General features: G+C 35.9%; 1 pseudogene; it reads left to right on the forward strand.

The window, feature by feature from the left end:
- Window positions 1–71,218: 71,218 nt before the first annotated feature.
- On the forward strand, window positions 71,219–71,370 carry LOC118253527 (uncharacterized; annotated as a pseudogene).
- Window positions 71,371–72,089: the final 719 nt, after the last annotated feature.

Consider the following 72,089-nt stretch of genomic DNA (forward strand, 5'->3'; position numbering starts at 1 on the left):
TCATTCTTCAGTTTTTTTGTAGTAAGCTTAGGGCCTCATCCCATAAGGTACTGAGCCAGCCTGAACTTCATTAGTATAATCATCATTAAAGATATTCAGGACCTCACTGGAGGTCTTTGGCAGGCGGGAGATAAAAACAAAAACAAAATCAAAAACAAAAAAAACACTGGTTATTAGAACTTCAGTTGGATATCTGTTTCATTTCTTCAGATATAGATATATAGGTATATAGATATATATTTTTGGCTTGCAATGTTTATTATAAAATCTCCTTTTTCCTGTGTACATTTTTTTTCCAAGTTTTCAGCCTCTACTCTGAAACACATGGGACTGTATGGTTCATCAAAGCCCACTTTGCAGAATGAAATCTTCATTTACAGGATAAAAGTAATCACTAGTTTCTTGTTTAGAAAGATAAAAAAATAAACATCTGCTCATTCAAAAGTATCATAAAAAATGACACATCATTTTCCTTGCTTATTCAGTTTGTCGGCTATTTAACCTTCTGTCAGAGAAGTTTGTCTTCAACATATGCTTTCTATACAGCCTACTGGTGTAAAAAATAATTATAATGTTTATTAAATTAAAATAATGAGGTTTATATGAACTTTCAATAATGCAGACAGGCAGACTATAACTGTAAACCACATGCTATATACTTTGGACTTTTACGGCTTTTAATTTATCAAAGGAAATAATTAGCACACTTTGTGGCAGCCAGTGATGGAATTTATTCATTTGGAAGCCATGGGTTTCCTGTCATTAAAACTACATCATGTCCTTCCTTTTCTATTAAACTTCAACTGAGGGCAGTAAGAAGTCACTAAAAGGAAATGAAGAGTTTTTTTGGCAACATTCGCATGCAATGATTTAATACTGCTAAAAGATAGCAACCCATAATGTATGCCAATAAGGGATGAGGGTTCCAATTACCACATTATTTCCTTTATTTGCTGCTTTGTTTGTGGTTCAATTAACTGTGATTTGCAAAATCACTTCAATAAATTTATTTTCTCTTCGTTGGCTTACTGCATTTTTGGTTCCTAATTACAAGTGCTTCTTTTGTGGCAAATAAAATGATTTAGATCTTTAATCAATATATTTAGATTTATATGTCATAGGATATTACTTTTTTTCCCTTCAAAGTGATCGATCACTTCTCGTTAACTAAAGATTCTATTTGGCTAACATTAATGCTTTTGGTTTTTCTGAGGCATTTTTTCAAATATAGCTAGCAAAATATTTGGGTTTTCTTCAAGCAGAAAAGAAGCAAAAGTGCCAATAAAAGTTTCCTTCTCATCCACATCTACACACACAAAACACCCTCTGCCTTATGCACACAGCTATAAATGGCTTCTGCAGACCAAAACCTGCATCACAGAAGTAGCTCAGCCCAGACTGAAGCTGACTGAAAGATGCACGTCCTTTTTCTTCAAAGGAGGTCTAAAATCAAATTACCATAGAGACAGACAGCCTCTCTTTTACAGGAGTGGGTGGTCCTTCCAGGTCATGACCAAGGTACATCAACAGCAGCAGCAGAATGCTGGAGCGTCAAGTATTTTATTAAGTGATACCAGGAAATGTGAAGGAATAGATGATATAGCGTACTGTAAGATCTTTTCATTCATAATGACATTAGTTAAAAATTATTCAAACTGCATATACAGTGTGAGCCAGTCTTCAGCAGCTTAGCAGAAAATGAAATCTTAAAATGCTTAGAAGAATTATATATTACTAGAGTCTATGTTTGCTGTGTTTGATTCAAAAAAAAAAAATCTATCACAATTAATTTATTGTTTGAATATTCCAGCTGCATACTTGACTTCTATATCTAGGATCTAACAGACAACTTAACTAAGGCAAACATTAGATATCCACAATATTTATTATCAAAACCTATTAAATTTGGGGGTATGAAGTCTTTAAAGCAATGTGCAGACAATTGTAAACAGGACCTTTACTGTGGTTCAATGGAAAAATGTTTAAATTCAGGAATATTTCCTCATAACCAGTAAAGTTGGACAGTGATATTGCTGCTGAGTTTGCAAATTAAGATGTAAGATCAGAGCTAGCTAAGATTGTCATATTGTCTCCTCTAATTTGGAAAAGTAGAACTAGGCTAGAGAGAAGCCCATAAAAGAGACTTTATGACTCTCTTCAAGGCTGACATAGAAGCCAATGCTCCAATCCCTTCTCCCAGCCTCTTGCAATTACATTTCCGCAGGAAGAAAGAAAAAGAATTAGAAACAGGATAATGTAGCTTTAAATCATTTCTCATAGCCTTTGCCTTCTAGTGAGAGCCCAGAGCTTTTTTAACATGCTTCTTATATTGTTTAGTGTTAAGCAACAAAAAGCACAACTTGTTTGACCCTTCCTCAATAAAAAATCATTTTGTTCTGACATCCTATAAAATCTGTGCATGAGCCTCCTGAGCCATAGTGTCTTCTCCAATTGACAAGGAGCAAGTACTGTAAACATATACAGTAAAGATCCCTTGTAGACACATTTAAGGTAATTCCGATAAAGCAATGCATGTCATTAATATGCCACAGTAGCAGATAAGCATGTGCTACTATTACAAAACAATGACATTTCCAAAGCTGACAGCTATGTCATCACTAAACTTTAAAGTTCCTGAGTCATCAGGATGCGATATCTTGAGTGGATTACATTGCTTATGTATGAGCAGGTATGACACGGCCCATGAACTTGTAGGAACACAATGTGTTTTCCTGTGTGATCCAAATCTGACACTGCCTCAGTGTGGACAGATTAACATCCTAAAGAAGAGCAACATGTGAATATTTCTGACCCAACATCACTAAAAGAGGCTGAAAATTATAGCTGATAAGAATGTTTCTCCTTCCTCCCCACCACTACCAAACAGTGAACGTCAGTTTGCTAAAGGTCACAGTTGCTGTTAGTAAATACTGTAGTACTGTGTATGCGAATAACAATTGTGTTTCAGTACAAGAACATGTAGAAAACTTCATTTATGCTTACTAAAAAGAGAACTCCTGAATAAAGATGTTGTGTAATACTTTCAGAAGTCATACTTGTATTTACGTCAATATTTGCAATGCTTTTACAGTAGCTTCACCAAATCCTGATATGAGTCTGCACTATGAACACAAAGCTTTAATAAATTAAATGCCTACATAAATGCCAAGCAAAATCCTGTGTTATTCCAGAATTATGATTCTCCAACAATCTTATTTGAACACGCTCCTATTTTTACAACAGTTCTTCAAAGAGTTTCTATTTCAGTATTCACATGCTTTAACATTAATTTAATTTTGCAATTTGTCCTAATGGTGAAGTTCTATTATTATGTCTATTGTTAGGACTAGGAACTGTACCTTGGGGAGACTAAGGAAAAACATCTTCATTAATTTTAGATGTCCAGTGTGAGATATCTAGGGCCATTTTCAGACTGCATAGCCTTAAAACTATTTAAAGAAATTAAACAGTGGAAAATTTTAACTTTGAAAGTAAACAAAATCTGAAATATTTTGGCTCACAATTAAAATACTTCAGTAATGAAATACTACCATTCTACCTCAGGCAGCTGTAGTTCATAATCTTAATATTCCCACCCTCCTCTGTAGCCCAGGCTTTCTGAGCAAAACAAGAGTAGTAGGAAGAGACTGTTTTGTTATACAGTGCCTGATTACAGTGTTGAAGAACACATAGCCCGGCTGCCGATTTCAGCCCATGAAGACACATTAAGAAAAAAAAAAACACTAAATACAGATCCATTAAGATATTGTGTCTGACTATCTAAACTAAAATATTTTGGTTCTCACATATTTGATTTTAAGAAAAATGTATGGACAGCTGCTGCATATAAGAATAATCCAGCTGAAGTTTTCCATGTTTCCTAAGGAAAGAAACATTGATTGCAGCTTGCACCTCCAAAGAGGAGCTCCCTTCATCTTCAGGAGCAGTTGTGAGCACTTACCACTTCAGCAAAGTGAGCCTTAGAGACTCAAGTCAGGTGTCTAGAAAATAAGAGCATATGGTAAAAGCTGGATCAGGGAGGCAAAGAAGAACTTTCTCACCACAGTACACAGCCCTACAGATCTCTCTCAAATGCTTTCAACTACTTTCCACTCTGCCTGCCTTCTATTATCACCTCCATCCCCAATATTCTGTTTCTTAAGGGCAGAATGGCAGGTTTTCTCTTCTCTTTTTTCAACCTGAGGTTAAATCTGGGGCTTGTTAATACTCATATGAATGGGGGAATTCAGGAATTGAGTGCTTTCTTTGCTTTCTTCTGCTGCTGTTGAAGTGCATTCCGAGCCTTTTTTTTTTTCCCTTTAGGTGAAGATATAGAATTTAAATGTGGCACCAGTAATTAAAACAGATGAAGGGAAGGGTCTGTGCCTCCTTGAAGGAGAGTTTCCCAAATTTTCCAGGGCTCTCCTTACTTCCTGGACTAGAACTAGTCTGAGATAAACTCTCCAAAAATGCATAAACTTTGTATGTGTTAACTGCCTGGATCCACAGCTCCATATCTGTTTGGTCTTACCACTTGCTAACATGAACATAGCCTTAAAGGGCCAAGGCTCCCCATGAAAGTTGAGAGAGGAGTGACTATGCCTTGAGTAATTTGTAAGAGATGAGTGAACTGAGAAAAGCCAGCTGTCTGGAAACATGATTAAGATGTTAGTCAGGTCAGTCTGTACAACTGGTGGAAAACGTTTAAGGGTCAAAAAAAAAGCAGAAGATTACCAACAGCTAATGAGTATGCATCATCAGTGCTCTTGGTCTCCCAAGTCCAATAGGGTTTTCCTCTGACATTGCTTACAGGGTCCTAGGATGGGAGAAGAGGAAATGAAAGAAAGGAGCACCATGACTGGATAAAAATGGGGAAGAAGGGGGCAAGAAAAGCAAGGTAAAGAAATACAGGAGTTAGACACAAAGTGTAGTTGAGAAGGTAACAGGACAAAAGTAGCACAAAAGAGCAGGGACGGAGGAAGATGAATACCAGCAGGTTTTGATGAGAAGGGCCAGGGATGGGTGAAGTGAAAAAGAGCTGCCCAGCTTACCAGCTGGGGTAGGAGGCAACATAACTGTCATGTCCATGAGGGCACCAGCAGCCCTGACTACTCCCTGGGGCTCCCCCCACCCTGCCCAGAGCCCAGGGCCCCATTTAAGCCCCCGAGGGCCATCAGTCCCTACCCCTGTGACACCATGGCAAGGCCGGTCTCCAGCTCTACATAGCCCCACAGGCCCATGTCCCGGCCTGGCCTCGGCCTGGCCCCGTTCCGGCCCTGTTCCCAGAGGGAGGCCCGATGCCTGGGCCTAGAGTTTCCCCAGTGCCCTCAGCTGCCTGGCTCCTGGCTGGGGCAGTGGGTTGGGCCCTGGCTGTGGCGCCCTGCAGCCCATGCAATACCCTGACAACAAACCTTACACCTACAGCTCAGCTGCCAATTCTGGCATGAAATATGGGGCTCTGGGGTTTACTCAGCTCCTTTACTTTGCACATATTTCTGAACTCCCCTCCCACAGCAGACCTCTGTACCTGCTCCAGTGAGACAACACAAGCATACAGAAAAAGGGTCACCAGTCACTCCCCAATTACATGGTTCAAGTAATTATGCTGTAGTTCTTGATGCCCTAGTGCTGCTGAGGTACAGTTGGATAGATCAGCTGTTTTTTTCAGTTTGCATCCTACCTCCTGAAAGCTTCTGTAACAGAGATATTAACACTGTGAAGTCAACCTAATGGATATTTAGGAAATATAGTAGTTAAGACTGTTATGCACTGATTTTCACCTTTCTGCCTTTATGCAGTTGCATTCTGATATGCTTATTAATTAGGTACTCATACATGTTGCTGTTTGGGAACCCTTCTTCAACCAGTGCAGAGAATGTACTGGATGGAAATAGAGAGGCCTCCTTCATTCACAAGTTGCCTCTAAGACTTCCGCTGTTCGTTGCCAAAAGTGGGAGTTTATGCCAGGAGTGGGAGATTCTGAAGGGAAAAGAGTTTTGTAGACAAGGTGAAAAAAAAAAATCTAACCTTTAACAGTTCCTTTTTTGTTCTTTCTGCTGAAGAATGCAGCTGGTACTTGGTGTTGTGTTGTCCTTGCCACCTACTCCATACTCCTAGCAAGAACATACCTATTAAGGGAGGATGGGGCCTCTTCTATTCAGTAGCTAACTTGGTGGCTGTGGATACAGATGGAGGTGTTCCTCAAACTGTGTTGTCTTTTGCAGATAGATTAAAATAGTAAAGCTTATGAAGGGAGAAAACCTCCCTGAAGTGTCTGAATGTGAAATAAGTGAGAGGCATGCCTTTGTACATCTGTCCAGACATCAACTGAGGGGGCTATGTACAAAGTTTCTAGAATTGGAAGAGAGGCTAGTTTATTTGTGAAGCATCGGTCCTTGCTCAACTAAGAAAATAATTCACAAGTTGTAGCTTATAACAGATTAAAAACTGATTAAAAAACAGAACAGATTACTGGGAATAAATAATTACTGTTCATTAAAAATGAACAGATGACTGGGAATAAAATTGGACCAATCCTAACTAGAAATAACATCTAAACCCAACCTAACTTCCCACAAAAGGACTTTAAAAACTCATGAAATAACTTTTTTTTTTTCTTTCCAATTGGTTAAGCCTTTGTACCTTCAGACACTATGAAAATAAATGTCAAAACATCATATGAAAACTTAATTTTGAAATAGCTCTTAACTGTTCAAAACCCCCTTCATAATCTAACAAATCTTTGTCTAACAAAAGTTTTGCTCATCTATAAGTAATGGGATTTAGAAAACCTCATATGTATGGATTATTAAAGTAAACAGTGTTTTAATCTACAGATAAATTACTTTGAGTTGCTGGCTTTTTTCTTTTTGTGTTTATAGCAAAAGTAAATATAGGAGATTACATCAAAAGTGCATTAAAAACATTTTTTTATAACAATGTGGAAAATATTGCATTAAATACTGGATAATTTTTGTGTGAAAACTTGGATATATCCTCTATTAAAAATGTTAACTGTTTTGAACAGAGCTGCTTGGTAAGCCACAAATGACTGAGAAAGTAATTGAGGGAAATATCACCTAGACTTGCCCATTTTCATATTCCTTTGGGGGTTCTGGTTTTGGCCACTGTTGGAGACAGGATACTGTGTTACATGGATCCTGTTTTGATCTACTATGGCTGCTTTTTCCAGTCTTAGAAATTTTACTGCTTGCTAATTCTGGTTCTGTGTGATGATCCTTCCCAGTTTTAATATGGGTGGATATTTCCTTAAGTGGAAAAAAAATATAAACCACTGTATACAACTTTTTTTTCATTAAAAGAAAAAAAAAAAAGATCAGGTGTTCATTCCTATTAATGATGTCCCCTCAACCTAGTCATGTTAATAAATTTTATGCTGTCAAAATGATGACAGAGAAAGTACGATCAGATATATGGGAGGAATGAGCAGTAGCAAGATGTAGGTCTGAAGTGTCAGAGGAATACTAGTAAGAAAATAAAAAGTTGACCAAACCAGAAAGTAGAAAGAAAATGAATAAAATAAAAGGAAAGTTGCATTCCTTGACTTAAATATATATATATATATATATATCTTTGTGACAAGTGAGCAAATAGTTGGAAGCATCTCTGATGAAGGGCCTGGAACACAAGTCCTATGAGGAGCGGCTGAGGGAACTGGGGTTGTTTAGTCTGAAGAAGAGGATGCTCAGGGGACACCTTATTGCTCTCTACAACTACCTGAAAGGAAGTTTTGGGGAGCTGGTGGTTGGCATCTTCTCTTGTGATAGGACTAGAGGGAATGGCCTCAAGTTGCACCAGGGGAGGTTTAGATTGGAAATTAGGAGACATTTCTTCTCAGAAAGGGTAGTCAGGCATTGGAATGGGTTGCCAGCAGAAGTAGTGAAGTCACCATCTCTGGGGGTGTTTAAGGAAAGGTTGGACCTGGTGCCACATGGTTTAGTGGGTGACGTTGGTGGTAGGGTGACGGTTGGACCAGATGATTTTGGAGGTCTTTTCCAACACTAATGATTCTATGATTCTATGAATGACAGAAGAAACACTGGAAGTAGCTAAGAAAAATAAGAAAAAAGGAGTTTGTGGTACTGTTGCCAGAACAAACACAAAGGAGGAAGAAAACCTTCAAGAGAACAACTTTGTGCTTAGATTAGCTATCAAGAAATCAGAAAATCCCAAACCAAATAAATTCAATAACTAGAAGCAATCTACCCACAGTTCAGGGGGTAGAGAGGGGAGACATGGTCTTGTTTGTTTTTTTTTTATCTGTATTATATTTTTAAGCACACAAAACTTAATGCTATATCAATGGGAAATGATATTACATAGGGACTGTATATTGAGGATATATTTAAAACTCTTCTGATAAAGAGCATCAGAACCCTGCAACTGCATATTAAACAGGTTGTTCTCAGATGCAAAAGCATGATATCATACCACTGGAGCTCCACCATGAATGCTGATATAGCTTTGTTTTTGAAGTAAAATCACATTAGATGCAAAATCACAGGGAGGTCGTGCAAGATGACCAAATAAGATTATGTGTTAGCTTTGAGTCTTTATTCAAATCATAATGTCATGCTGATTATATTCACGTAAACAGTATTTGAATTTTTATATGAATAATATAATATATATATATATAATCCTTATATGAAGATATATATGTGTATATCTTCAGCTAATCTTAGGGTAGGGTGTGAGCAGAATTTGACCACAAGACATAAATAGAGGTTAAGCTATTTCAGAGATACATAAGTCCTTTTGACATTTAAAATTGCTCTCAGAGTCTGAATAATCACAGTCCATGCATGAAAACCCTTGGGAAATTCTTTTTTTTTTTTTTTTTTTCCTGTTTTAGGTTGATACCATTTAGTACATGGGGCAAGTATGAATGCAATCACAAATCTATGGGCTCTAGACTCCATGCTCACCTACAATGTATTCAGCACTATGGAATATAAATGGACAGATAAGCCCTACTTTATTTATTTATTTATTTTCCAAAAAAAAAAATCACTGCCAGCTTCACATACAGATTTAAATAAACACTCCACATGGAAGCTGAAGTTCAGGTCTTTTACTGAACTTAAGAACTTTAAGTGTATAGTGTTCATGTAGATTCAAATTCAGAGTCTGACATATACTCAATCTTAGTTAAGACCTAGGTATTTTTGTTGGCAGAAGAATTAGTGCTAAAATCATAACACATTCCAGTTTTCTCATTCTATTCCAGTTTAGTTTATGGATTATCTAAGAGGATATCCATATACAGTTCAAAGAAAGTTAACGGGTCAAGATCCAATGTTCCTGGAACTTCACTAGTCAGATCTCAAAACTGTTTCAAACTAACTTTAGTGAATGCCTGAGGTACAGAGACACTAGTTTATTTGTTTAGGCAATAATTGTCTTTTGCCTCCAGAGAAGCCATAAAATTGCTTCTATGTTTAGAATCAAGATTGGTCTGTTAAGGCTGCTTGTCACAAAGTTTCACCTCTTTTTAGAACTGTTTATTCCCAGTACCCTATTTCCCAATTTAGTCCATTATGGAGTTTGATTGATGCATCTGCCTGTCACAATATAGCAAGAACACTTGAATCCTTTATCAGATGCCTTAGGCAGTACAATTACTATTTAAGGGTTATAGTGATATTGTTTGTTAAAGGTTTATTGCCTGCCTTTCTGAGCAAACATTATTATTTGCATCTATCAGGTTTTTTACTCTCAGTTTGGGGGGAAAAGACTGTGAAAATACATTCATGTCAAAAATACTTAGAGACCCACTCTTGTCCCTCAGCTGGAATTTACTGCAGTCAGTGAGATTTGCGTATATAGATTAAATTAAAAATAAATTGTTAACAACAACAACAACATGTTTCTGGTCTTGTTCCATAGGCTAAAATATTGTAAAATCATATCCTCTTCAGCAATTGAAAATTGGGTAACATTGCTTTATAGCCACTAATACGACAGATATTATCTGTACAAGGGACAAATCCAAGCCGTTATAGCCACAGAAAAATAAACTAGGAAGGAGACTTAAGTCATCCTGCCTGTCCCTTGCCCCAAGATATGATCAGGTCTAGCTGTGTTATTCCTCAAAATATTTGCTTGGCTTGTGACTGAAGATTCTCCAGAGACGGGATACCCAAAATTTCCCTAGGCAATCTTTCCTGGTTATTAACTTCCCCAAACTCATTACCTAATGAATGAGAACGAATCTTCCTTGTTGAATTTTGGGTCTATTCTTTCTTGCCATGGCCAGCATGGACACAGAGATTAGATAATTACTTTCCTCTTTGCAACCCTTCATTTGGAAGCGGTGACAGTGCAACTCATTTGAGAAGTATGGTTCGGTCTTTCTCCTTAACACCTACAACTATCTGCAAGGGACTTCTCCATGGTTTAGGAAATATAATTTAGGGATTTCCATGGTGGAATGGAAGGGAAGCAGGAAGGAAACAAAATCTTCTTTATGACCTAACTCTGTCCTTTAGTTCTCTTCATCCTGCTCATTCTATCCTTTTCAAGTTACAATGTCTTGAAGATAACTTCATACGTAAATATCTGGCTACAAGAGCTGCAAGAACACTTAACTCTGATTTAGACTAAACTCTAGTCTTTGCAAATATGAAACTCGACAGCCAACATAATAAATAAATTCACAGGTGCGTGCATATGAAACATGAAGCTAGTTTTACCAGACTTTTGTTTTTTCTATTTTTTATTTGTGTTTGTTTTTGTTTCTAGACACTTTTTAAATATTTGTACGTCTCTAGTAAATCTCACAGTAGTTTCTAGGAGTACCAAGATTTTAATTATTCACTAAACAATGTGTTAACAATCATATTCCATTGTTGCATTTATAATTTAATAGTAATAAATGGACAAACTTCATAGAAGGCTGGATTTACCAGCAGCCACTTGATTATTTTGATCAGTTGTTTTGAGTATAGTGGCAACCAGTAACCATATGCATAAGTCTGCCTCTCACTGTAAATGAATTAGACCTGTATTTGCTAAAATGTGTTCTACTCTCAGGTGCTAAAATTAGCATAGTAGCAAAATCTGTTCTATGGGAAAAAGAAAAAGAAAAAAAAAAAAAAGGAACAATAAGATGAGCAAGAACATCTGCTTTTTCTCCAGGCAGCCAAAATCTATGTCAATTTCTATGCCACTGTCCAGTGATCTCCTGTTAGATTGATCTGGTTCCCGGTGTTTGTGAGAAAATATAGCTATTTCCTTACTGTGGCTGTCTATTTTAAATTAACATAACTTTTCTGGCTCCTGGTATCATTTCTTTTCTTTTTTTCTTTTTTTTTTTCATGTCTTATGTGAATTTTCTGTAGTAACATTTTTTCTATCTTGACTTCAAATTTCTCTGACTCTAACACCCTTTATCCTCACTCATTTCAGAAATTGCTGCTCAACCCCTGATTCCTCTCTCTGTCTCTTTCACTTGACAACACCCCACCTCACATTGTGTCCCCGCTCTCTCATAATTATTATTATTATTATCCCTGGTCTCTTTCCGTAATAATATTGTTCCTTCAGCCTTAAACTGAGTTCCCATATTTGGTATTTTCATCATTTTTCATATCCATCAGAAGTGTTCCAGTTCTTCAAGGGGACATGTAGTTCCTGAAATTTCTGTCCTGCAATTTCATAACTAGTCTTCTTTGACAGATTAACTGGAAAGATTTTAAAACATCAACTTGTTTAGACCCACATATTAAACTTTCTATACAGATTTCTTGAGACTTTAAAGTTGGTGGGACTGGCTGCAAAATTTCACATGGGTCTTCTTCATTTGCTTGTTTGTGGTTTTTGTTTGTTTTTTTGTTTGTGCTTGTTTGTTTGTTATATATATATATATATATATATATATATACATACTTGGTGCCTATTGTAGCCAGCAATCCAACAGAGGTCTGCTTCATTCATTATGTCATCTGTTCTGGCCAGCCCACACAGACATCAGACTCTGCTCAGAAAAAGAAATTTAATTTGGCCTTTGCCAAAGCCTCTCAAAATTCCCCCCCTCCCCCACTAGAATTAAATAATCAGTGAACATAAAGAAAAGCATGAACTTAATATATATGCACAATTTGCAGAAAGGAACATGATGAACTATCCTGTCAGCTAATGTAAATCAGCATGGTTTGTTCAAGGACAATAGAGCCACTTTAAAGTGGTATCAGCAACAGTTAAGGACTTGGTCTTCTCTGTATCTGCAAGATACTTTTCAAGTCAAATTCACTTGGATCTAAAATTCTGCAGTGTCTTTTCTGTTCCTGCCTTAATCTTGTTCCTGCCATCTGATTATTCCACAATGTGAGTAACCTCCCTGCTGCAAACACTGAGATCAAAGGATATGCTGTTGCCAAAAGCTGTTTCTTAATAAACCATTAAGATGTTTTGCTCTACAATTGCAGCTCTAGGTGGCTGAAACTTTTAATGGCTTCCAAGAATCCTAAATTCCTATTTTAAAATAATTAAAACAACTGAGATGTAGACAGTCTGGTGTCTCCATTCATAGCTAAAACAAATGGTATATTTTGAATAAGAGTTTGTTGATTGCTGTTTACTAACACCGGGACTTGTAGAAAATGTCATTGTTGTTGAGTAATGTGAGTCAGGATTCACTTTTCTCTCTAGGCTCAGTCCCTATAAGGAAAGCTACTAGAAACAACAGTAGCAGGGAAACTATGCAAAAGATGAGCAGTATGTTTGTTATCTATACTAAATTTTATGCAAATTATATTATCTTTGTGGGTTTATTCCTGGAACACTATGCCAAATATTTGGCGTCAGGTTTTTACTGGGAAACTCCTTCACATTAAGTGTGCCCACTTTATAAGGATTATTAGCTTACCTCATGTTGATTTCTACCTAAAAGAAAAGCTAGCTGTATTTTTGGAAACATGTAAAAGTACACATAAACTGATTTATTCATCAAAATTAAAGTGGAAATTCTGACTAATTTAGAAAATATTTCAGTGCATATTACCAAATTACAACAGATTCTACTGCATTACAATCCCCCTGTATGTAAAACTGTCCTTTTATGCATAGTGTCATATTCTAAAATAGTTTTTATTTTTCATGTTGCAAGAGTTTCTACATATAGATCACATCTAAATCCTGTGTATCAAAATGTTTTCATTTAAAACACATAAACTGGTGCAGAAGCATGTAAATCATGATCTAGAGAAATATTCTCTAGAAATTGAAATGAGTTTGGCTCCGACTGACAAGATAAGTCTAACAACACCAAATTTAAGGCTGCTACTGGAGATATGATATAGGCAGTTTTTTAGATCACAAGTTTGATTTTTCTGTGTATTGTCAGTAAAAACTGGTAGATCCTTGACTGTGATTGTAGGAACTTCTGAAAGACTTCATATTAGATAAATGCAGGATTTAGGTTCCTGACTTACCACTTAGATCCTTTATGGATTCAGTTTATGATCCCTAAGATCATCTTCAACTGTTCATCCCATCATAAACATTGGTCTTCAAAGGACTATGCTTTGAAATAAAGATTATTTGACTTTTAGTTCTGCTTCTGTTCAAGGAGATGGGTTGTCCTACAGCCTTGCCTACATTTTAGTGCTCTGAAGTCTGAAACTCACATTCTGATCTTTCTAAAAAGATAATAATCAGATCTTTCAGCTTTTTTTTGGCTTGAAGTAAAGAATGTGTTAATACGGTTTTAGTTGGTACAGTCTGCTCTTTCTTTCATTTCAACTGCCATTTATCAGTGTCCTCAAAGTACTACAATTCAGCTTATTTGTGGTATTAGGACTCTTTCCACGTAGATTAGGATAATAAATTTTAGATGATCTGTTTTCAGAAGCAGAGATATTACTGCCTAAATCTAACAGGGAGGAAAATCCTTGTAAAAAGGAGGAACCCTTGTTTTAAAAGGTCCTTTGTTTTAGATGCCGGCATAGTTATTAAAAAGGTTGAATTTATGTTCTTTGAATTTCTTTAGATATATTAGAATTTTGTAAATCAGGTTCAGCATGTTTCTAGGCATTTATACAGTTGTTAAGGCTCTTACATACAATTCAGCAAAGAAAGTTCCATTTCATGTGTATCTGTAAACGCGCTTCTGCGCTTCTGCTTTCTGAAACTGGGAGAACAGTAAAGTATGTCTGTAAATTCACAGAATATTTTAAAGTAGTTCACTTAGGATTTTTTATTATTTTAGGTAAGATGAGTCTGCTACTTTTTTTTTTTTTTTGTGCTTAGGTGGTAACTATTATGTTAATTCTATGATTGCTGAAACTGTTATCCCTAGTACAGTGGGATACAAAAGTATAGTTAATATGCATATAGTCAGTATGAGAAATGTTTTTGACTTTTAAACTATTACTAATCTTTTAATTTAATGATACATCAACCCTGAAAAAATATCTTTGCAACAGTGGAAACTTATAGGCAAAAAGTCTTGTCATGGCAACAAATATACAGGGATGATTGTCTGTTTTCTTAACTAATCATTGCTTTTCTAGAGAGGAAAACAGTATCTTTAGCAGAATTGAGAGGAGTGGAAAACAGTTTCTGACCTCTCACTGACTCTGTTTATTAAGGTCCAAGGGAAATCTGCTCCACTGCCATGGTGGATAAAATGAAGGCAAAGGAACACAAGAGTGAAGCGTCGAGTAGTTCTTGGCAAGAAAAATGGAGGTTACAGTGTTCTTGCTGGTGGGACTAGTAAATGAGGTCCATAAACAGAAAGCCCTCAACTTCCACTGCTTTCCAGGATAATTTATGTCTCATGGTTCCTTTTACCTTCCAAGGGAAAGGGGTGCTCCTGTGGACTTTATGTTAAAGTTACGTAGATATTGTTTGTCCAAAATGTCTTCTTGGTCTTCTGGAAATCAGGAAACAATCTGGTATTTGAACAGTTTTCAGAAAATAGCTCTCATACCCAAATGTTTGTTTAGTTTTACATCAGTGCTACCTTCATTATGGTTGAAGTTAGCTGGGAATCTTTTATCAAGCTTCACGTTAGCCAAAAGTATATACTTGTTGGATTTTCTCTTAAGGATCCATGGAAACATGTCCTTATGCATATTCTTTTCTTGCCTTCTTTTGTAGTCGATTACAAAGCAATGGATTAACTTGACAACAGCCACCTGAACTGGTAAACTTCTCCTGGTAATTTGTTCTTTTTTGGTTCAGAATTACAGGTTAGGGTCAAGCCATTCTGGGGCCAGAGTAGACTGTAAAGAAGACCCCCAATGGATTAGTCCTAATTTATTTGACCCAGGTGTTCCTGTAATTGTGACACACTGAAAAAGTTCACGGTGCTTAATGGTCCTTAAACTTACATTTCCACCTGCTCCTTCTGGCATTGTGGCATTGCTCATGTTCCTTATGTTCTTTTGTTTATTTAGGTGTGTCTTTGTTTCTGTATCTAATTTAGCACATTTTAAAAAAGAGGGCATAGTAAAATTTAAAAGGCTGGTAGTGAGAGTTTCTCACATTACCACCACGTGCACTACTAACACACAGGTGTACACCAGAGGAACAGGTAAAGTATGGTGTGAATGATACTCATAATGAATGTTTCCCCAGATGCAATTAAACATCTGTTATATGCGCTATGTAGCTCATTTCTTTCCTGCATCATATCAGAATAGGTTAAAACAGAACCCACCAGTGAGTTCCCTAAAATTTGCATATATACCCACCTGCTTCTCCTTGTTGGGGTGAAAGACAACCCAATTTTGCTGTGCAATCTGATAAGGTATCTGTGAACTTCAGCAGTCAGATCTTTAGATGTCTGATGTCAGAACCCACTTGCAGTTATTTTGCACTCTGTGCTGCAAAGGATATAGTTTCCATCACATTTGGAACATTGTCCAAAGAGTTCCTAATGTTGTTGATGTGAACAAAGACACCTTCCAAAAAAAAGCAAGGAAAGAAATGAGGCATGAAGAAAACTCAGGAACAGAAGAGGGAAGGTTAGCAAGCAGAAGCCTGAAATGCCCACATTAGGCTAGTATGTTTTTCCACATCATCTATGAACCAAAGGACTGAAAAGAAGTCTGTTCTTCAGCATCTAACTCAACAATGTTGCATAAAATAAGTCTGTTTGTAATCTAACTGCTTCCAGATTATTGATGCTAGAATTTATTTGCTTATTTGTAATGCCCTACATCTGTTACTTCCAAAAAAGATGGTAAATAGTAGCAAGAATCAATATTATCTTCTTTATTCCACAGTTATGCAACAACTTACTTACTAAATTAATATGTTTTCAACTTAGGGCATTCTTTAGAAAAAATTTATTTTAGAAAAAAAGATCTTTGGAGTACAGTGCTGCTGGCCATTCTCATCCAGGACAACTTCTTTCATTAGGTCCAAGTTGTACAAAGCAATTTATAGGAAACTCCTGTAGAACTGTTGGACCTCACTCTAACTAGAGGACCCCAAATCATTCAATTTTACATTTTTCATCTTTCAGTAAACTCCCTCCTCTTCTTCCTTCATTTTTCTCTAATGCAGCTGCTCACAGTTCACAAGGAGTCATTGGTACTTGATGTTGCTAAATCTGTGTAAGAACTTGATCACAGACACACCATGGCTGCATTTCAACACTGTAACTGTTTATTAATTTACTGAGATTCAGATGCTTTGTCATCTTGGCGTTTATGAGTCTGAATTGACCAATGTCCAATGTAATGAAGAATATCATCATTTATTCAAGTATGTCTGACAGTTGCACAGTGTTATCAAGTGTGGGTTAAGGAGTTTAACTCTAGACCATCCAATGTCACGTCTTCCAATTCATCTAACCTATTTAATATCTGTTTTAAGAATGTGTTGAAAAGTGGCCATGATCTCATGCTTTCTTGTTTCATAGCAATCACTGACTTAAAGCATTTATTCAATTTCCGACAGTTTTTGTAACGCACTACACATAACTTTTATAAACATTATTGCTCCCTAGGTGGTATTGCTGTATGTTATCCATCATAGTCTCCTCCAAAAGGAATCATTGCAAAATTAATGAGAACACCTTTTAGTCCTATTTTCTTTCTTCTCTCTCCTCCCCTCATTTTTTTGCCTAAGTACAAAATCCTAGATCGTGGCCAGAAATTCACGTGCATTTTTCCAAGTTCATATCAGTTTGTCTCTCAATTTTTTAACTTTCTAAAAGATGTAGTGGAAAAAATATTGAATGAGACAAAACACATGTAAAGAACAGCAAGGAAAAATATACCAGTTTTATTTTGGAATTCCTTGCTTTTGCCTCTCCCATCACCTGCACTTAAAGAAAGGACAAAAAGTCTTTTAGCACTGGTATTAGGTTAAGAATTTTTCTCTGTTTTTGCAGTTAGCCAAAATGGACTCACATGATAAACAAGTACTGAGAAACTCATCACGTAGCAGGAAGCATGTGATATTTACAGATTGCTCACTTGCAGGCCATTCCACAGTCTTTTACTAAAAGAAGTTGGTAGGAGGGAATTCTGTGTAACTACAAGACTGCATTAAGCAACAGTCCTGTTCTCTGCTTCGTTGAACAAATCCAGATTCTACTACTGTGTGTAGAGAAACAGATACGGTAATTGATAATGTCTAGAAGGTCTTCCCTTACAGAGATTATGAATGGGCAAGTTAGCAAGTAGGATGGCATATTTGAGCAGATTTGTAGAGGGAAATAGTCTTTTTCTGTTTAGGTGACTGAACACTGCAGTAGATTGCCCAGGGAGGCTGTAGAGACTTTGGAGGTATTCAAAAACCATCTGCACATGGTTCTGGGTAGTCCTACCTGAACTGGGGGGTTAGTCAAGATAACCTTCAGAGGTCCTTTCTAACCATTCTGTGATTCTGTGAGAGTTGTTACTGAGGATATGAGACAATATATATATTTCAGTATTTTCTGTTACTGTATATGGTCTCATGGCTGCTGTCCTTCTCTGACTGCCTGTTTGGAGCTGGTGCATCTTCCAGGATTAGCTTTACCTGAAAGGAAGCCCACTCACAATGTGGTCAGAGACCGCCTCGCAGCACCACCCAGAGCCCAGATGTAGGGGAGGATCCAAAGAGCTGCTGCTGAAGTATCCCCCAATTACTTAGAGCATTAGTATGAAAAAGTGAAGATGTAAAGACCCATACTAGAAATAGGAAGAGAATTGGAATATATGAAGACATTGCCTGTAGGCAAAGGAAGGAGAAGAATGATGATGGGGCTATGAAATAGCGTACATAAATTATGCAACAAACATGGAAGGGGAAAAGTATTTTTAGCTGTGGTGTTTTCCCATTCTTGAGAATGAACCTTTCATTCTTTCATTCTTTCGTTCTTTCATTTTTGTTCTTTCATTCTTTCTTCTTTTCAGCCCATTTTCCATGACAGAATGGAAAACTGGGAACCAGAGTGAAGAAAAAAAGCAGGTACAAAAGAAAAATTCAAAGCTTATTTACAGAAAAAAAGTATAAACAAAAATTGCAAATTTCTGTAGAATGAAACAAAAATTATTCTTTCCAAAAACTGTAGATACTGTTGAAACACTTGTTTTCATGTTTTAACCAATTCTGATTCCTTAAATTTCTAGAGTGTGTTTGTTTGCAGGTGGGTAATGAAGAAGGTGGAAAAGATTATATTTCATTGACATTCTTTTGCATGTCAGTACATTTTTTTTTAACCTCCTTAAGAAAGTACTTGGAGAACTTTCTGTTGAATAGGAGAAGGTGCTTTGTATTGGTAAATGACTTGGTAGAAGTGTGAATGAACTTCAATTACAGATTCAGCAAGCCTTCAATAGTACCAGTTGGGTTCTCCTTTGTATTGTTATTTCAAAATCAGGCTGACAGATGTCAGTGTGCCTAATGCCACAGAATTTTGTCCTTCAAACAGTACCATCATCCTTGACATGCCATATCTTATAATTTGAAGGTGTAAGAACCATTTGTTAACTCAACCATCAACATCAAACAGAGTTAAGGTTAAATATTTAGTGTTGGATTCTCCAAATTCTGTGTGTCTTGACAATCACTTTGCTTTTGCTTTTCAATGGCTACATATTCTCACACAAATAAATCAGTATCAGCTTTTATGATATGTGCTAAATGGTGAACTCACACACTGTTGTCCTTGTATCTCTGACTGCAGTACTTGCCAGTTGTCTGCTAAATATCCCTTAGGGCAGATGGCATTGAATAACTTCAGAAAAACTTTCTTACCCCCATGAAAAAATGGAATTTTATCTTCTCAACTATTATCTTTTTGTCTCAAAATTATGCTGGCTTAAGGCTCAGATAGTCAGCATTCAGTCCTGGACTAGTAAGCTTTTAAGTTTAGATATCTCACAATACTGCTGAACCAGAAATCAAGACTTCATGGCACATGAGGAAAATAAAACTCATTTTCACAATTTCCAAGAAACATTAGCACTCCTAGAGTTTTAAATAATGACATTCTTAAGCATATGCAAGTTATCTAAGGTCACTTTTTCAATGTGTTAAATATAATGTATGTTCTCCCTGCATGCCTTGTCAAATTGAATGCATGCAACCAAAGAAATCTGGCTGTAAGACTGCACCAGTAATGAAAACCGTGCCAATACAAAAATAAATTTATCTTCTCATGCAGTATCTACAGCTTTAGTATTGCTGCATAATATATTATATATTCTATGTACTTTTATGATAAAGTTTTAGCAGCACTAATTTTAGATTTAGACCAAAGAGCTGCATCCTCTGACAAATTATTATTTATATGTATAACTTGCTTTTACTTGTATGCAGAAGAGCTGTTATGATATGTGCTTTTTATTTTCCAACTCAAAGAAAGAAAAGAGAAGCTCACAATCCGTGTACCCATACAGTTGCAGAGCTTGGCAGAAATGATCATTATCCTGTCCCATGTATAGAGCTTTCACTGAGAGCTCCCTTCATCCAGTAAATGAAGATGAATGCTTGTTAGGAAAAAAAAAGGGCTTGCTGTGATCAACTTCCCAAAAATAATCAGAGTGAAGCACGCAACCTGAACATTAGGGCTCTTAATGGCTGCTTTGGAGTGAGCTGAGGAAGGCTAAGGATCCTTGGCTGCTTGCACTGAGTCATAACTTTTTAAACAAGGCCCTAAGTCAGAGCTATCAGTCCTGTGGTGCTGTTTTCCTGGCTCACGATAAGCCTGTCTCTTTCTATCCCAGGCTTGGGCCTGTAATTTAACATAGCAATGACAGCAATTGCTAGCCCTAAAAACATCCTTAGCAACTCTCATCTAATACAAATCACTTATTCTTTGTGAAAGATGAGTGAGTCATGCAAGTAACAGACGGCACATTAAGAGTACATTGTTAAAGTGTGCTTTAATTAGTTATGTGGCATATAATGATGTGGGGTCAAATAATAATTTAATTTTTGTACACTATCCTTTTTTGTACATTACCAGTGGACCACCCTCTATGATGAAGGATCTCCCAATAACAACCAGGATACTTATTGGAGAACATGAGGAAATTCATTATTCTTTTTCCACAATAGCTCTTTACGTGTTTTTAAAGTCTTTTTGTATTATATAAGTGACTTTGAAAGCTGTGGCCCAAACCTTTGTAAAATATCACTGGAAAAAAGAAAACAGATGCAAACCCCATGCCATAAAATTAAATGAGCTTTTTTAGACAAAGTATAACATACCACTTAGCTATTAATTTTTACTTCTACATCATAAAAGCCTGAGGCTATCCCTTTATATATCTCTAAGCATAGTGAAGTTGGTTCCCAGAAAAAATAAATAAATAAATAAATAAATATATAAAAGAAAAAAACATTTTGTTTTATTTTTGTTATACCAGGAAATGTAATAGAGCTGTGGTTGAAAAACAAAAAAAAAAAAAAAAAAAAAAAAAACTTTAGAGTTGCTCTGTATATAAAATGGATTTACATTAAATATTAGTACAGTAGCACATAAGGGAAAGTATTTTGCTAAAAAAAAAAAAAAAAGAAAGGAAAGAAAAAAAGGAAAAGAAAGTGTCTCACTCATAAAATAAACCTGCAAGAAGCAGAAAAGTCTGTGATAAACTCTGGAAGCTTGAAGTCCAAAACAAGGACAGCAGATAATAACCTTTTAATAAGATCAGAATTAAGGATCAGCCCACTGAAGTCAGGGGGTTATATCTTGAATGTTAACAGGTTTAGTTATTTGTTTGTTTGATTGATTGATTTTTTTTATTATTATTATTATTTTTATAATTCAATTATTCTGCAGTTCACTTTATTTGCAGCACTTTAGCAGGTGGAAGACCAGTGGCACAAGAACTTGGAGATAAACCTGCAAATGTGTTGATTTTAGCTTCTGTGCTAGATAAATTTGAAGCTACCCACATGTGCATACACACTATTCACTCTGTCTTTAGATTTTTTTACAGCATTGCACCAGTCCTAGTAATGTAGCTGACAGTCATATGGGTAACATGTCCATGGCCCTGCAGAGAACCAGTGGCTTCATTAGGACTCTGTAAAGATGCAAGGAGTCACTTTTAGAGTCAGTTACAAGAACTGGGTACTGGGAAGCAGAGGGGGTGGAGGGTGGGGGGTGGGGGAGGAGGCAATGAAGTATTATTATTATATCTCCTTAGGAAATGAAATCTCACAGTTGGTCATTCTTATCAGTAGCCTTCAATGTTAGTGGAGAGAGTGTGCGGAGGTGTCCCTGGATGGATTCTGGAAGATAGAAATCAAGAAATTATACTTATGTGGTGGTGGGAGCTCTGTTTCCCTAGGGAATGTGGTAGGCTTTGGTTATTTAAAATGCAATTTTTATGAGACACATTTCTTTATCTTGTCATTTAATCCTCTGTGAGCTCTCTTTGACTGGTCTGCATTCGAACAACTCTCCAATGTTCAGGCCCTGCACAGTCATGATGAAAAGATGCTGTTGATGTGGAAGTCCAACTCCTGCCATAGTAGTCCTCACTTATGTATTTATCTCACATACAAGGTTTACCATTGTCTTCCACACTCTTATCATCCTGCTAGACTAATAGTCTAGAGTTTAATTTCTTTGTAAATCAGCTTGGATTCTCAAACTGTCATACTATGTATCTTAATACATAAAAGCAATAAGGAAGCTTCTTACCTCCTACACACTATTCTGTAATTGTTGCTACTGTGCCAACAGATCCATTTTAGAGTATTAGGCCTGACACACAGAACACTTCATAATCTAAGCTGTGATTATTTGATTGATTGTTCCTCATGTTTCTCCCTAGATGTAATGCCACCAGGATCTGGTGATAGGAATTTTCTGTTCTTGAGGACTATAGACTTGGGAGCAAGACTCACATTCTGAACTTTTTCTTTCAGTCTTTGGGATAATTCCCACAGCAGTCCTTGAGGGACTTCCCTCTTTTTCGAAGACCCAGATATACGGTTATAGCATATATATTTGGTACTAGCTCACCAAAACTGATGACATTTTTCTTTAAAAACTAAAAATGCAAATATCATCAGGACTTCAGAAAACCTTACTCAATTTGTATATCCATCCCAACTAAATACTCTTCATCCTTGCCAGTTTCATTTCTTTACATTCCCTCTGTCTAACAACACACCCAGTATTTGAGGGTCAACAAGGCTGTTTTGCAGCACGTACAAGAATACTTATGTTAGAACTTTGAAAGTTCAGCATTTCAGTATCATCATTAATGTTGGTTTTTATCATTGCTGACATGAACTAATGAAGCACTAAAGTAGACTTGTACGAATTTGTATTAATCAAATTGTCAGTTTGGGGTGTTTATCCTCTCTCCCATTTGACTTATAAGCCTCATAATTTTCTCTGTCTACAAATTAAGACATATCAGTAGTGTATTAAAACAGAGTTGAAAGTCAACTGGATAAATTCATTAAAGTACTCCTTATCATGATATATTTTCTAGTTTTTGTTAAAGAAAAGCCATCTTGAAAGTATCACTCTGAATGGTCAAAAATGAGGAACTGGTTTAAATGTTAGGATGCTGTTAAAAGGGTTCATCTATCTCCCATCTAGGTGTTCCCATGCTAGTATAAGAGAAAAAAGCCCCAGGCCCTCTGTCCATGGAGGTCAGGCACATAATATGTCTACAGACACATTAATGAAAAACAAATATAATTTAAATCTTCTGAATATTTTGCATAGATACAAATCCAGAGTAAATATTAAGTATTCACATATTGACACTTGTATCTACTAGTGGCTAATGGCCCTCATTTTATTCTCAGATGATAGTAGTTTAAAGTAGGAGCCTAATTTATTGTCCCACTATTAAATCTGAGAAGATCCTAACTCCGTCCACTAAGTAAAAAGGAGACTGGCATCCTAAATTAGACACCTAAAGACAGAATATCCCAATTATGTGGGATACTAAATTAATATAAAAGGACCATATCATGGAGAATAAGATCCCTGATACATGGTAAGGACATTGATGCATGAAAATCCTATGAAGTTTGAATCTATGGATGAATAAGGATTCTGGATGTCAGACTGGGAGTCTTGTATACTTATTGGATCTCAATAAGACTGTTCTGAATAAATTTCCAAAGCATGTGGTGATGCCAGTGGCACAACTTCAAGTCAATACATCACTAAGGAGTACTGAAAGAGACCTCTTATTCTATTATTACTCTCAAATTACACTACTCCAAAAGTTAGCTAATTAGCAGCCAAGTATGACAGTTTCATCCTGTGATGGCTTCCTGTCTGTGAAAGGATATCAGTTTAAATACTGGTTGCTATGATTTAGTATTGTATATCACAGAAGTGGGCTTCAAGGCATTTGCAGATTGTCTTCCTGAGGACTCTAAGTGTTTTGCTGAATATGTTCCAAAGAGCCTGACTTTAAAAAAAAAAAAAAAAAGAAAGGATGCTGACTTGGCTTTAACACATGCAGCAGTTTTTTGTAGCTTCATAATATATATATATAATATATATATATAAAGTGACAAGATAGATGACTGAACTGACACAAGCACAGAACTCAAGCAAAATCCAAGAGAGTCTACTTTTCTAGGCTGGAAATTCTGTGTGTGTGTTAATGAAGGAGAAAGAGCAAAGGATGGTAGAATAAAAGAACATTTTGAGGAAACATAGAAAAAATAGGTTGAATTTCTTTAAAGTATGAGCTGGGTGAGAGAAATAGGAATTAGGTGGCAAGAAAAACAACCTAGGAAAGGTAGTGACAAAAAAAAAAAAAAAGTGTACGTTTCAGGATGTTTCCAAGTATTATTGCAGATTGCTTTTGTCTACCCAGCTTGGTTGGAAAAAATGACTGTACTGATTTTGATCTGAGCAATAGGTTTTATACTTTGTCAACATTAAAAAAAAAAATCACTATGCCATCACTACCAGATGTTGCAGGTCACAAAAAATATATCAATTGATTTTACTCTGAATAAAATCTTATCAGCTATTCAAAAAAAAAAACATTGAGTTGATATTAAGTTTAACAATGATTATCAATTTTCACTTAATAACAACTATGGAAAATGAAATGAAATTTTTTTAAAAGAACAGCTGAACATGAATGGTACTTCTTTCTTGCCTTCTTGACCCTCCCTCTATTTCATTCATTATGCAATGTGCGTTCACAGAAAATTTTATCCCAAATTGTGTCCTCTGTAAGAGCCAATCAGCTTTTGTAATAGAGATTTGGGCTTGATAATTTTTCACTGCACATTTTACAGCACTCCCTTTATAAAACACGCATTTTATGACATAAAAAAAAAAAAAGCTAACAACATTAGTGAAGGATATATGATGCATGCTTTATAATGTATAATATGAAGTTGGAGATGAAATTGGAGAGCTATCTAATATAGTCCTAAGAAAGAGAAAATAAGAAAAGGTAGATTTGAAGATCTCTCTTATTTCAGATACATGAATTCTCATAGCTTGAGTTTCATGGACATTCCTGAAAAATTGTTCTCATTTGTTTAGCTGAGTTTCATTTTGTTTCTAGGAATACTCAGAGACAAAAAGTAAAACTTTGCCAGTATTACAAATTTCCTTCCAACTTTGAATCAAAACTACTAAATATCACACATTTTGTACAACCTCATAGCTTTTGCTGAGTTTAGTTTTATTTGTCCACTAATCTTTATTCTTTTTTTTTTTTCATTAATAAACTTATAATCTAATCTAATAGATGAAAGAGACAGTCTGAGTCAGTCCAATCAGAAGTGAACTAAAATGCTAGATTTTGAAATCTTGATATGGTCTTTTCTACACTGTGTTTTATCACTTCTTTTGCAATGAACATTCCATCCTCGTTCTAATATCAATGACCATGAAAAAGAGAGTCTAAAAAGGTAGAGATAAACATGGTACGAAAAAGCAGAGCTTTTCATTTAATCTGTTGTTTCTTGAGGAATACTAAAACCAACTTACTGAGCTTTCAAGAATTCACTTATTTGTGGAAACTGGTTTACTTTTCCATTTTTTATAGATAACACCAATCTTTGGGCTTCTTATGTGGTGTCTGTCAGAGCTGAAAGCTCTGTTTATGCAGTTCTTACAATCTGATCCTCCAAAAATTATGCAGTTGTTTGTTGTTTTGTTTTTTTTTATATAATTTCACGCAAAATTTACTTTTTGTAAAGCTAAATACATGCATTCATAACAGCTATCATTTAATATCACAGCATATATCTTGCCACTTGTTTCCTATAAAACATCTTGTTCAGAAAATATCCCTTTGTCTCTGCTAGGAACCAGATAAAGCTTGACAAATAGATTGCCAACAGTCATTTGAATAGGTTTTGTTGTGATCAAATCTCTAAGTACATTTTTTTTTACATAATTAAATGGGAGTTGAACTCTCCAGCACAAGAGAGCAGGACTGAATACAAGTCTCCTAGTGCAGTCAGACCTGATGGCAAAGTTTGATTCAAACACAGTAAGTTTGATGCACCCATATTGCATGGCAGTTTTCACGTTGCACACACAGATCAGTTATGTAGCTCAATCCACATTTATCTAAGAACATTTGCAGGCCCATCCAACTCATTGGAGTTGGAGGCTTGTATAGTTGCCTCTGTATAATGAAGATATTTTAATTAATCTTTATTTTTCCAAAATGACCTTTATTCATGAAAGCATTTAAGTCTCTTTGAGTCTAGTTGAAGCTAGCTGACATGCTTACTAGCTGATACCAATTCTTGCCTGCCTAATTTTTTAGGCTATTTCAAGACCATAGAATAATAATAAATAGGAGTAGTAAAAATCATTTGTAATGCATCGGTCAGTAACATCATGGAGAGTAAATAATAAAATATGCTTTTCTTTACAACTTTGTGGGGTGTTTTTGCTTCAGAACCTGTTTTTAAAATGTCATTCTTCATGCTACTAGATATTTCCAATTAAAGCAAACACACAAAACAGTAAAATGAGCTAGAGAGCCTGTTATCTCTAATATCTGATGACCAGCTATATGCAAAGCCTACCAAAAGCAACTGGCTTTCATTATTTCCAATAGAGACTGAGAGTTACAGGATTAAAGAAATTGATTCCAATTATTTAGGATCCCATTCCAAGTGCATACAATAAATCAAACCATAAGTGGCATCAGCTTCACTGAAATATAGCAATCACACCTATACCACAGAAGAATATGTGCTTAGCCATTGGCAATTTCTTTTTTCAGGGGGAATTTAAGGTATGTGATGGAATTCCAGCTACTTGTAGAAAGTCCGGCCACATGGTCATAAATAGCATTTTGTGGCATGTAAACTTTGGATGACTAAGATTTGGTTATAAAATAACATAACACTCCATATTGGGAAATCTTTTTAAAGTTGAGTGGTTCTTTTTATTCTCTATATATCAGCTTCCTAATGGCTTTTCAACAGTTTGAGCCATTTTCTAAAATTACCACAGCTGCTTCACATTAGTTATGGGGTTTTGTTGCTAAGAGACCTTCTGCTTGCTAAGTCTTACTAGTTCCTTAAACTACGCCTTTTTTTCTTTTTTTTTTCTTTGTTGTTGTTGTTGTTGATTACTTATTCACAGCAAAACACATGAAATGAGAACTGGTATAACTTTTCCCTCCAAACTAGTCCAGAGGGTGCACACTGCTAATAACAGCACTGTCTTAGTTGATGCCATCTCAGTTCCATTAACTAAGCAAGTAACTTTTCTGAAGCCTGCAGTATGTTTTGTATTTTGCCTGTCTTTTTTCAATGTAGCTTTGTTTTGTACCTGCTTTACAGTATTGACAATAATTATGATTTTATTATCAAGCATGCTTAAAAAACGAATCCAGGAAGTTCATCAGTTTGCAAGAAATGGGAGGTAGCTCCCATAGAAGGGAGTAGCATATACCTAAGAGCAAAGGATTCGGTGGGCTCAGTTCAGTCTTGTCCTGTTCACTGCGCAGTCACTTTTATCAAAGTGGCATATACAACACATTCTGTGCCACCATTTAAGTCTGACAGCTACTTTCATTGTTTGGACCGTGACTAAGTGAGGTAAAAATCAACAGCCAAGCCCCAGAAGAATTAAACATTAGGCTCCTGCTAGAATATGGGTAATGGGAAGTGGAGAGAGAGAAGTATGTGATGCTTCTCATGGATATGTATGAGTAAGAAATGGGTAAGAATTTACAGGAGTACTTGCATCAGGAATTTAATCACAAGGAGTAGATCAGTCCTGAAAGAGAGAGTGAATCAAAGCATATATCTGAATGATCCTGAATGGCTTCACTGATCTTTTCTTTCACGATAACCCAGTTACACCACCTCAGCAGGGCAAAGGTGATGAATTTCAGCTGAAAAATTGAATGGTCTGTGCGACAGAGATGCTGGGCTGCGAGCTCTCAGTTCAGGAAGCAGAGAGCAGAAGGAGACAGGTGATCTATGGGAAGATTTACAGAACTTCTCCCAGGACAGGAAAAGAAATTGTACATGGGGTTTCTCTGGATAAAGCTTCCTGCCAGAAAGAGGAGTGGGTTAGCAAAATTACAGTTATTGTAATGTTTGTGCTTTTTTTACTAGTAATTTTTAAGTCACACCACTAAAGAGTTGGTTTGGGGGTTCCAGAAACACAACACAAAGAAATTCTCCTTTCTCCGTTCCTTGTCTTTCCCATTGAATACTTCTTGATTAAATGACTGGTAAAAAAAAACTGTTAACAGGGAAGCACTGAGAATTGTCAGTTACCTGAGGAGCATGAACATAGATAAACAGGGTGCTTGAGGGAAACGTTCAACCAATACCTGCAGCCAGAGGAGGATGAAGAGGGTAATGTCATTCAGAATCATTTTATATAATAATAATTTGAGGTAATAGTGTGATTAGGAAAAAACATCTGGAAATGTTGTACAGATAAGGAAAATTGATGCTTATTACAATGAGAGATTGGAGCAGATTGAGCCCTCATGCCCGTTTGTTCATTTCTGCTCAGTAAACTAAGCCAAGGGATGAGAGAGAAAACATTTTTGATCTGCAGATCTGAAGACTCAAAAGAGCTGAATAATCTAGCATTTAACCACCTTATTGTTTACTGTTGAAGCCTTTGTTTTGATAAAAATTTTCCAAGGTTTGGTATGACAAAAAAGGGAATAAAACAGTGGGGAAATAGAATATAATGCCTACCATTTAATTAATTACAAAGGAAAGAATCGGGCTAGACTTGAAGGAAGACTCTAATGCTAAAAATTGTCACGCGTTGGTCAGAAAGGGAGTGGAGTCTCCACAATTTGAACTTTCTCAGAATAAGTTTGACAAACTGTTGGTGATGGCTGTTGTAGCAGATCCTGCCTTACAATAGACAGATAAGCTTCTTCAACAGGACATGATATTATAACAGTCCTCAGGTAGAATTTCTTTTAGCCCAAAGCAATAAATGCTTAAAAGAGACTCTGAAATCTACAGGTTTTTGCAGTTCTCACTTATCTGGTAATGGTGTCTCTATGAGGCTGATCTCAAGAGTTACTGCCAAGATACATGGAAATACAAGTCAAGAAAATGCATGGTAATTAATTCCAGGTTAACTTGCAGCTTAATAAAGTGGAATTGGTATTATAAATGTAAAATTAGAAGGTCAAAATCTATCATAGTCCTTATAAAAGCAAAGGGAAATATTTGACATTAAGTAGAACTTTTCTGTTCTAGTGCTATATTCACTATAATCATGGGAAGAAAATGGTAAAATCTGTATTCTTTTCTTGAAAAACTATGCTGTTGTTAATGGTAAATATGAAGAATCTACTGGATGAATTACATAGTATTTGGCTATGCTATGATATGTAACATTGAAATACAAACTCAAGATTGATCTAGTCTGGAATAACATTTCAACCACTAGGGAACATGATATTTTTGCAAAAATAGACTTGTGATTCAGATAATGACATTTCCACTGTATTATTTATTTGTTATGTCTGACAGTGTGCTTGGCCCTGTAGAAGACAAACTAAAAAGTTTTCCTACCCTGGGGACTACATAGCCTTAGGCCCCCATCCTAGAAAGATTTATGTTTGAATAACTCAAGTAATTTCACTGGGATTTAAACATAATACTGAATTTACAAAATTGGTGCATGTGGTCAATGAGTGGGATTACAGTCCAGAACATGGAAGGAAGAATGTAGAATAGCATTGGTAGTTATTTGACCCATATCTTAAGTGTTTTCTTCAACATATTGAGAAATTTGCACCTCTGCTGAAAGGGGTATATTTTCTAAGACCAGATAATCCGGAAGTCGGTAAAAATAGGGAACACAAAGAGGAATTACCCTTAAAAGAATCCTTGCACCTTGGTTTTAACTTTACCTATAATGAATTAAACAGTCTTCAAACATTTCATAGTTTTATTGGCAATCATGTGCCTCTCAAGCAGCATGCATTACTGAGTTGGACAGGAGAGCTCATCAGTTTGGATGATATGAGAATAAATTCCCTGAAGGCATTTAAGCATCCAATTCTTATTGAGATTTGTTGGCACAAACTGCCTAATCAGGGAGATTCAAGCAGTACATAACCATATTGTTAGAAAAGTTTTCTAAGTTTTTTGAACGTTGCCAGCATAATAGTGATGTGTTCACATATACCCATGTGCATCCAAAAGAAGAAGGAGAGTATAAAATGTTATAAATTCCACTTTATTTTTTTAAATTGTTCTCTTATTCTGACTGAACTTGAAAAACTTTGGAAAAATACTTAAAAACAACTGCATACAGTTGCTCAGAATACCAGTGATCTGAGTCACATTTTGAAAACTAGAAATGAAAAGTCATGCTATCAACTATACTCATATATATTTAAAACCTGAAGATCTCCTTCAAGTTATACTATTCACAATTTAAAGATAATGTAAAAGGACTGAAAAGACTTTTTCCAAAGTTTTATCTCTCATTTGGCCATATCTGTGCAAAGCAGGCAACTGTAAGAGACAAACATGAAATATTTACCAATTAAAGGCCAAATTCTTTTGCTGAGCGTCAGTCTTTCTGGTACCAACAGGATCTCCACGTGCATATGTAGAAAAATTTTGCCCATTATATTTAACAAATAGCCACAGCAATAAATATCAATGTCTTTTTGCATATGAACTCAGGTATTCAGGTTGATGCTGGAAGTGGCATTTTCAACCACAGTGGGGTAGTTTATTCTTTCCTGTTCCGCAAATTTTCAATCATCACTAACACTGTTACTCCAGATAGCAAAAAATAAAGGCTCGGCAACAAATCAAATTTGTTTAATACTCTCAGTGTTTCTGGCAAATATATGAACCGTTATTTCTCCTTGTCTTTATGTAACTCAACTCTTAAGTGTAAAATAAATAAATAAATAAATAATGATTTAAACTTCTTGTCCCTCCCATTAGTTACAGAAATTGCTGTTTGAGGACACTTGAGGTGTCAGAATAATAAACCCAATTGCCATTGTATCATATCTGGCATTTTGTAGGCCTCTATGGAAGGTCGGAGTGAAATCACTTTCAACTGGTTATGTTGTCCTACTAGCAATCTCAGGTTTCCTTCTTCCTCAAGAATGACCTGAATAGCTATATATGTTTTACAGTTTTGAGACTACTGTCAGTCTTCTTGTTTGGTCGGGTTTTGTTTCTTTTTTTGTTTGTTTGTTTTTGTTTTGCAGAAGGAGTAGGAAGTATGATAGCCCTAACCTCAGGAAGAACATTTCCACTCTGTAGTTTCTTCTAAACACCAGGATAACTCCTTAAATAACCCTCAAGTGGAATAAATTCATTTATACTGTCAATGCATAAATATACGTGCTTACCTTCTACCACTCCATTCCAAAAATCTCCTCTTCTTTACCTAAGTCAATTGAGGAACTGAGGGTCTCCAGAATGAAAATTTCTTATAATGTCAATAGTAAATATGGTGAAGCAAATTGAACGGATAACATACAGTCATAAGTAACTTTGTTATGTGGTACTGACATCCTACAGACATGGACCTGGATTCCACTGTGCTCAGTACTGTCAACTGGGAAGCAAAAGGATAGCCTCTTTATCCAAGTGAGATCTGTAGAGACCACAAGACCGAAAAACATCATGTGGTCATTTACACTGGTGAGCAACTTACAAAAAGTTCCACTGCCTTTTAAAAAGTTTTTAAAGTAAGAAAGTTGTCACATGAAGTATCTAAAGGGACTGAGATGGTGAATTGTTAGGCAGCACTTGTCTTGACAAAATAGCAAATGAAACAAAAAAATGATGGAAGTCAAAAAGGTGAATATCTTTTCTGTTTCCATTACATTGTTGTTCATTTCTCCCTATAAAAAAAACTTTCCTTTTTGCCAGTGGTATGTAAGGAAAAATTAAAAACAGAGTTTTAAAAGCTAAAATTACAGCCAGATACTTTTTAATAGTACCCTTACTGTTGCTGTTTACATTGTTTAAGATCTTTCAGCTATTTGCATTCTATTTTAATTGGAGAGAAATCAGAGTAAATCCTGTTTAAGCAGCTTTTCAGTCTCTATAGAAAATAACAAGTTAGACTTCTTTTCTAATATGTCAGGCTAGAAAAACATGTTGAGTGCATACCATATTACAGCTGAATGCCAGAAAAAAAATAGTGTATATCATATACATTTAGTTGCTTAGGTTTTTAAGAAACCGCAAAACTTTCTCTGTGGTTTTTTTGTTGTTGCTATTTTAAAAGTTAAGTGTCCACAGCAGTATTTCTTCATGGAAATTACTTCTAACCATCACAAAATTAGAGGCTCTGGACTTTGTGTATTAGTACTTGAGAACAGTACCCAAATCATTTTAGAAAGCATGCCTACTCAGGGAAGTATTTCCGCCAAAAAAAGAAAATGTTTGCTCTTCAGAGTCTGGGTTAATGTCTGTTAGAGCAGAAGAAATGTCTTTTATGCATGAGGAAAATTGTACATTAACATTCTGTTCTTTGTCTTCTCTGCTGAGCCCAATACTAGTACAGATCATAATTTACACACAGGATTAGCAGGTATGAAAATAATGTTACTAACTATGTCCCTATTCCCCATGTCAAATGTTGATTGGCTTGTAAAAAAAGGCAGTTCATAGGCTAAAAGCAGGAAAAAGTTCTACTTTCCTACATTTTGCTGGTGAAATCGATATGAGTGTGAGCACTAGTTTCTTATTTCAAAGAAGTTGATAGTTAATTAGGTTCTATAATAAATCTAAATAGTTCCCTACATCTGGGTTCAGATGAAGGAAAATAACCAAAAGTCATCCCCTCCCCCCCTCCAAAAAAAAAATCAGGAAAAGGTCTTTATCTTATCATAAAATGCAAACTGTTTATTGTACTAATTTGTGTTGTTTCTGTAGTGAGACAAGCCTGTGGAAAACTAGAATCTTGCTTCTATGATGAGGATCCAGTGTAAACCTGGAAGAGACAAGAGATTATCCGTTTACTTAAGGTTTTTGTCTTGTCTAAATACAGGTGTTCTTTTGAGACAGTTGTTCTTTAATTATTTTCTGTAAATGGCATAAAATTTTAAGTAAATATTTTCACAATACTTCATGACAAAGAATGAGCTATGCAAGGAGAGCAATTGAGATTGAACTACCTATGTAACATTTAGAAATACTCTCAAGTTGATATCACAGGTAACTGATCTGACACCAGAAAAAAAAGTATGCTTTGTTGCCAGGTAATAGAAAAAAGAACCTGCATAATAGCACCTCTAAACCATGATCATGAACCAGAAGCCATTTTATTTCAAATTATAATAATAAAATAATTAAACTTATATAAACTTTTCAAGGCATTGTCTTTTCCAGGCAGTCAAGAATATAAACTGACAGATTTTGAAAAGATACACGATTCAGCCTTCTGAGAGGGGAAGGGAAGAGGTGGGGAAGAGGGGAATTGTAAAAGAGAGAGAGAGAGAGAATAAAATTTAAAGAATTACTGGTAAAGACAAGGTAATTAAAATATGAATTGAATGTTTCTCTTCATGATAGACATTAAAAAGACTCTAGAAAACATTTTAGACTACCTTGAAAAAATGCTTCCTGCAACAGTTGTAACTACCTGAAAGTCTAACCTACTTTGAAGGCATTTTATTTCATTACTAATTAGTTGCATATTTATATTTAAAATACTGTGTTAAAGGTATCTGATACTGAAATGTTAATATTTGCTTTTTTTTCCCCTTAACACTGGTCATATAAGTGCAGGATTATAATTTTTTTTTACTACATCAAATCCATGAAGTACTAAAAAGTTTTTGCACAGAATTGCAATACCTATTAAACTTCTCCTGATACTTGTACTCCTGAAACACTTAAAATCAAAAATATTGCTTTTCAATGAGAAAAGAGCAGGAGTAGGTTGTTATGTTGATAGTATATTTCCTGAGACAGAAATGTTGTTAAAAAATCAGGAAACAAATAAAATTGTGGTCAATTTCCTGTATTTCCACATTTTATATACAACTAGAATTTGAATATATATATTTTTAATTACATGGTGATCTGTCAAAGAAGACATGGAACTCTTTTTTTAACTTCAGAGTGGTAATGTGATCCCACTGAAGTTATTTGGATAATTCCCACTGAATACAATGCATCAGGGTTCAAATTATTAGAGTCATCTATGACTCAGTAGAGGAGAAAAGAACAGAAGATGACTGTGACCCTACAGTTCTCAAATTGTCCTGGATTTGACTGAAGTCAGAGCTGTCTGTGACTAGAACAGGGTTCTGCTCATTAGAACATAAGGGGTAGCCAAAGCACAAAATAAAATCCTTTTGTTTCAGTGCATGATATTAATTTGCAATAAAGTTCAGTATTTTGAATTAATGTGCTAATTGCTAAGGGGCTTTTGGACTCTTCATTTTCAGCTACAAATAATTATAATTTTAAATGTTTTTGTTTGTTTGTTTGTTTGTTTTTGCAATAGCTAGCATCACTAGGTGATATAAGGGAACTATGATATTACTACTCATTAAGTATTTGACTGAAAGAAATAGTCAACTCTTTGCCATTAAGTATTTTAATGGAACAGTAAATTCACATATGTAACAAGAAATAACAAGCTGGAGGTCAGCTGTGATAAATTCAGTTTGTTTCATAAATTAATGACCATGATTAAGAATATATTATATTTGGATAATAATCATTTTTCACTGGTGTTAAATCCCATATTATATTTCTTAGTGTGATGGTAATTCCTCCAAGTTAGCCACCTATTTTTAAAGCCATTTTTTAAGAATAAAATATATATGCTGATCTGCCTCCTATAGAGCTGCTCATGGATAAGATAATACATAATGCCAAATATTTTTAGAAACATAGCTAATGGATAACCCAAATCCTTGCCTTCAAAACAGTCAGTTACTCTTGTGAATGTGTTGAGTACCTACCAACTAGAAATCAGGTTTCTTTGATAATTCTGTTTTTCTTTTATCATTTCTCTTTTGAAAAATTAGAATGGTTTACAATCTGTGGTATCTATGAGCTAGTACTATTAGTCTCGCCCTTAATTCAAGGGTCCCAATGTTGATATGCCAATAACAATTTACAGAAGCCAGAAATGCAAACACTAATATGATTTGTTAAACACTTGCCTTACACTTTATATACGTTCTTGTGCACATCTGCTGGTTGAGTGCTACAATAAGGGGTTTCCAGAGTTCTCAAGTAAAATAGGCAGATCTGCCAGAATTTCATGATTTCCTTCGTAATACATTACTCTAGGATTTAGCCTGAAGTCACGTACAATATCTTCAATTTCTCCTGTTGAGTGCAGACATAAATGTTTAAGAGTCCCCAAGGATGGTGAAAGACACTGGAAGGAAACATGATCCCTATGAAAATGATGAAAATATTGAAGATCAGCCAACAGAGATAATAAATAACATAAAAGAAAGACCCTGTTTTCTAATGTTCCCTCAGAGCTATTCTAAGCACTACTTATGTCAGCCATTTGGCTGGGTAGTGGAATGGGGTTTCACATCATCTGGATGCAGCAAGTAAATAAAGATTTTCATCCAGGATGACTAACATTTCATAGTAGTGCTTGGTGGACAAATGTATTTTTATAACACTCTGATATCTTTGCATTTTGCCTTTGTTCCATTCACAAACATAAATTGAGCAACTTCTTTACAGTTTTCCCGAAGGCTGCTCCAGAGGGAGGAGTACAGGTGGATCTAGCATCTTCAGCTTTAAGGGATACAGTTTTCTGGCCAGTCCTTCCAGATTTCCAGATTGGAAAGCCCTTAGAGACAGAATGTGGTGGTGCTCAGAGACAGGCAGCTAGGCTTCCAGGCTCCTCTCACCGCATTACAGAGGCCAGGACTCAGGCAGAGGAACAGGAGGGAAGTCAAAACTCACTAGTGATTTATCTGAACTCTTTCAACTCAAGCAAACAGTGGCAAAATATTTCTCTCTCTATCAATTAACAAATTCTATTTGAAAGAATACTTTCTGGGTTACAGCTTTCCTGAGTTCTATTCCCTTCCTTCAGTGTATGACAAGACTTCCATTGTGAAAATGAAAAAGTATTGGAAAAACAAACAAACAAACAAACAAACAAAATATAAGTTTAAATAAGTCTTCACCACTTCTTGAAGCTGCATTTGTAGTTGCAATGTTAATAAAATTAAGATATGCAAAATTCAAGTTTTTCCTTAGAAACTTAACTTCCCTACAGTACTATACTATGATCAAAATATATTTTAATAGCTTAAGTAATAGAATCTTCTGACATTTATTTAACAGACTTTTTCAACAAGTCTCTTTAATGAACAAATTAAAAATTTAATTTCCTCAGTAAGCTTATGTTGTTTCAGGCACCTTAAGTAACTGCACTTAGTTTCATACAATTAGCTTTAAAGATAAAAATCTTAGCTTTTTTCTTGACTAGTTGACATGGTTCAGCCTGCAACAATCTTATCTCCAGTAGGACTTTAATGTAGGTTAATCTACATAAATAGGCTATCTTAGTCTGGGTTAAGATAATCTTTTATCCCTCTTCAGAAGTTGCAGTTTATGAGTTTCTGACACAGAAAGAAAACCGGGAGGTGCTCACACCAGGATGTTTCTTTGGAATAGGTCTGCTCATCAAGAAACAGAACTTTAGTAGTTTCTTCTTCAAGACACAATAGACGGGCATTAGCAGTTGAGTAAAAGGTATAATAGGAGTTAGAGAAGAAATTGAAACAAACTGGGGATGGACCTGAGTCCCAGATTTTGAGAGAAGGAGATATGTATTGGCTAGTAGCCACTTATCTTAAATTTCTTGCTCCCCAGAGTTCTCTTAACACTGAATTACATGGTCCCGTCTGACTTTGGGTTGAGTTGAACTCACATCTACAAAAGCTTCCTTTTGAAGGGACAGTTTTACTCTCTGAAACTCTGCATAAATGTAGAGATGTGACCCCAAGGAATGGTTTGTGGTATTGGGGTCTCGATGTGAGCTGTTGCTCAGTGTCATACAATAAATTAGTAAAAGATAAAGCACACACAGTCTCTACAGAGGTGGCAGAAGTCAGTGCTGCACAGGCTGGAAGCCTTCCGATTTGAATTGGAAACAGAATCCCTTAGCTTCCTAATAGGAAATACTGTGTGTAGACTCACCCACTGAATGACTTCACTAAAATACTAAGCTAATATAATCAGAAACATTTAGCTATAATTTTTGCAGAGCTCATTGATAGTACAGGGTTCCCAATTCTAAATGTGTTTTGCATTTATCTAAGGTTTGAAATAATTGGGCCTGCTCTTAATTGTGCCAGCACAACAATGAGTCAGAGCTGTTTTACTGTTTTAGAGAACTTTTAAAGAAATTTAATTGTCTGATTGAGTTACTATATGCTCTTTAAACATGCAGGGTGAGAGAGAACTAATCAAATAATTTTCTTATAAATTATGGGGAAAAAATTGTTCATGGCCATGGAGAGGACTTACCCATTGAAATTTTGTGATTGTTTTAGAAGAGATTTTGTGAATCTGGTGCTGAGGATCCACATACTTTGTGCACCAGCCTGCTGTCCTACCACACCACCTGGAGAAAGGTCACATCTTCTGCACTGAGTCTTCAGCTCAAATCCTCACCTTCCACAATCAAAGTCAGCAAAAACTCTTCCATTATCACCAGTTCAGTGTTTATTTCTGATCTTCGTAAATTTTAGTTAAAAAGGTTAGACAGAACAATGAAAATGACTGGGGGGATGGGTCCCTTAAGAGAAAAGACTTCCAAAAGACTAGGAAACTCCAATATAGAGAAAAAAAAAATGAAAAGAAAAAAAAAAAAGAAAGGAAAAAAAAAGAAAAAAGAAAAAGAAAAAAGAAAAGGAAAAAAAAAAAGCCTGAAGTAGAATACGGTTGGCATTCATAAAGTCATTAATTTGCTATGTTAAGTGGAATACTGTCATTGATTCGACAGATCAGCACACGTCCTTTGCAAGATTTCTAGAGGAGGAGAATGCAGTCATCATACCAATACTCATCTGCTGCATAATAAATAGCCAATAAATATTGGTTAGAGAGCTCACAGCTGCAGACCTGCAATCAAAAGTGTGCATCAGAAGAAGAACTGAACAAGCTCTGCGGGACAGGTGATCTTGCAGGTGGGTTGGATTTTCTTCTACTGAAATAGAGCCCTTGTGTAGCTGAGCATACAAGAGATGTAAGGCCAGATGGAAAGTGTAAAAGCAGCAGAGGTTCACAAGTTGCATAACAATTTTCAACTCCATGCCTCCGTGCTAGAGCAGAGTTACCATAAGCATGGCAGTGGAAAGCATTGCAGCTGATCCTGGGGATGCTTTGCTCACACAGAATGCAAAATGCAGATGACTCTTTCTCTGAAATTGCATATGGACTTGGGCCTGAGTGCCAGGATACCTGCCACTCAGGTATACAATACGGTGGCAGACACAGCAGCAATATAAGTTCTTTTTTGTAACAAATGTGCTAAATGGAGAACTAAATGCAGATTTTCATGAGCAAAGACAAACCTGTAGAAGTTGTTTATCCCTATAATAATACCTCTGTTTCTGGAAATAGGTTCATATCCTGCCCAAACTCTATCAGTCTTAGTGAATTTCTCTTTCTCTGAGTCTTTCCCCCAAAACATTTATATACATGTTAACAGTTCCACAGGATTCCTTTTTTTGTCTATTTTACATCCATTATAATATCAGTCAATTAAAGAAATGCAGATAATGGGTCCTTTATCTCCCATTCAGAATTCCCTTTCCATTCTCCTCTGTGGAATCATTTAGCCTGTGTCTCTGGTGTTTTTTCCCTCTGTTCAGCCAGCTTATCCAATCTTGGCTGTTTCCTCCTCTATAATCTTGCATGTTTGTGACTCTTGGGGGACACGCCTTTCATTTTTATTGCCCCACCTACTGGAATTTTTTTTGCTCATTATTTTATTTTAAAGCTTTCCAATTTTCAATAGTCTTTGTTTCCTCTCTGCCTATGAAATTTTGTGAAAGCAAGAAAGAGAAATGTATAAAAGAGATGGTAGTGTATTTGTACTGACACTCATGAGTTTGAGTGTATGGCAAACAGATCTGAGCTCCAAAATGTAGCAAATAAATATGTATGGAAAAAGTAACCCACTCCTCTCTTCATCATGGAAATACCAAGTCACTGTGTGTTCACAAGTGGGTTTTACTTCAAAGTTACATGTTGTGCAAAAGAATGAGTTGTTAGCTATGACATTTAGGAAAAGGATTACTGTGAACTTATTTTAAAAGGTAATCTTATTTCTCTTACTCATTGTGACTCATTGGTTATGACATTTGAGTTAGGAGCATACCATATAGAGATAACTGCTCAGGGTGTTATTTGTAATCAGTGTCTGACAAATACTGAGTAGCAGGAAACCAAGACAACGGAGGTTGTCTGTTATACTCAGTTGGAAGGCACAGGAGGAGGGTGTCTGTTTTTAATCTTTGACCTTTCAGTAGAGAATTTAGAAATGGGCAAACAGATAAATATTTTGCTGAAGAAACAAACTGAATTAAGAAATTACATTTGGTTTCCCATTAGTAAATAAATGTTTATATTTAAATCAACACATAAATTGTAGGTTGGTGTAGTTTGACAGCAGTAAAAATGAAACTTATAACTTCATGAAAGATTACCAGTAACCTGCTATCTAAAAGAGGAAATAAAGTCTTTTTTTTTTTTTTTAATACTGTCAACTTCTAAAAGATTTATGAAGGAGGGAATGAGTAGGTAATAGATGAAGATGACTTTTGTGGGATAGGATTTGGGGGAAAAAGAACAGAGCATCACTACATAAAAATGTAACGGCTACTAAATATAAAATGTGGTCTGATGAGTTGTTTAGGGACGTTGTCCTAAGAGCATAAGATCCTGCATGCAACTGCTGCAGCAAGGGTGTAGAGCTGTTTAGGAAAACAGTTATGAGTAACGGCTTGTCAATCTTTTTTTAATTACCAGGTGTATACTGTTGTCCCTCAGATATTTGAGCAAAATTTGTGAGGCTGATAAAGCGTGGTCTGTCTATTTAAATCTTTCTGTGGCATCTCATGAATTCAGACCCAAGTAGTAAGCTACATCTGTCAATCAGTATATCTATATTTTTTTAATGCAGAGGTGTACTAACAACACTTGCAACTCTGCATTAGAAGAACTCTTCCTGCAGCATGAGGTATCAAGACAAAAACACAAATTCTCCCTGAGAAAGCAGCAGACACAAGTTTCCACTGACCTTCCCAGAGATATATGATATCATTTGCCACACTTGACCTTTTTGAGCCAAAATGACTTTGACTTAAAATAGTCCAGCAAACAGTGTATTGTAGATAATTAGACTCAGAGGGAAAAAAAAAAAAAAAAACTTGCTCCAGGCTCTGTTAGAATGAAGTAAAACTCAGTAAAAAAATCAGGCTCAAGTTTATCAGGACAGTAGTATGGCATCAGCCCTTTTCCTGGACAACAGCTAGTACTACAAAATTTCTGCAACCTGTGCTACAACTACATGGCCAAGCAGCCATTTCCTTCCCTCATCTGTCAGTACAAACTGGATGACTACCTCTGCCAATAAAACTATTGTTTTCTATATATCTGAACCAAAACTACCCATATCTGTTTACGTAAAGGAAAAAAAAAGCAGTCAATATCAACTCAACAACCTACACTAAACTCATTGTAGATTTTTAGATATTACAGGTTTGTTTTCCAAGTTTTTTCTCTCTTTGGTATCACAGTGACTTATCCCTGGGCTTATAAAAACTTGAATGCATTGTATGCTGTCAGAATTTTACAAGTCAGGCTAATTAAATTTTTAAAAGCCCTATTTATGTGTATTCTAGTTGGAACATACATTTCATTTTGCAGTACATTTTCCCCTTCAAGTACTCCCTATAAAGGTTAGCTAAAGCATAGAAGAACAGTATGTTCCATCCATATGTGCCTATAACGTCCACTTGAGGTAAAGTATTGTTTACTTTAACATCCATTTGCCATTGAACTGTGGAGGGAACTTTTTTTAAGATTCAGTTGTAGACGGAGAAGGACAGGTGATAATAAAGTGTTTATCATCTTTCTTTAATGTTTCAACACAAGGAAAAACAGAAATTGAAGTTTTCTTATGTGAAATGTTTCTACTACATAGCAAATTAGATGATATCTGTCCATTATGGTAATACTGCTTTCTGGAACCTTTTTGTAGTAGATAGTACTTTGCAGTACTTTGGCTAAGTAATTAACAAAACATTTGACTAGAACTGTTGATTTATTTACAAGGTATTTATTATGTCATTAACAACAAAAACAACAACAAAGGAAGGGCCAATATTTAATTTTCATAGTTATGTGTATAGTTTTTAGAAAGTTTTACCAAATATACAGACTAGAGCGGGCCCACAGATTTACCCAGAAAACAGCATAGTTTAAACCTTTGAGAATCCTGACATAGGGTTACACAATACAGAATTACAGGTATAGTTATAGTCATTCAGATACATATAGGTATATACAGGCCTAACAATTAATTTGTGTTGAAGTCAATCCTAAGATTGTCCATATCTGTCATCATACATATACCCTGCTCCATCCCAGACAATCAGCCCTTCTGTATTTTGAGAGATAGGGAACAAACTACAAATATAATTGTATGGCTCTGCTGGGACAGCTGTGGTCCAGCAGAAATAGTACTGGGCAGGACCTGATAACCTCAAAGAACCTGATTCCACATGCTCAGTGATGTCAAATACTGCTTCTGTTAACTACTTTTTTTGGCTGGGTAATGAAGAATCAATAGTATAATTAATTACCCTCTCTTATTAGGCCAATGACCAACAGTTGGTTGGGAGAAAAATGACCTGATGGTAACATAATTGATAAGGATACAAAGAATCATTGCAAAAACCTTGAAGATTTTTACATAAAGCTGTTTTAAAGTATGTTTAAAAGGCTTCATATAGTCAGCAAACTTACAAAGGGCACCTAAGCTTTGAGCTACAGGAGTGCTGGGCAACATGCCATGCTGACAACCATAGCAGTATTCTAGATGTGGATAATAAAGTAGGAATTGTAAAAGAGACGTGTATCTCTAAGATATATCGTGCTACTGATAAAATATTTTCTAAATAAAATCTTCAAATTTTACTTCGTCTGAAGAAAAAACTTCCAAAAGATGATACAATGTCACCCTTATTTGGGTTAATACATATGTCATATAAAAATAGTGAATTATAATGGATTTTAGGGATTTGTAAGTCCCAAAACTTGTTAAACTTTGAAGTATTTACAGAAAGTATTTACTCTTTAAGAACCAGTCAGAGATGCTTGGAGACAGCTAACAAATTTTGCACTAACTGTATCTTCTGCAAATATAATTCCACAGAGATTATCAATATTGGGTGATATGTGGAAAAGCCTTTTCAGCGGAATAAGTTTAAAGAATGAATCATGTCATTTCCCAAAGACAAATCAAGTGTTGCTAGCCATATGGTGGAAAATATAGGCAATCTGTCTGGAAGTATTGTGTCTATTTAAAGAAACAAATGGAAAATAAATGGGAAGTCTGACATTTTCACGTGTCACAAGTGAAAAGGCATAACACTGTACTTGTACATAGAAACTAGGGGGCATGGTACTTAGGGTAGGAGCTATGGACAGTATTCTCTAATTACTTTCATCACATAATTCAGCACATTATCTGTTTCCTCTTTTCCTTGTATTCTCATGAAGTTTGCTTACAGTTCATGGATGTCTTTAGCATCTAAACATAACATGCTAGAAAGAGGATTGAAGTAAAATACCTTAACAATGTGGTTGTGTGTTTTACTTAAGTAACAAAGCTACAAAAAATGAAATATTTTTGTCATTCCAGTGTTTGCACTGTTCTTCACTTTCTGCTAGCTGGGAAGTTTCAACATGTTACATGTGGTACCTTTCAAAACAAAACACCAATTAAAAATAACAAAGTGGAACATTGAGAAATTCATGTTCCATGCAACAACAAAATGTTTCAAATCAGTGGTACAGAACCAAATTGGCAGCTTTATAGTTAGTAGCATTGCTTTCTCAGTTAATCAGGAGAAAAGTGGTTCTGGCATTAATAATTTCTTAGCACTTTATTTGCATATTTTCATTGCTTGGTTATGACATCTATACAATATGGAATATAAAATGTATTGACATGGATATGTAGTAAAGGCATGGAAGCATGTATTTGTTATTAACCACAGTAAAAATTTTCTACAAGATTGAACGTGGTCCGCAATAATTCCTCTTTTTAATTTGTATTGTAATTTGTTCTTTTATTCTTGTACTTCAAGTATCACAACGATGTTTTCCCCTTTCTGTAAGCGGTATAATTAGGCATTGAAAACCTTCAACAGTTTCTTCCATACAAAAACATACATTGAAATTCATATGCACAAACATTATACAACTTTAATTTACAATTTTTGTATTATTCATAACTGTTCAGAACACTTGTACACTAGAGATGCTGTGGTGATGGAAACATATGATGGAACATAGAGTCTCACTCTAGCGTACACAACTATACTATTCTGTTACATGACAACTTAATTTGTACTTTACATGTTTCCAACTCCAACTTACAAAGTCTGCTCTAACAATTTTTGGAAAATCTGTTCATGTTGTGGTTTACTCATTTTGGATGTGATTCCAGCATGAAGCCTTCTCTCCAAGAAGTAAAACTTGTTCTAGCTGCTCATAAAATTTTCCCCAGAAGTGTTTATAAAAGCTAGTAAAAAGAAAGTGCTCATTATTTCTGATAAGCAGTGAAGGATTGAAAATACATATTTCAATCACAGTGCTAAAGATATCTGGAAGAAGTATGTATATGTGTTTTTAAATTGATAAGGGTTTCTTAAAAATGTGAATTTTCATGAACCACTTACCTCAGAGTTAAAAACTTCACCTTTCTTTTTGCTATGGTTAAATGGAGGCAAAATACACCAAGTCTCAGCAAATGTCAAATCCAGTTTTAAAATATTGGGATTTAAAGGAGGTATAATACCAATAAGTCTAAAACTATTAGGGCTTCCTAGTGAGAATATACAGGACTGTTTTATGTAGTTTTTGACAGAGAACTTAAATTAGCCCTGCAACATGGATGGTGTAACTTTTCCTGCTGCCTGGGAAAGAAATGCTGTCAAGTTCTAAGTTGTGGTGATGGCACTTAGTTTGTATGAGTCTAATAAAAGGGCAGAGTGTATGCATGTTTCTCCGATTTTAGATTTTTTTTTCTCTTGGTCAGAACTTTGAAGTCTTTTTAAAGCTTTGTTCTCTTCCTCTTTGCCAGGCTAATAAAAAGAATTATTATTACTACCACATTTGTGTCTCTTGGATTTTATTTTGGCTAATGCAAGTATTTTTACAACATGATCTTGGACAAAGGAGCAATTAGAATTAAGGAGCCTTATCCAACAATTACAGCACTTATTGCAATTATAATAGTAACTTAGTAAGTTGATGACTTACTGAGTTACCCAAATGATACATTTTTATTTTGCTTTTAAAGTTAGCAAAAGCTTAATGCTTGAGTTTTGTAATGAGCCTGTGGTAACCAGATTTGTAGTCTGAAGCCTTCGTCTGCCACACTGTTAGCCATCAAAGGAGCCCTGTCCTACCAAGCTTTCTATTTTCACAACAGGATATCTGGTTTCTTTTATGAGGATACAGCTATGTTAATTTGGTTTAGTGGTTTGTTGGAGGTAAGCATGCTCTTCACAGCACAAACACCAAAATCCCCTTAAAGCAGTTCCTTGTTAATAGCTGGGGCCTGATTGGCAGTTTTGCATTGTAAAGTGTGATTTGGTTGGGTAAATATGTTTAGTCTAGTAAGCACTTTAGTGATTGAGTGTCTGTTAATGGATAAAGGTGGATTATGGTGAAACCTCTACAGGCTGTCATTGAGCACTTAGAGTTGTGAGATGTCATGGGGAGAATGGAAAACAAACCGGCACTGTGGAAAAACTCACCAACTATAACAAATTTTAAATATTCAGTGCTATTTCAGTATTTAGCTTTAAAATCATATCTCACTTGAGAACAACAAAGCAGAGCAAACTATGCAGCTCATAGCTTTCTTGTTTGGCCTTACAGCAAGCATATTTGGTACATGCATCTGGGCATATTCAGAAAGCTTAGAGATCTTTCTCAGCAGATGATGGCCAAAAAGCCAGCAGGTACCCGGAGGGTAAATGCAGAGTATCCATAACTTTTCTTAAGAATGTACTGTAAATCCTTTAATTCAGAATGAATCCAATGCAATTTTTTGTGTTGCTCTCACACATACACACACCCTCCTCCAGGAAAGGGTTTTATAGATCAGTATTCTTGCTTGTTTTCTGTTCTTTCTATTCTATTCTTGCTTGCAAGGCTTTCTATTTTTTATTATAAAGTCTTCTCCAAAATAAAGGTTTTCTGCAAAACTACCCTTTCTCCATCTCTTCCCTCCAAACACAGACATGAAGATCTTTCTTCTCTTACTTTTAAGAAAGGTAATGTGATCCTCTGTATAAACCACCAACAAATGTCACTTTTTTTCCTCTACTCAGGTGTACGCAGCTTTTTTACGAGGTGGTAAATATCAGCTTACTTTGGGACTTGAAATGGCCTTGAGGCCAAGTGGCAGATATTCAGGCACATATGTAGAAATTCTCCACTTTTGGTGAGCTTTAAAATCTCTGTGTCCTAACTGGTGGCCATGGTACAATGAGTGCTAAGTTTGTTTACCATACTATGGAAGTATCACATGTATTAGCAGGTGAAGTACACACCCAGCGTATTTTGGTGTGCATCTGGAAAACAAAGAGAGGTCCCATATTAGTGTAATTAAGCTGTTAAAAAAATAAAATAAAATATTCTCTGGTCTCTGACATTTTCTTGTGTTTTGCTTTATTTCAGTTTTGTTTGTTTGTTTGTTTGGATTTGTTTTGTTATGTCTTGTTTTGTTTTGTTTTGTTTTGTTTTTGGGGGGGGGATCCAGGGAGGTTTGTTTTCAAGGAAAACCCTGGAATTCTTCCCTGTGTTCCCTTTTATTCTCTTTATTATCAAAGACATATCAGGCTGACCCAAGCCTTATAGTTGATACTTACCACATGTCAGTATAGGTTCAAGCCCACAAAACCTACTAAAACAAGTGAAATAATTTAAAGAAGTAAAAAAAACTTCCTCCTGCTTAGTTTTGGGAAATTTCTTGCAGCTTCACTATAAACCTACATGTTTAACAAACACTTTTTTCATCTGGTTAAAACTACCTACGGAGGAGGATTACCTTCTGGTCAAATCCAGATTAAATGTGGGGTGGCAGCTTCTACATGGTCTTTACCGTTACATACTCTTCCAGAAAATATATTAGGTCTCAAATGCCTTTAATGGGCTTGAAAGGAACTTATGATAGAGTTGAGTCCTTTCTATTATATTACACTAAAGAACAGGATAGATGGTCATAAAAGTCTGGCCAATTGGTGTGTTGGAGATGAAATTCTTTGTTAAAATCCATGCAACCATTCCCATATTGCAGTAACTTAACTGAGAGAAAAACAGATTTGCAAACTTAATCTTTCTCTATGCTTCTTATCACAGCTCTTCTTGCTTGAATGAGAGAATAAATCAGCACTGTAATCATTACTGGTTTAATATAAAATATTTGCTTAAAATCACAGAAATCTTGGTCTTAGATGTCAATTATTAGCAATAATAAGATATAAAAAGGGAAAGAAGTCTTTACAAATACATAAGGATATTATTTATTATATATATACTGCTTTTGATTTAGTTGCTGCCTATAGCCCATTATGGAAAAATATGTACTTCCTAGTATGCTGGGTCACTCAAAAATGAAAAAGAAATACAGCAGAGGAAAATCAGGCAGATAAATTTATTTAATCTTATGATCCCTTAAAATGTTGGTGTGCCTTCATATGGAAGGCCATCTTTACTTCCAGGAAGAAAAACACAATGCAGGGCTAATTAAAGATTTGATTATTCAAGCAGCACTGTGGAATATGGTCCCCTGCTCTAAAATGTGCTGCCTTTACTTTTTGAGATTTTTTGCTGATTTTACAAGTCAATTAAGAGCTAAAATGAAAATGTGGAAATTATTTGGAGAACAGCTAACATTTGAAACTAGTCTGAGAAAGCAGCCGATTGATTGAGGACAAAACCAGAATGCTGGTATATTTGGGGGTATGGGAAAGCTTAATTAATTGAGCAAGATTTGGGGTGGATGAGGAGAAGGAAATCAAGGGAAGGACAAATAATGTGAAAGTCCCATTGAGAGTAGGACAGGAATAATTACTAATAAAACAGGAAATTTTTGAGACAAGAATAAACAGCAGGCAGGCAAAACATCAGGGACTAGAAAGGAACAGAACTGAAAAAAGCATGGAGTAAGAAAGGAAGGACGTAAGAGGAATTAATATCATCTTGAAATGATGACAAACGTTTGTATGCGAGAACTGCAAACAAGGCAAGAATGAGTCAGAAGATAGTAGAGGAGTTATATACAGGAAAGAGGAAAGATGCAGAAGGTGGAGAAAAAAAGAAGGCCATCTAAAGGAAAAAAATGTAAACAAAAGATGCAGTGAGACAGCAGGAAAAGATGCTGAGTAAATGTGTCCTTTGAAAGGAAGAAAGTATTAAGATAGAATTGATACTAAAGACATATTCTGCATGGGGTCTTTCTGGCTTCATGTAACAGAGCTCAGAAACAGAAAATATAACTTTGGAGAGCTTTAATTCTATGTCATGGACAAGCAATTTGCTTTATAAGTATTTTCAAAAAGTCAAAAAAAATTTGGCTATATTGTTGGTAATGCTATTATTCCAATGAGAAATGTGCATGTGATCTATGAAAGAAGAAACTTCTATGAAAAGAGAAACTTCTGTGAAAGAAGGAACTTTTAAGTTGCCATCTTAAAATGATACCAGTGACTTTGCAACTAATTAGGATCTTTTTTTAGGGATTAGAAATAGTCTCAAGAACCTAAGATAACTTTGACTTCTTTTTCTAGTGTTTCCAATTTTATTGTTGCATTTTTAAATTTTGTAAAAGTCATAATTTTGAAAGTTAAAAGTGCTGTTTTTTCATATTTTGCTGTATAAGGACTTAGGACTTAACATTAAAAAAAAAAAAACAGGATGAAGAAACAGGGGAAACAGTTAAAACTGCACATAGCAAAGTGCTCTAGGTGCATGAACTAATCAAACAAGAGAAAACAGGCATTAAAGAGCAGGTAAGGAAGTCTTTTTAAATGCTATTATTTGAAGTGGTAACATACCTAAACGGAAGGTACATTTTTAAAGTATAAATTGGTGCTTAATATTAAAAACATGAATACATGCATGCACATAATATATACATAAATACTAGGCAGGGTCCTAGGCATAAATACTAGTTGGGGTAGGGGCTTTTTGGTTTTAGTCTTGGCAATAGCTTTCATATCTTGCTCCAATGTTATATAATTTTTCTACTTTGGTTAGCCTTAACCACAGCACTGTGTTTCTGCTCCAGAATTGCAAATGAAATATGTGCAGCTTTTGCAGCCCTTTTTTGTAAATACCCAGCAGGCATCCAAACACTTTCAAGCAATAAATAAGACCCCACAAACAAAAGCAAATTAAACCTTCCACTTCTATTCATAAAAATATATATACAGCCTTACTTAACCAATCAGATGCCTGTTTGTGACACATGAAATAACTTGGTGGTCTTAGTACGATTCCAACTGGACAGCTGTTTGGACCATAAAACTCCACCATAATTGGCTTTAACCGACATCCTTGTCAGCAAAATAGCCAAGTTTTGTAGGGGCACAGAGACTGAACAGCCTTTCTCATAGCCTAGAGGTGGTTTTTCTAGATTAAGCATGTGGGTGGCCTGCTGATAGTGGAAGAATTACCGAAAAAAAATTATTCTGCTGAAATTTTTTTTATATTGTATCTTTTTTTTAGCAATCGGGACAGAATTCTACTCCTGAGCATCTCCTAAATGTTATTTTAAATGAATATAACGTACATTGATGTTCAAAGGTGTTTTGGAAACTATGAAATAAATTGGCTTTTGGAAGTCAATGGAAAAATAGCTTTTGATTTCAAAGGGACCTGAATTTCTTTCAATGTTTAAAGAAATACTTGGGTTTTGCCCCCCTAAAAATATAAATAAATGGTGATTTAGAAACAGATGGTTTGGGATATTAGTGAGAAGTGAAGTTCCACACTAATTTTACTAAATTTTGGAGTTACAATACCAATTTGTCTACCATGTAAAGTAATGATAAAACAGCCAAAAAAAAAAAAAGTAGAAAATATGAATTTGAAACAGAAAAAGATGGAAAAAAAACATGCTTCGCCCAGACTGAGAAATTCTTCTGAAATATTGTGCCTAATGCCAGCATTGAATAGATTGAAACACTCTGCTTTTACTTTACTGATAGGATTACTACACATTAGGTACCTTAGAAATATAAATTGATACAAGCCTACACAGAAAATACCTTATAAATCATAAGAGATAGTCCCAACTGCTGTGAAATAAGAAGCACAAAATGTATAAATTGTTACAAAAATAGCACCAAAGTCTCTTAATTCCCTGTATCACATGCAATACCTTGGAACCAAATTTAATATGCAACCAGTATGAAACAGTATATATTTGCATTCAGTGCATAGATGTAAATGCCTGTATAGGGTGAAGGGCAGTGCATATCTTGGCCCATAACATGGAATAGTTTGAGTGCTACAAGATAAAAGTTACTGTAGTCTTCATTCTTGAAAGCCTTCCTACTTTTTTTCTTTCCTAGTGATTACTTTTTAAAGAGAAGCCTCTGTTATTGGCCTTTTGTATTCTGTCTTCTGTATGAGATCTCAACAAGCTTTGGAGGAAACATAGGTTTCATAGCATGCTGTGGAAAAAAAAAAAAAAAGAGAGAGAGAGAGAGAGAGAGATGCAAGTTGTTAGTTGTTTTTTTAATTATAAGAGATAAATAAATAAAACACCAAAAACACTGTTAAGTCAGATGGGTGCATGCTTTGTATAGCTCCCAAGGCCTATCTGAAGAGTACCATACAAAAACAAAGCTTGTAGAAGAGGAAGCAGCTGCAGGAGTGATATAGAGCCCTTTCTTATAAACAAAGAGCACCAACAAATCTGTTGGAGCATGAATATTAGATTTGCTGACTTCTGCTGACATCACTGTGGGAGATAAACATATTACAAGGAGTGGAACAGCTTGTTGCTTGAGAGGTTGCCAGATGAGATAAGCAAATGGCAAAGTGGCAAATGAAGACATGGTGCCCGTCTTGACCAGCTCAGACATAGCAGAGAGTTGCGACTCGATGAAGTGTTACAGTGAATGTAACTGGTCTGGAACAAGTGGATAAAAATGAACTATGAACCTCTTTTTTCCTAATAGCGAAGAGCTAACAGCTGCTTCCATCTGGGAACTGTGTGAAAGTGCCTTACAGCTGTACAATAATAAACAGCTAAAAACTGTGCAGAGCCTACTGCTCCATTTACATTCTTTCCCAATCTTTTGCCTCATTAAACTGTAATCTTCCTCCTAATTATATTTCATCAATCTATTGTTTATGGAACTCTAGATTAAATGGCAAACATATTGAAACAAAAATAAACTTATAATTAGTTGTCTTCTCCTCACCCCTCCTCCCTTTGTATTAGCAAGTGCATCATTATCAGGCCCCAGGGGGTTGGTGAGGCAATCAGTTTACATGGTGCACTTTTGGCAGCAAAGAATAAAAAAAAAAAAAAAAAACATTTGTAGCTGCATAATATGATTTACCAGCTCTAGGGCTCCAGGGTCTACACTTCCATAAATATAAGTGACAAATTATCAATAAATCATTCCCCGGTCTACCATATTGCATAATGTTTATTGAAACCCAGTTCTAATAAATATAAAAGTCACCTTTTTTATCCAAAGCATAAGAAACAAAGATGACAGCGATTACAAACAGAAATGAAAAATGAGAAATAAGCCCCTTCACAAGCAATGAACCTTTTTTTCCCTAGCATCCATAGAGCCTCAGCATTGTTGGCCTCCAAAATCTGCCTTGGAACAGACATGACCTTTGAATTGTGATTCTGTTCTTTGATTACGATAAACTTTTTTTATTCCTAGTTTTGTTTGTTATTCATATAATTCCCATATCTCATTCCTGCTCTCTGAAGAAATCAGCCCAGTACTTTTTCAGCATACTGATCAGAAGCTGAATTAGAACTGGTGAAATTCTTCCGAATTCACCCTGTTGTAGATTAACCAAGCACACTGAGACCTCTGTTTTGAAACTGCGTTGGTTTTGCTCATTGCAAGAAATTATTTGAAAAGTGAAACAAAGGGGAAAACAGAATATTTGTATATTAATTAATGTTTTCATTATTCATCTTTATAAGTTGAAAACCACAAACTGTTTTTTTAGAGTTGTATTTCTGGTCAGTGTTTTTTTTCACTCCATTTTATAATGACAAAAACTGGACCAAATATTGCTCTGGCATGAAAATATCCTTACTAAAGACTATTTCAAGAAAATAATCAAAGTTTAGACTTTACTACATTTTCCCACCACAACCCATCTTTTTTTTTAGATACATATACATTTCTTACAGCAAATTTCAGATGTTTCACCTGTTAAAGGTGCTTTTTAAAACATGGGATTATACTATCACACCATTTTTTTGCAGGTCAGCATCTGGAAATAATTTACACAATGTAGTCATTAGATTTCTGTAACAATTTTAAAAAGTCAATTTACGTCTTAACTGAAATTCCCTGCCCTTTTTTATTCTGGAAGCCAAACATCAGATACCCTGGTTAAGTTTAACTAACATATACTCTTTAGAACACTTAAGATTTCCACTAGCCTTCTGATCTGTTGTTTGTTTTTTGGTTTTGTTTTCTTCCCTAGAAGTCATAGATATCTTCATATCGCGAAAAAGACCTCTGCTGAAATATTTCATTCATCTTACTTAAATTTCAGATAGGTACATCCTTCTCTGCAGAACATGTAATCTATATGTTCACTGACACTTTTTTGCTGATGCAAATAAATTCCATTCAATTCAAAGGAGCATGCCCACTTAGAGCAGAACAAGTGTTTTCCCTTGCAGCCTCAGTGGAAATGTTGCTTGCCTGAGAACTGTAAGACTGGACCCAGTAGTTTCCTTTCCAGATTAGGGTGTATTGATTGTGCAGGCTTTCTCTCGCTACCATATTTTATCGGTGCCCTTCCATGTCTTGTTCTGAGGGCAGTATAAGCAGTAGTGTGTCTGTGCTTGTGGAGTATGGGGAAGTGAGTATCTCTCAGAAGTTCTTTCAGAGTTTCAGAGGAAATGGTTCATTTCCTATAGTTTTAAGGCCCTAACTCACTGACCAGCTGGAATAATCCTCTTGAATTCATTTGCTCTGTTCCCATGTAGAGGCATTTGAACATCAGAACCTAACAAAATGTGAGAGAAGGAATGTTTCTGGCTCTTGTAAAACATTAAACAAAAGTCCACTGTTTTAGAAATGGTTCATCCACTGGCATTCAGTCAAAGTGATAAATACTGCGCTGGCAGTGTCAGCAGGGCCTTTGTAGCCAACATGGCTGCACTGTTCCTGACTGCCAGGACAGCAACACCACTCTAAAGTCCTTCACACCAAACTACATGGGATCTAAGGAGTTCAGGCACATGCCTCTTCCCACATCATCCCAATCAGAGACAGCATTTCCTTAAACTGCTCAGGGAAGAAGGGATTCAGTCTCTCAGTGTAGCAGAGCAGCAGCAGCCCTTATCCATCGGAAGGAAGCAGCTGCAGAACAGTCATGCATTAGAGACCTGATGCCAGCTCAGCATCTCACATTTGGTGATGAGTGAGGAAGTGGAAGAAACTGAGACCACTGAACCAACAGACTACTTCCATTCGCTGAAACAGGATGTAGTGAGAGATCTGAGAAATCTGGACTTTAAAATAAAGTCAGAATATACAGTGATGTGTATATCCTGACGTAAAGAATGACATCTGTGAGAGCGTCTGAGCAATCTGCATGAGGATATCAGAAGACTAACAGATGATTTTCATAGATTTGGATGCCAGAGCTATTGCTCAACATTCAGATATTTCTGATTTCACATGATATACCCTAATGAGGTCATAGCCTGGAACTAGGGGAGAAAAAAAAAAAAAGTGTAAAACTCTAGATTGATTGTAATTCCAAACAATTCTGGCCAAAAATTAGTATTTCCTTGGGGAAAAGCAGACTTGGCTGATCTGCCATAAGAATACTGCAATAGCTTAACATAGGTATTCTACATCTGCCTTTCAAAGAAAACCCTGCAAATACTTTTTAAAAGTTGAAAGGAAAAAGAGAGAGACAGGGAGGAGAAAAATATCTATCTAAAGAAGGCAATCTTGCTGTCACTGAAGGACCCAGAACATACTTGTGATTGCAGATTTCTGCAGGCCATTGAATGATTGCAATAAACACAGGTTATTTTCATTTGTGGATACCACAGTTACATTTTCCTGACTTCTTTCTAAATTGGTATGAGAATCACAGAATCGCAGAATCATCTAGGTTGGAAAAGACCTCCAAGATCACCTAGTCCAACCTCTGACCTAACACTAACAAGTCCTCCACTAAAACACATCACTAAACTCTACATGTAAACGTCTTTTAAAGATCTCCAGGGATGGCGACTCAACCACTTCCCTGGGTAGCCCATTCCAATGCCTAACAACCCTTTCAGTAAAGAAGTTCTTCCTAATATCCAACCTAAACCTCCCCTGGTGCAACTTTAGCCCATTCCCCCTTGTCCTGTCACCAGGCACGTGGGAGAATAGACCAATCCCCACCTCGCCACAGCCTCCTTTAAGGTACCTGTAGAGAGCGATAAGGTCTCCCCTGAGCCTCCTCTTCTCCAGGCTAAACAACCCCAGCTCCCTCAGCTGCTCCTCGTAAGACTTGTTCTCCAGACCCCTCACCAGCTTCATTGCCCTTCTTTGGACATGCTCAAGCACCTCAATGTCCTTCTTGAGCAAGGGGCCCAAAACTGAACACAATACTTGAGGTGCGGCCTCACCAGGGCCGAGTACAGGGGGACAATCACTTCCCTAGACCTGCTGGCCACACTGTTCCTTATACAAGCCAGGATGCTGTTGGCCTTCTTGGCCACCTGAGCACACTGCTGGCTCATTCAGCCGACTATCAACCAATACTCCCAGGTCCTTCTCCGCCAGGCAGCTTTCTAACCACTCATCTCCCAGCCTGTAGCGCTACTTGGGGTTGTTGTGCCCCAGTGCAGGACCTGGCACTTGGCCTTGTTGAACCTCATACAGTTCATATCCTTTTCTTTTGATTTTTTGTATTAATTGCACTACATTTAGTCCAAAAATACTGCAGTTTATTGTAGTAATATGCCATTGTCTTTCTCCCATGATCAGGATTTTTTACAGAAGTCACCCTATAAAAATCATCCAGTTAATTACAATACGGTGATCTCTATCTCATAAGCTATATGATAGTTTTAACTAGCAACACAGTGACACTCATATTTGAATTGTTAATTTCAGAACCAAAAAGCAAAAACTATAAAAAAGATACTTTAGACACTATAACAAATATTTCATCTTCATCTTAAAATCTAAAACCATCTAGACCTTTTACAAGAGTTTTCAGTCTTGCTACCTGATTGCTGGCTTATAACCCATAAAAACATATGGGTTTTTCATGCTTTTTCATGAAGTTCAGTAATTCATCAAATGTGCAATTATTACATTTCTAACAATTACTTGTCTTGATTGCACTCTAAAATCTGTTTTTCCTATCAGAGCTAACAGCAGGGTTTTGTTTATCATCTAGCTGATCATACTGATACAACACATCTCTTTTAATACTGTCTGTATGTGTATTGATATCAAGTACTAGCCAGCCAAGAAACAATTAGGGACCTTATACTGTAAGCACCCTAGTCCCATTAACCTTAGTGGAAGCCATTTGTGTCTGAATAGAAGGAGAGACTTTGGCCCTGAATTTATCACACAGCTGGAGTGTATTTTTATCTTATTCCTATGGTGTCAGTAGACATAACATAGCAATCTGCATGTTTTCACATAAATCCAGCTAGAAATGAACATATTACTCTCTGCAAATATCTTTTTCTTTCTGTCTTTTTCTTTCTTTCTTTCTTTTTCTTTCTTTCTTTCTTTCTTTCTTTTCATTTATTTGGCTATTAAAGTGTTTTGCAAAGACATTGTTAAACTGATATAAGCAAAAAAAAGGGATTAAAAGTTAACCGTACACCAAGCAGGTCAGTATGCACAAGCAAGCTCAGTTTGCACACCAAGTTGCCCAGATGTGACACCCAAGACAAGAAGAAGCTGTAATGGGGTTCATCCAACACTCATGGACATCTCTAATAAACCTGGTTGAGGGGCAGTGCTATTTGCTAATATCAGAAAGAAATTATACCTAGTTCAATTTGTTGTAGCAAGAGTGAAATCAGTGAAATAGACCTATCCCTGTCATGAACCACATGAAGGCCAGGATTCACAATATCGCATAATGTATATTTAATGTGATGTGAATCACCCTCAAATGCATCATATTATTTTGTATTTGAATGTGAAGTGTAAAGATAAATTTTATGTGTCCAGCTTTATCTACCAAAAAGAGTTCCTCCTAATGGTCACTTTTTATAGAAATCCTAAACATTAAGTTTCTTGTGCTACAAGTGAAAGCTTGTAGGAACAGCTATGACAGTTCCCCCCTTTATCTGGCTGACATGCACACTGTGAGAGGCTGTGAGAAAGGGACTAGAAACAGTTTTCTCAGGGTGGAGTGCCTGTTGCCAGCCCTGAGGATGAGGTAGGCAGTCAAAAAGCTTTGGCAGCTTGACATTTTTGTTGTATTTTTCTTTTTTTTTTTTTTCAGATTAAATACTTCTCTTTATTCATGTGCAGAATTTTTATTGGCCTCTTGGCTACAGGATAAGACGTAATATATCGCTATATGCATTTGGTCTCAATAAGTGTTAGTGAATATTTTCTTCTCTTAACTTGTTCTTCATAAATGACCCCATTTTTTCCATTGTGATTATCTAGTTAGCTGTCTCCTTAAGGACATTAATTGTTAGTCTTATTTACTAATCCAATGAAATAAATACATATGTATAAAAAAAAATGTTTTGTTATGAGTGACTAGGCAGTTAAATTTCATTAGAAAACATGTTTTTAATCAAATCTCCCTTGAAAAAATTGAGCTCTCATCCGTTAGGGAAATATTTCAGAAAACTCAAGTGTTCTTTGTTAGTATCCAACATATTTAACTCAAATTTTTCTTTGTTCACATAGCCCTATTTTCAAGAAAATAAGAAGTCTTACAAAACACTTTATTTCTTAATTTTTCCTTATATTATTGATCTTCTTAAACATTTTTGTTAGATTCGTAATATTATGTTTTTCCTGCTTGTTATAAATCCTGCTGTGGTCTCTGTGTTGAGCACAGCCTGTGATACAATAAAACATTCATTTTTTTAAGGAAAAGAAAAATAATCTGTAAACCTTGTTTAAACTGCTTCAGATATTTGATGCACTGTTGCATGCTAACATTTCAGGAGCACTACTGAAATAGTTCTCATCCTCCGATAGTGTTGTTGTTCCAGAGCTCTTATTAATACAGGATTCAAACCTATTACCAAATTGTTTCATCTTGAACAATTAAACCATATTAGACAAGATGCAGAATTCACACATATATTCACTTAAACTGTGGTATATACAAAGTACTCTTATTGCTACCAGTCCTACTAAGTCTACTGTCCTTCAGCAATAATTACATATCACCAGCAACCTGTCACACCAGTACTTGGCCATCTTCCTAACCATGCTACCAGTATGGGGCTCAATACAGATCCTGGAGGGAGAATCTTTCCAAAATTCTTCCCAGGAAAATCTGACCACGTTTTTTTTGTCACTTTGACACAGTTGTCATTTAAGCAGTTGTCATTACATGACACGACCTTCCCTACTCCTCCGTAAGGGAACAGCTTCTGTAAGAACATCTGGCAAAGGAGACTGAAAGTCCAGCTATGCTATACCAGCTGCGTTTACCCTGATAAACATGGTAAATCATTCTTTCAAAGAGCCATATTAAGTTTGCAAGTCATGCCTACATCTGCAAAACTTGCTGACTCTTTGCCAAAGCATTGTATCTATGTATGATATTCTATGTTCTCCATTAATTTTTCTAGGCTTAGGTAAAGACAGTCTGGAAACAAAATTCTGGATTATTAGCTGATGGAATATCAAAGATCTGTGTCATATTGCCTTATTATCAAGGCCAACTTAAGCAGTAGTCAACACATCCCAGTTACCAGTAGAGATTTTCCTATCTGGGTACTTTTGGAACTCCTGGAAATATCATTGAGGTCCTGAAAAATTTTCTTCCTTAATTTATCACTTCAGAACAAATCTCCTCTACTTATGTTTCGGTTGGAAATAGTTTTTCAGACTCTTCTCCAATAAAGCATGCTTTTAGTCTATTCTCTCCTCTGTAATGAATACCACTACAAGGAATTCATTTTGCTTCACTTTTGCAATGATCTGAATTTTCCTTGACAGGCCCTTTTATATCAAGATCATCCCATGTTTCCCAACTTCTCTTTGAAAGTCTTTTTTTCTTTTGATTCACTAGAAGGAGTTTTTTATTATTAACATTTATTCTTTCAGTCAGTTGCTCAACAATTTTTGGCCTGTCTAGCTGTGGTTTTACATTTAAGACTGTGGTTTCACTTTATAGAGATTATAGGCCACTAACTACACATGAAGATTTTGAAACAAAATATATTATGTATAAGAATGAGGGAGTTTTGTATCATTTAAACAAGAATTAATCCAATAAAAAGATAGTGCTAGGAAGTTTTAAGGGAAGAATTCCTGCTTATATAGTACATCTCTCAAAGTGCTGGAAATTATTGAAGTATAGGTGCTTTGCTGCCTTATTGAAGAAAGGCTAATGACACTTGAGCAGTAATACTCAAAACTTACTCCATGAAGGTTTAGGCCTTCAGAGGGCAGCCATTCTGCTTCTTGATAGAAGCTGTTTAAAATGTGTGTCTGTCCTTGGCCCTTACCTGTTCTCTGTGCTTTGAGCAGCTGCACTTTCAGCCTGTGCATTGAGGTCCATTTGTTTTATTTTTTCATGCAAGACTTTTAGATAGTTCAGTACCTCGAACAGGATTCTGGATTCTGCTTTAACACTCTCTAAAACATGTATTTTTGGTGCATTTGTCTTTTACTCGGTTATTTTTGCTGCCACATTTTTCCTCAGAAATACACTACATTTTTTGACGAATTGAATTTTTCCACTACCATGCTGTTAAAATAATTATTAAAAAAAATCCTAGATTCTTTTTAATACTTCAACAATCTTAATAAAGATTAAAAATAAGGTATAGAACTATTTATCACTGCTTTCTATAATTATGAAAAAATCAGATTACATCCATCACCAGATCTATTAAGCTCATCATAACTTGAGTTTAACATTTACCTCTATCCTTTGAGCATCCTAGTATCTTTTCAAGTCATGAGGCTGAATAGTCTTCTATTTTAATCACCAAATATGTCTAAAATTCTAGATTTTAATTTATATAGACAAACTTGTTTTTAAATTGTCTATGTTTTGGGGTGGTTTTATTTGCAAAAATGTTTTTAGGTGATGTATTTTAACAGTTGTCCCTCACACTGGAGCAAGAGGCACTTTACATGAAAAAAAGCTCTCAAATTCATTTCATTTATACAAGGACTTACAAATATTTTAGCAGAACTAGACAAAACCAACTACTTGCATAGATGTTTTTGGTGATAATTGGTGGTGGTCTTGAGGGAAGAATGAATCAGAAATTTAGGCTACTTGGAAATAAAGAGGAGGTGGTTGTTTGAATAACTAGAGAGAGGGAGCAGTGGAAAACCAAGGCAGAGCCCTAAATTTTCAACAGCACTGTGTCAAACCTCAGCCTTAATTTGAAACAGCATTATCTTGCACATATTACTTCAGTGTTAGGTACATTTTGCATTTTAATCCCCTTACCACAACTTACGATATCAATAGCAGTCCACCTCAGTTTTCCAATCAAATTAAATGATGATAATAATATTTAATAACCTCCAGATATTAAATGGATTAAATATATTTCCTGAGCTTTTCTGAGATGCAGCATGATGTGCAAATGAAAAAAGGTTTTACAACCAGGTAGCATAGCAAAGAAGCATAATTCATGCTCTTAGGGTTTTGTATGTAATTATCACCTTTCCCAGCCCTCCAACTTTTATTGATAGTTATAGCTTATATTTTATAGAATATTGAACATAGATTATTTACAGATGTAAATATAAGCACATTAAATTTAGTATTAAAAAATGTTATGTGGATCCCTAATGTCCACAAAATTGAGTTTGCTCTAAGATTCAGCCACAAAGCTCAGCTTCTCTAGGCAATTCTTGAACTAGGAGAACTTGATCTAAGCCAGAAACAGAAGATATTTCTGACTTCTGTCAGCATCTGCCATACCTTTGCACAACAACAGCTCAATAACAGCCACTTTGCCAGGAGACCTCCAAAATAAACTTTCCTTATATCTTAGTGTAGCTGCTTCCTTGGAAATTCGCATAGGTTAATGTTTCAGTCACAGCGCCTACAAGTAAAGGTTATGTCTGTGTACCACTGTGAAATCAGATATTTTACCATGAACCTCACATTTTTTGTTTGTTTTAATGCACCAACTCCAAAATTATATGAAGAAAAAGCAAACCATTTTTTCTTCAGTCTCTGGAAGCAAAAACAGAAAAAAAAGAAAAAAAAAAGAAAAAAAAAAAAAGAGCAGCCTGATATTTTTCCCTATCCCTTACTCCCACTAAAAGCCTTAAAATGCAAACCTTAATGCTTCCAAAAGCAGAAGAAACACAGCACTCCCTACTTTTAAAATGTGGTGCTTTTTAAAACTTGCAATAATGACGATGAGGAGACAGTTTTCTCACAAGTTTTGAATAATTTGAACTAGCAACATCATGCAGATGTTTCATCTTTGAAATTCACTGCAAATATTCTATAGATTTTTAATGGTGCAAGACTACGGTCAGAGAAAGAATCTCTTTCCTTTGCACCTGCCATGGTAGAGACAGCCCAAATAGAACAACTCCTTATATCTGATATCTGATCTTGCTAAAACCACAAATCTAACTTGATTTTGGCATCAGCCAAAGAACTTGCCCAGTGCTATTGCTTTCTCTCCCATGTATATGCTATCATTTTTACTAAATGCTTAGCTTGCATTTTCTTCCAGGTTGAGGGCTTACTTTCCTTGCCATATTTTTTTAACCTCTCTGACCCTTCATATTTTTTCTGGCTTTAGTTTTGGCAAGATCTTTCAGTGCAACATCATCAGCAAATTTATTTAATATGATCTTTATTCCTTTTTCCAAACCACTAAGATGTTAATTAAAAGCAGCTCTTACACTGATCCTTCTATTGGCTTGAACAGTTAGATACTTTGCCATTTATCATTATCCTGTTTTCTAATCTCTGTGGCCCCATTTACATAAAAGGTTGCGTTATATTTTCAAATTATGGTTCATGACACTCCATTAAATACTTGAACTAAGACAATGTATGTTATGCTACTGTGTTCCATTTGTTCACTAATTTTGAAATTCTTCTACTAAAGAGCACAAAATTGCATTGGCAAAAATTATTTTATTCACCCAATATTGAATATTCCATATGGCTATAGTAAATTTTTTTTTGTTTTTCTTTCTTTTCCCCACCAAAACTTAAAACTGAACAAGTATTAACAGCCTTCACATCATGTTAAAATGAGTATTTTATCCTGTTTTATGGCTGAGAGGAGATAAAATGATTTGCCTGAGGAGGTATGCCTAGATTGGGATGCAAAGGACAGCAGAACTCAAAGACCTTATCATTACAACTGTAACACAATAGTAGTGTTAGGACCAAATTCACCCTTGTGTCCTTCTATTTTTTTCTGTTTTCCATTGTTTAAGTATTTAGCTTGGAGCTGAGATTAATGGCCAGATTTGCCTCCTCATCCAATCAGCCAGTCTAGTCTTTGTTTATTTTTAAATTAATAGTGCATACCCTTACATATCATCCCCTTGCTTTACCCTGAGAAATATCTATATTTATTTGCATTATTTTTGCTAAGTATTTGAGAACATCCACATTTTAAAATTTTAGATGAAATACACAAACTTGTAATTGAAAACATCAACAAATCATTGACGGTTCAGGAAAAAGATTATTTCCTGAACAGACTAGTATTCCATTGTTTTGATCTCTTTTGGCACTTTTAAAATGTTTTTTTTTTGTGTGTGGGTGGGTTTTTTTTCAGCTTAAATTGGTTCTTTTATTGGAGATGTATCAAGTCCTGTGAGAATGTATTATGTCTGAAGTCAGGTAGTGTGTGCTGAGACACAACACGTGAACATGGAAAGAATGCCAGGTTTTCTACTCACCGTTTCACTGCAAAGTTCTGAGTACAAGATCACAAACATACAAACTAATAAAAAAAAAAAAAGCCTTCCCTTGTAAGATGCACATACCTATAAAACCAGTATTTTTTACCTGATGTATCATGTTCAATCAACACCGCAAAAGTTAACAGGCTATAATTATCATCCTGTAGGTGCTCCTTTTCCAGAACAACCCCTGTGGTATCAGACAGGATGCCAAGTGGTTAAAGGACCAGTTGTTGTACTGTATGTAGTCTGCAAGCTAGGGAATGCTAGGGAAAAGTTGGAGGAGAAGGTAGAGGGAGGTGCCTGTCTGACAGAGAGTTGGGATCAAGCAGAGGGAGAAGAATTAGAATTAAAGGTTAGGAAAAACTATTTTACAGAGAAAGCACAGCAGGGGAAACTTTCAAGTCTTAACTTGCAGACCTCTCCTTACCTTAGGTCAGGGCCCAACAAGGGACTTGAAAAAAAGGAGAAATAGAAGAAGAATTCAAACTGTTCACTATTGTCCTGCTAGACTTGGCACTGAATAGCTCTGCTTTTCACAGCTGTTTGCTTTACTCTTCCTTTCCAATGTACTGTGACATGAAGTGAGTATGCCCTTCCTGACTGTGCTTCTGTTTAGGCTTGCTTTTTTTCCCCTCATGCAGTTTCCCAATCTATGCAGTTGTTCTGATGGCAAAAACTGTGCAAAGAGGTTGTGCATGTGCCATGCAGTAACTAAAATCCTGTGTCTGCCAGAGACCTCTTTATGCCAGAATTGCTGTAGTTCTTTGCACTGCTGGCAACAGTGGTCTACAGAGTGCTACTTTCACTACAATTTCACTACAATTTCCACTGTTAACAGCAGAGCTGGAATGTTATAGGGCAAAATTGCATGTCTTTCCTGTAAGAGAAAGGAGTGTTTTGCAGAGAATAAGCTTCACTAGTATTAGCAGTGATTTTGTCTACCTAATGCATTTTATTGAATTATTTGGAATTTTTATAGCTTTCGGAAATGTGGAATGCATTTCTTTAAATGACTTTAAAATTCTCCAGTGGAGCACATTGCATTACATGCTTTAGAAGCTAGCCAGAGCAGCAGTATTTATGTAGCAAAGTTTGCCCACAGTATATAATCAACAAGCCTGGATATTGGGAGAAAAACAAGCAATGTGGTTTCTTAATATTAATGAGATTATTTAAGGGGAAAAAGGCAAAACGGGAAGAGCCAACAAGGCTCTGTAAGAGGAAGTAGAAACTGGAGACAGTAGTTCTGCTCCAGATTTCTTATCATAACAGTCTTAAATGCATGTTTGTCTTCCAGTATGGTAATGCGCAAGCAGTACAGCTGACCTCCCTGATCAGAAGGAGGAAGTGAGCAAGACGCACACCTTTCCAGTTCCTGCTAACACTTCCTGATTTTGTCTTGCCAGAGTTGAACCAGAGACAGACTCAGTTAACAGGACTGACTTCAGAAACAGGTAGCTGTGAGTTAGAAACACCATTAACAGCAGGGTCTTTTCTGAAGTGGTGCATAAAAGAAACTCTTTGCTGTAGATTTAAAGGCATGGAAATTTTTCATTCAAAAATAGTTGTCTGGGACACAGTAAGCTACAGGACATTAAATGGGATGTGAATTACTGAGAAAAAAGTTTTCAAAATATGTTAAAAGAAGTAAAATACAATACAAAGAGATTACATTTCAAAGTTGACTGCTCGAATCCTTTATTTATATGTAATACATATCTTTTGCTGTTAACCTGGAAGGCATGTATTTATTTTCTAAGAAAAAGAAGACATCATAAACTTCATAAAAGTAGAACACCACTAACTAGGAAATAAATAAATAAATAAAAATAAAAAAGATTTTTCAGATAAGGCCAAAAAAGCTGAATTTCAAGCATTGTAGTTTATATCAAAACATTATACATTAAATAAGTCAGAAATTAAAGTGGGATGTATTTTGTACATCAGGATAATTTTCTGAAATTCTCTGTAGAGTAGGCATGCTGCGGTGATCTGGAAGGAGACATTTAATTCAAGAAATCCCCAATATTTCCCAGTGGTTATAACTGCTCAGCAAAAGTTCAAGTGTTAACAAAACACGTAAATAATTTAGCACAGAAATTATGAAAGCATGCAAATATATTGAACAGAACATGGAATTTTAAATGCTCTTGAATTGTTTTTTCAGAGTTGTGCTCAGATTGTCTAATACAAATAAACCCTCACAGGTTTTACAATGAAGTCAGCAGATGTTGGGATCGCGCTTTAAAATTGTCCTTGCAATGATGAGATCTTCTGGCTTCCTACAGCCTCTTGTAAACTGTTCAGCAATCCTATAAAAATTCTGGGAAGAATGGGATTGACTTCTCTGCCCTCAAAGATTGTTTTAGTCACTTTTTTAGGATGTTCATGAATACCCTCCTTTTACCTTTGGTGTGAATGGCTTCAGCCAACCTCAATGATTGTCCATGTCTATCTCCAGATAGCCTTGCAGCAGACTCAAGAGGTCTCCCTATCAATAAGCCCTTGAAGAGCCGATTAGGAAAAATATCCTGACAGCATGTACTTCGGAATATGCTGACAAGTCAAGAAAAAGCTCCTTGTTCGCTGATGGTAAAACTGGCAGTAGAGCAGATAGCTTTCACAGTATGCACTTTCAACATTGACTTTCTGCCACACACCATTATTTTGCTATGATTTCACTTGAAAAGTGACCACAGTGACTGAAACCAGAACAAGAGTCTCTGAATAGAACAACTTGGATTTGCACTGAGGACTCCTATCTGTCTTTTTTTTTTTTTTTAATTAATTAATCTTTTGTTCTTTCTGATTACACTTGCCAGTACATACACACCCAGCTATATATCCATACAATGGCAATAAAATGGAACATTTCCAATTGTTTGGTTTTTTACAAGTGAATCACTGCAGAAGCTAATGGTCATTTAATTTTCAGTAAATTCATCTTGGTTTATTTCATGTTTTGATGTGTACCTGGATTTAAATAAGTCCACCATTTAAACTGCTCATCAGTTCTTGTTTTGTATATGCATGTGTGGTTTTACATAAAAGATGGGAAAAAAAAAGATCTTGCATAGTCATAGCAAGTGACTATCTCAAGATATAGGCCTCTTTAGGAAATCACTTTATGTGGAATAATTAGGATAGATTAGTAAGCAGTGCTTTCATCTTGTGTATTTTTTTTTGCCTATGTTGCATTTTAAAATAATTAAGAATCCAGATTGTTTCTGTTTTTCACCTTCGTTTACTGGCACCCAGCAAAGAGGCCTACACTTTGATTTTAATCATGGCCAGACAGTATAAGACCTTGGTCTTAAAGGCAAGCAGAGCAACAAGCAGAAACCCTGCTGTGTAATTTCAAAGCAATGTACTTCATGCTGCTAACCCTACAGTATGATTTCTGTTCTGCCAATGGCTCCAATAGCAGACAACTTCCAATTTGCACCTCTTGCATAAATCCACATTATGCCAATAGGTTTAGAAGCAAACCACAAGCTGCCCAGTTCAGCAGTCAGAGGTCTGTTAACAGATCTTTAACTATGATCTATTGTGTAGGAAAGTCTGAAATTATGGATGCAGAGTTTCTCTTTATAGAGCACTCACTTGTGCTGTGCAGGTTTTCTTGAGATAATTATAAGTGTTTATTTTGGCTTTTAACAAGTTTAATCACATTATTTAGCATGTTCTGATTTTGTCACTGAGGCAACCATTACTCTTGCACACAAGTTGTGCTTAATTGGCAGCAGGGAGAGAAAATGGAGTTTAAAGCAACTAATTGCACTAGACCTCACAGAGACCAAGAAGTAGCTGTTTTAATTAAACTTTTTACAAGACAGTTTACAAATACAAAAGCACTATCTTTTGTAGGTAGCTGGTATAGCACCCTGCTTTCAGGTTTGTTCCCATTTTAAGTGGCTAAATATTCTGGAAGTTGAAATAAAGGACTGGTGCAAAAAGTATTTCAAAGCACAGAAGATGAAGGGAATATAAAAGTACAGAGTTCAGTAGGGCACTTCACTTACTTATCTGAATTCCAATATATAAATAACCTTGGCTGCCTGTAGAGGGTAATTCAGTCTGTTAATTTCAGGCCACCACTTAAGTATCATGCTGTGCCAAATTGCATTTGATGGTTTTATAATGGCATGACTATAATATACTAAAATGAGATCTATAAAGGTATCCCCTAGTGGGAATTTCAGTCCATGTCTCTGGTGGTAAAAAAGACATTCATATCTATCAGCTCTGCATCTCAGGTATGAGTAACCACCCCATGTTACACAAAAATATATATATATTTTGCATTGTAAATTAAATTGCTTAGAGTTCCAAATATAAATGTTTGTAATTTCTAACCAAGGCTTGTAATACAATATTTCAAAATCACAGAGTATGCTTCTTGACACACTTCATCCCACTTTAAATCACTGAAGTACGGTACTACAACTCTATATCAGAAGTGATTGAACAAGTAGCACTTGATGGATGATAATAGTTTCCCCAAAGGGAGTGTTACTTCTTGATCTCTGGCATGAAATAACATAGGTATATCTCAGAAAGGTAAATGCTTGCATCAGGATATTGTCTCACGCAAGACTTCTTTGGTCATGGTGGCATTTTCCAGTGAACAAGACATCTTCACCCCTCCTCCAGTGACCCAATGAAGTTGAATGCCTTTTGGAAGGTTAAGCTCTGTACGCAGGGGTCATGGGACAGGGCTGAAGCTGGAGGGTCTGTTTATTTTCTACGTGTGTTGAACTATGTTGTTCTCTGGGTGTGAACAGAAGTTTCTAACCTTCACAAATGATCCCCAGGAGGAGACCTTGCTGACTAAGACTGGGTTTGTCACTAAGCCATTCCAACAATTCACAACTTTCCAGATGATGTATAGCAGCCAAAGAGAATACTTATTTAAACACTGAATTGTATTTTAAACTCCAGTAACCAGAAGCAATGCCTTTACTGGAGTAATGGTGCAATTACTCAGATACTTTTTCAAACATATCTTGGGGGAAAAAAATGCCATGGATATAGCCCTCTAACATCCAGGGAGCACAGCAGTCCTATAAAGAACTTCTTCTCTTCACTTGCTTATAATGCCCTGAATTATACCATGCGAAACAAAACACTGAGAATGTTTTAATAAACTTCCTGGCTCATGTCATGACTCCCACATATTGAAACAGTCACACTATGCCAAATTGCTTGAAAGCAGAGAGATTCATGGAGCACTGCTTTTGTGAAAATGGTAGCTATACAGATTTAACTGTTTCTGAGTCCATGTATGTTAAAACTACCAGTAGGTTTTAAGTAATGTAAGTGAATATCTCCACTTACAGGAGGAGAGGGGAGAAGTGTCCATAGTAGGTAGATACTCTTATTGCGTATCTTCTTCAGACAATTTTGAGGACATTACCTGTATCCTATTTTTCTCTCTTTATAATTACAAGTCTCTTATCACTATAACTCTGTATGGTTTAAAAGCCTGTTTTAAAAGTAAACAAAATTTTCCATTAAACAAGTTGGTGATAGATAAATAATGAATATTTGTGTTAGGTTCTTTCACTAGGTTAGTGTGCTGCTTATTATTTTTGCTGTGAAGCTCCAAAGTTATCCTATGTCATATTCATTAATTTCAGCAATGATTTTGTTTGGGATTGTTTTACTTACTTCCCTAGGGAGAAATCTTCACTTAGATATGACACCAGAATGAGCACACTATGATTGAGACTAGATTGAGTAACTTCTGGTTTCAGGTCAGAAAATATCTTCAGGAAGCGTGTACATCTTCTCCCACAAGTCTGACAGTGCAATATGTCTATCCTTTCTAGTAGTCATAATATTTACAATGTATTATTAATAATGAATTTCATAATAATCCTGTTGCTGACCAGACAGTGAACTTCAATAACTCATCGAACGCTTATTTTGATAGTTGCTGGAAACTAAGACATTATAACATAATGACTACTATATTTTTGTCAGATTTTTTAGTGTTAGTCTTTAGATGATACAATATATATTTCATTGTGGAGGTTGTGATGTTCTTGATTTGTTCATGGGAGTAGAGAATCTAACTTCTGAGTATTAATTAAAATATGCCATTAATAATTTAATAAAGTGAAGACATTCAAAACTAAATTCAAAACCAATGATTAAGATAATCTTTCATGTCAAGAGATTGCACTGGTATGAAACTTAATTTATTATATTGTGTCAATCAACTTTAAAAACAAAAAAGTTTTTAAAAAATCAGTTAAAAAAAAGTTTTAAAAAAATCATTTTTCCTGATCTTTCTTCTCTTTTGAAGGTTTGTTCAAGTTTAAGATACTCACTTAAGAAAACATTTTGGAACAAGTGAAAGAGTTTTACTGTAAAACATCAAGTCATTTTTGCACCTATATTTCACCCAAATTGCCTACAATTGTTTGATGTTTTACAAAACAAATGGCAATATTATCCTGTTTTCTGGTAAGTGTCAATGTCAAGCCTAACAGCTGATACAATTCTTCTATTAGAAATTGGAAAAGGACACATAAATTATGCTGACAATTCCAGTGGTAGACTTTTCCCCAGAAGGACTTTTTCAAGTCAGGCATAGGCATTCTAATGATGATGTCAATTTTTAGATAAGATGTCAGACAGTGTTCAGAGTTCATTTCCAGTTATTTGGAACTTCCTGGCCATTTGGCTTTTTTGTAAAAGGGAAAGTATTCATTGTGCCAACTCTGCTAAGTCCAGTTATCTGGAAAGCTCATTTGAAAATTTGAGTTGCTTGTTCTTATTACTTGTCTTTAACAATAAGTTTTTTCCAGTGGTGACTGAAGCAATTATTTTATATAGATCACATCACTGGAATTGGTTCATAATATTAAGACAGTGTCCACTGGAATAAAACAAGAACCTTAAAGGGTTCGCTTCATTTCTCTGATGATGAATTTGAATGCAAAATTTGAATTTGAACTCCTCCGCATTCCTTAATTTGGGTCTAAAGAAGGAAGTTTTAAAATTCCACACTCATCAACCCATAGATGTAAACAAAGTGTTATATTATTTTAATAAACGTTCTTATATGCATGACTCTTAGATAGCAGCCAGAAATGAAGTGTACATAGCCTGCCACTGAAAAATTAGTATTATGCCTTAATAATTAGTATTATGCCTTAATAATTAGTATTATGCCTCTTGCAAAACAGCTGGGATCATGAAGCCAAGGCAGTACACACGGATATGAATCATGTATGTTGAACATTGGCAAAAAATGAGACATCCATTATGCCAGAAGCAGGCCATGTGTCAGATTACTCACCAACTATCTTTTTTAAAGCTAGAAACCTTTTTTTTTCTTTTTTTCTTTTTTTCTTTTTTTTTTTTTAAGACCTGTACAGGCACGTTTGACAGCATAAACATGCATTGCTTGACTTGGGAAAAATATCATGGCTTCTTTGGGGAGACATGAACACCACAAGCATAAAAGTGATTTTTCTAGTCTATCTATCTATTTCATATAGAATGAACAGGAAAACCTACGCTGCCATTTCTACAAGTCCTGTGAGGTACTATAGGCTGTGGGTAAATGAAATGTAATGCAAAACTGACTTTAGAAAGAAATAGAGATTTTTTCCAGCAAACCAAAAAGGTATATTTAGTTTTAGTTTTGCAAGTAGGAAAGTTTCTAATGGCACTCTAGATTTCCTTTGGAAAAAAAACTTTCATTTTACAGAAGTCCTTTTCTTCAATCCAATTATTCTGAAAACAAATTTCCAAACAGCTTTCAGTTTAAAATGGGACTGTACATTTTACAAAAGTTACAAGTAGTTCTCAGTGCCTTCTTAAGGATATGTCTTCTTCAAACTTCATTCTTTTTGTGGTTGCTGTTGTTTCTATTTCTTACTTTCTTGTATTATAAGAAATGCATTACTTTACCTTTGAACACTGAGAAAAAATGAATTCTTCATTGCCTTCTACTAACTCGGCATCTCATATTTTTCATATGAGTTTGGAACATTTCCTTTTTCTTCACTAAAACCATAAACCTTAGCTTTTGTCGTAGGGTAATTTTAGTTATATCCCTATCTTGACTTTTAACCTCTTGTCACTATGATCTTTAACTTCTGTGGCACTGATCTGAAGTCAGTCGCTTTTATTTATTATTTGTAGAAAATTGTAAGTTTTTCAAATTTCTGCCATGACACGTAATAAAGAGCAAAGATACCGCTGCTGCATAGAAATGTGTATTCTGCTAAATGTGTTGGAGAAGTTCAATAACAACAAAAGGGAAATATTCTTTTGTATGGACTCCCATTGGAAGTTTGTTAACTTTCTCTTTATAAGTCCACAAATTAAACTTGTCTTTCCCTTTCCAGTTTTCCTTGTGCTCATTCTGAAATCCTTGTATCTGAATCTTTGTTTTAGTTCTTTAAGTAATTTATTGGCTTCTGAACATTTACACTCTATGTGTGAATTTTCTAACCTATTTCAGCCCTCCTTGCTGCTCCCATTCTTCCTGCATCATTAAAATTCTGATGTATGGAGAAAGTATTTTGTATTACATCTTAGTTACACTCTGGAATTGTCCAAGTGAATTATTTTCATGTTGTGTTACATTATAATGATTTTTGTGAATATTGTGTTTAAATTAAGAAAATGTATTTAAATATTTGTGTACATACATCCACACAGGCATCCATATTCATAACAGAGTGAGTGAGATATAAACAAATGCACAGTTATTACATATTTAAAAGGCGAAAGACATTTTTAAAAATAAATATAAATATTTATATCGTAATAAGTAATTAACTTTTTAGATTTTATCACATTTTTCATCTTTAGGCATCTTTAGACAGTACATTGTCTATTATCCTTGGGAATATCACAGGATCATGTCAAAAAAAAACCCTCAAAGTTAGTATTTTGTTTTATCATCAATGGCTACAGCCATTGTAAGAGAAAGTATTAGATGGTATAAGTGCAGTTACTTCACTAGTATTTTCAGTGCAATGGGAAGGGAGAAGAAAGTTTAATGTACAAGTTTAGCTGTGTCTATACTATCAATGCTTTGCAAACAGTCTGCTGTTAGTACAGGCTTGTCCTTAGCAATTAACAATTCAGTAAATCATCGTGTATAGAAAAGTAGAGATTTTGCGTGTGAAAAGGACTGATGAGATTCAGCTCAAAGAGCAAACCTAATCTTGATCTACTGAGCATTGATGGAAGAGAAAGTAGGGTCTGGCAGTGGCTGAATGGCAGCAGTGGGCATAGGAGATGCAACAGGAACAGTTAACACTATGGACATCCAGAAGGAAAAGTGGCCACAGAGTAATCTAACTGCAAAAATCCCCAGAAATTACAAGGCTGTGGATGTGATTTACCTTGACTTCAATAAGGCTTTTGACAAGGTTTCCCACAGCATTCTCCTCAAGAAACTGGCTGCTCTGGGCTTGGACTGGCGTACGCTTTGTTGAGTTAAAAACTGGTTGGGTAGCCAAGCCCAAAGAGTCATGGTTAATGGAGTTAAATCCAGTTGGAGGCCAGTCACTAGTGGAGTCCCCCAGGGCTCAGTACTAGGAACAGTTCTCTTTAACATCTTTATTGTTGATCTGGATGAGGGGATCGAGTGCACCCTCAGTAAGTTTGTAGACAACACCAAGTTAGGTGCGTATGTCGGTCTGCTCGAGGGTAGGAAGGCTCTGCAGGAGGATCTGGATAGGCTGGACGGATGGGCTGAGGCCACAGGGGAGACAACATGATCAGGCAGGTGGTTTTCGCAGGGCGAGGCTCATCCCCTACACTACAGGTGTGCTGACCCCTGCGATTTCCCCAAATGCGGGAAACTTGACTGCATAATTTGTGGTAGTGGGGGACTGCGTTTGCGCTCTCCCCTGGTTTTTCAGGGAAGTGGTTGAGTCACCATCCCTGGAGGTCTTTAAAAGACGTTTAGATATAGAGCTTAGTGATATGGTTTAGTGGAGGACTTGCTAGTGTTAGATCAGAGGTTGGACTAGGTGATCTTGGAGGTCTCTTCCAACCTAGATGATTCTGTGATTCTGTAACAAGGCCAAGTGCCGGGTCCTGCACTGGGGCACAACAACCCCAAGCAGTGCTACAGGCTGGGAGATGAGTGGTTAGAAAGCTGCCTGGCAGAGAAGGACCTGGGAGTATTGGTTGATAGTCGGCTGAATATGAGCCAGCAGTGTGCTCAGGTGGCCAAGAAGGCCAACAGCATCCTGGCTTGTATAAGGAACAGTGTGGCCAGCAGGTCTAAGGAGGTGATTGTCCCCCTGTACTCGGCCCTGGTGAGGCCGCACCTCAAGTATTGTGTTCAGTTTTGGGCCCCTTGCTCAAGAAGGACATTGAGGTGCTTGAGCATGTCCAAAGAAGGGCAATGAAGCTGGTGAGGGGTCTGGAGAACAAGTCTTACGAGGAGCAGCTGAGGGAGCTGGGGTTGTTTAGCCTGGAGAAGAGGAGGCTCAGGGGAGACCTTATCGCTCTCTACAGGTACCTTAAAGGAGGCTGTGGCGAGGTGGGGATTGGTCTATTCTCCCACGTGCCTGGTGACAGGACAAGGGGGAATGGGCTAAAGTTGCACCAGGGGAGGTTTAG

This window comes from Cygnus atratus, chromosome 4 (assembly GCF_013377495.2).
Source record: "Cygnus atratus isolate AKBS03 ecotype Queensland, Australia chromosome 4, CAtr_DNAZoo_HiC_assembly, whole genome shotgun sequence".
NCBI lineage: Eukaryota > Metazoa > Chordata > Aves > Anseriformes > Anatidae > Cygnus > Cygnus atratus.